The sequence below is a fragment of the Thalia democratica genome, chromosome 4 (assembly GCF_965202585.1).
Source record: "Thalia democratica chromosome 4, ktThaDemo2.hap1.1, whole genome shotgun sequence".
Taxonomy (NCBI): domain Eukaryota; kingdom Metazoa; phylum Chordata; class Thaliacea; order Salpida; family Salpidae; genus Thalia; species Thalia democratica.
In genome coordinates, this window is record NC_139168.1 from 22,128,536 (window position 1) to 22,189,483 (window position 60,948).

The 60,948-nt window shown below is 26.5% G+C and overlaps 3 protein-coding genes across 4 annotated transcripts; all 3 read right to left on the reverse strand.

Annotated features, from left to right (window-relative positions):
• Window positions 1–20,185: 20,185 nt before the first annotated feature.
• Window positions 20,186–36,873, reverse strand: LOC145834718 (uncharacterized). 2 transcript variants are annotated; one of them, XM_082942221.1, is made up of 20 exons: window positions 36,774–36,873; window positions 35,208–35,289; window positions 34,344–34,490; window positions 33,549–33,825; window positions 33,237–33,294; window positions 32,746–32,979; window positions 32,291–32,463; window positions 31,933–32,035; window positions 31,364–31,677; window positions 28,289–28,537; window positions 27,818–27,953; window positions 27,168–27,273; window positions 26,691–26,785; window positions 25,775–25,837; window positions 24,999–25,069; window positions 24,266–24,377; window positions 23,677–23,820; window positions 22,635–22,754; window positions 22,401–22,474; window positions 20,186–22,013 (listed from the first exon to the last, which is right to left on the reverse strand). In XM_082942221.1, the coding sequence occupies exons 1-20, from the start codon at window positions 36,825–36,827 to the stop codon at window positions 21,800–21,802; spliced, it is 2,826 nt and encodes a 941-aa protein (XP_082798347.1). In that variant the 5' UTR covers window positions 36,828–36,873; the 3' UTR covers window positions 20,186–21,799. The 2 variants fall into 2 exon arrangements, with proteins under 2 accessions (XP_082798347.1, XP_082798346.1); XM_082942220.1 differs by having other exon boundaries at window positions 32,746–32,988.
• Window positions 36,874–36,924: 51 nt separating this feature from the next.
• On the reverse strand, window positions 36,925–46,308 carry LOC145835219 (serine/threonine-protein phosphatase 6 catalytic subunit-like). The gene is made up of 6 exons (XM_082942779.1): window positions 46,103–46,308; window positions 42,786–42,937; window positions 40,816–41,003; window positions 39,818–39,932; window positions 39,331–39,464; window positions 36,925–38,865 (listed from the first exon to the last, which is right to left on the reverse strand). The coding sequence occupies exons 1-6, from the start codon at window positions 46,296–46,298 to the stop codon at window positions 38,739–38,741; spliced, it is 912 nt and encodes a 303-aa protein (XP_082798905.1). The 5' UTR covers window positions 46,299–46,308; the 3' UTR covers window positions 36,925–38,738.
• Window positions 46,309–46,355: 47 nt separating this feature from the next.
• On the reverse strand, window positions 46,356–49,334 carry LOC145835220 (ribosome biogenesis protein NSA2 homolog). The gene is made up of 5 exons (XM_082942780.1): window positions 49,146–49,334; window positions 48,525–48,660; window positions 47,912–48,058; window positions 47,380–47,548; window positions 46,356–47,003 (listed from the first exon to the last, which is right to left on the reverse strand). The coding sequence occupies exons 1-5, from the start codon at window positions 49,307–49,309 to the stop codon at window positions 46,837–46,839; spliced, it is 783 nt and encodes a 260-aa protein (XP_082798906.1). The 5' UTR covers window positions 49,310–49,334; the 3' UTR covers window positions 46,356–46,836.
• Between the last annotated feature and the right edge of the window lie 11,614 nt (window positions 49,335–60,948).

Genomic DNA, 60,948 nt, shown 5'->3' on the forward strand with positions numbered 1-60,948 from the left:
ATGACAAATCAGCTTTGTAACTTAATCTTAAAAAGCAGCTTATATCAAAAAAATAAAAATAAAGATGATAAAAAAGGTTGGAAAATCTTTATACAAATATAAATGCCAGCCATTTGAAGCCACAAAGTAACTACTTGAAGAATACAGGTTCAGATTCAAATTGCATTTCAAATGCGATAAAAGTAAAACAAAAAAAAAAAAATTATAGTCACAAAATCCTATAAATATTTCAAATATATGGCTTACAATGCCTCATAAGTTTAGGAATTACATTGTTACGCTCACAACGGGCCATTAGTCCAGAATTGGTGTGTGTAAGGCAGGTTTCTATGCAGCATGTTGTTGCTTCTGATCATATTACTGGATGAGGTGTCATAAATGCTTCTAGTGTGATGAGTCTATAAAAAATTTGGATTTAAAAAAAAACATTATTTAAAGGAACAAATCAATAGAGTTTACTACATTATCTCGTAAGCACTTTAGAAATAGCAATAATTTTCTAAATACCATTACAAATGTTATTGAAAACTGTTACTTTTCTACAAAACAAAGATTATATATGCACAAAAGTACAATTTGCTTTTTTTTATGACTGTAATATTTGGGCTCCGTTATTTACACACAGCGATTATTAAAAACGAATTATGTGCACTTAATATTAAAATTTTTACATCTATTATACTTATACTTATACTGAATAGGTTATACATGTTTTAATAGTATATTCCGATCAAAACCTTTAAATGCATAAACAATTGTAATGCGACAAACTAAGAAGCAAAAAGGTTTTTATACATGTACATTTATTTCTTTAAATTGAAAAGTTCTTTTAAATGTTCTACAATATTGTATACAACATTAAAGTCTTATAAAAATAATGTATTATTTAATTTTCGTAACTTTAATTTACATTGTAACTTACAAATATTTTTATGCTTTCTCTGCCTACTAGTATACTTTTTTTATACAAAAATCACTTTTTCCAAATTACAGTTTTTTTTTTTTTGTTCATTTAACATCTTCTGCACCAACCTGATGCATGTCTTTGCTTTCCCTCTGCTTCATCTTCTTGTCCTTCACCCTCCGGTTCTGGAACCAGATCTTCACCTGCCGGTCGGTCAGACGAAGACTCTGCGCTATCTGCTCCCTCTTCTGCCTCGTGATGAAGTTGTTACTCCGGTACTCCCCCTCCAGCGACTGGATCTGCGTCTTCGTGTAAGGTTGCCTCTTCTTCCTGGGATGGAGGTTGTTGACGGGGTGGTGTCTTGAGGTGGGGTCGTTGTGATGCCGGGACCCGTTGCTGGTCGGTAGGGACCCCACAGGACTTGATTGTCTGTCTGCGTTTGATGTAAAAGTTTGATAATTTTATTATTTTATTTATATTGTTTGTAAAAGTTAAAAGTTGTGTGCTTTGGGACGGACTCTGGATGGTAAACCGGGGTTTCTGTTTATCTTTTTGATGAAAACTTTTTATAAAGTAATTATAGTTTTTACTAAACGTTCACATTACTCTGTTTTATCATTCTAGCTACTTGGAGATTTAAAACTCTATATATGTTATTAATACCTTTCAGTATGTTTTTATTTTCATATGTACTTATGATTAGAATTTTTAAGCTTATTAGAAGTTTAAGACTTCCTCGTATAAATTGAATACGTATAGATTAATTTATTTTATGGTCTTTAGGTACCAGTACAAGGTTTAAGATACCAGGAAATTGGTTCGATATTACGCTTTTCGAAAATGTTAAAAATTTATGCAAGTAGATAAGAAAAAAAAACGTCAGTATTATTAACTATCAATTCTAAGTAAGTTACCGAAGTCAAAACATACATTTATCAGTTTTTTATGATCTTCGCTATTTTTATGCTTTATAGTTAATAGTTGTTAAGTTTTACTGCAACATGCAATTTTTTAATATAATTATTTTTTGATAAGTATAATACTAACAAGACTTGCTTAATGTCATTAAATTTTATATATATAAAAATTAAAAAAGTAACTAGAGCCAACAATTTACTAACTATTAAGAATTATTAAGAATATGGTATAATATATGGTATAAAAATAAAACTGATTTAGCTTACAGTAAAAGTATTTAAAAGTAATTTCGTTCTTTTTTTTTCTACATTCCTACATACGTACCTAGTACAAAATGGCTGTTTACTGTAACTCTCATATTTTATCTGTTTAGTTTTTAAATTTACAGCAGCTTATTTAGTTTTTAATAAAGTAAGTTTATTTAAACAATTTTCAAAAGTTTAGTTAAATTATTTTTTATTACTAAAAATGAACGGAATTATATTAAAAATTTTAAAAACACACTTTTATGTACATTGAAGCCTAATATGCTCTCCTTGAATTCTATAGTACTAAAACAACAACACCAACTTTAAACGCTATATAATAAAACTTAAATATTAGTGTTATAGAAAGTCAAAAAGCATTAAATCCGGAAAAAGTTTTCAATCAGTAGTAAGTCTTTTATTTTTCTAAATTTTTAATAAATATTCAAACAAACCTTCAATTTTGGGGTCATTTACAAAATTCAACGGCGAGAAAGCGTTGGAAGGTAATTCCACGTGGGGCGCCGCAGAGTAGTGACCACCGTAGTGGTGGGGGTTGTGGGGCGACTGGAGCAGGTTGTTGACGTCGAACGCATTGCCGTGGTGATACGGGGCGTATGACGTCATTGGTGGGGTCTGATGTGACGTTGGGTTGTGGTAGTATATGCTGCTATCTAGCGACGCGTGCGGTTGGTACCACGACGACGCGTGGTTTCCAAGGTGATGCGACGATGGCGATGCGACGTCACTGCTTCCATACGAGGGGATTACCGTGTCTTGAAAGTTCGAAGACTGGGGGTTTATCAGTTCCGTCAAGTTCATTTTTATAAAGACTGCTGGAATATTTTCAAATGTTAATGTTTAACAGTTGAAACTTTTATTACTTTTGTTTAAATGTACTGCTTATTTTGCTTCTAAACAGGTTTTTTAATTTATACTAGCTTTATTTTTATAAATTAAATGTTGCTAAAACATGAAGTGTTTCATGTCATAAAATTAAAACTATTGTTTAATCTAAAACCTGTGAAAACTAGTTAAATTTTTTTGAATTAATTTACATTAAAGGAGAAGTTTAGTTTTTCTTTTAGAAAATAACTAAAAAAAGCAAAAATTTATACATATCTTCTTGATATGGTCTAACTTTTTACAATCAAGTAAAAATTTTGTTAGGTTAAGAGTAATGGTTAATAATAATCCAAGTGTAACTTTAGCAGCTGTATTTGTCACTAAACATCAAAACTGTTCTGTCTGCATTTCGCAATGGAAAACTTAGTTAAAGGAAACGGAACTAATTAGAGAAGGTATAATTAGTTTCAAATTTGCCAAAAGTGTGTCACTAGACCAAAGTGCAGTGCAGTCAACTTATAACTAAATACTTTTTGCTTCAAACATGTATTAAGAATTTTTCAAAACTTAGTCTTAAAGGATTTAGGTAATAACTTTTACTAAAATATCTTTAAACAAGCTTATCCTGCTTTAGCTAAAAAGTCTTTTATTTTACAAAAATGTAACTTTACCTTTGTTTTAAAGTTAAACTATACCCGTTTTCAAACTCAATATTGTTTTAATTAACATAAATCTAGTTTAAACAAAGATTTTATTTAACACAGTTAAATGCATAACGAACACTCCAGTCAAACACTTTTATATTTGTACTTCACTATAAAATATTCAGTTTTATTCACTGACTATCTGTTTATCATTATGTATAAGTATATGCAAATATAAAATAATAAAAGTGCAACGTTTATCTTATTTGTTTTTAAACTTTTTCAGTTTTATATCCCTTATTTGATTTACTCTTAAAATTAATATAAATAATCACTGTTAACTGTACATAATTTATTATATTTAATAAATTAGTAAAATCAATAAACAGTAAAGTTAACTTCTTTAAAGCTATGAATAAAACTAACAAGTAAATTAGTATCGCGTTTAACTGATTTACAGACCTGTAATTAAAAAAATAGGTCTTAAAAAGTGAAAAAAATTAAGCTAGATTTTAATTAAAAAAGCTTCAAAATCTCATGTAGACTATGCTTTCAAGCTAAATAAAAACATATATACTTTTTTAACTAAGCGGTAAAATTTTGTAAAGAACAGCACTAACAATAGACATTAACTTAGACTAGGTTGGACAAAATTGTTAGAAAACAAAATTTAATTAGTTCGCTTAATTAGTAGTATTTTTAAAACTATTTCAGTACAGAACAAACAGAGTTACAATTTACAGAATTGCTGTAAGTAGTTTTTGATTTTTCTTGCGTAAACTTGAATACTTAGAAAATGTTTATAAAAGTTAGAGTGCATACTTTTTGATAAAAGTTAAAACTACAGCGTTATAATAATACTTAATTACAGCTTTACAAAAGTTTAGCTTTGTAAACAGGTAAAATTTCATGAATTGCATAATTCTTCAAGTAAAAAACAAAACGTATCTAACTCAATGCAAGTTAAAAACTTTCATTGAATTTTGCTATTCTTTGTTTAAATACGATATCTGTGAACATCTAAAAAGTATAGCGTGTTTTCTTAACTTCTATGTGAAGCACTTTAATTTATTTAGAAGTCTTTTTTTTGATCATTTATTTTCTTTTTTGTACAAATGTTGAATAACTTTCCACATACGCAATCGCAACAAAAAGTTTATTTTTTGGGGCTCAATTAGTTCATCCTGAATTTATTGAAAATAGTAGCCTATTTGAAATTTTCTAACTCTGTAAATACAACTCAGTTTGATCTTAGGTAGCTGAGAAGATAGTATGAAAAACTTAAGTTTTATAATTTACATAAACATTTATAAAACATAAAAATTGAAAAAAAGATCGTTTTTATCGAGCTGAAGTCAAAAGATTAACCTACTTTTCTACTTTTTTTTATTTTAAACTTAACAAGAAAAACAAAATAAAAAACGTTAATAACAAAGCTATAACTTTGATGAGAAGATAACTTGAATCATTAGTGAGATGATATCAATGCAAAGTGCGAAATATCAATACAAGTATTTCTTTTTTTTTCAAACTCGTCTTCAAAACTTCTTTTTTCTCACTTCTAACTCGAACTTGAGAATTAACTGCATTTAATTAGTGCAAAACTTGTTTGTTTAAATTGATTTTTTTATCTTTACAATCTATTTGATTTTTTACCAGTTTATATTAGTAATAAACTTTTACTTTCTTATTAATCATTAAGATAACTCGTAACGATGTAGAAAGGTCTTGCTTATTAATCAAGTTATCATAACACTATGTCAATGCTAAACTTAGTAACTAAACTAAAAGTAGTTTATGTTATAGAAATACTTAAAAAATTACATATTATGCAAGCATAACATTTAATGTATCAGTAATACAAACTATTTTACACTAGATTTTGTTCATATATCTTGCAATTAAAACTATGCAAAGTAGTAAAGTATGAAAATAAAAAGATCTAACACCTACCTATTATATAAATTTAATGTGAGAATTTTTTGTTGAACATTATCCAAATAGTTTCGTTCAATACCAACGTATAACTTTAACTTTCACACAAACTTTACTTAAATTAGATTTATCTAAACTTTGTTTTAAATTACTTTTAATCTACAGCTTTTATTAATTTCATGTAAAAATTAAAAAAAACTTAAAAAGTTACTGTTGTTTATCTAATGAAAAAATGAATAAAGTTTTTACTGTTTGTATGTTATTTCCTTTGACGGAAACAAAAAGACAATTGTTCAAGAACTACATTATAAGTTTTTAGTCATTTTACTATTATCATAAACTTGAATAAAGCCTATATACCTAATAGTCACTACTATACTAAACACGTTACTGTAGACTCATGTTATAAAAAACTGTTGTTGAACTAATAGAACCATGTAGTATTTAAAGAAAATTACACAATAACTACATTAATACATGTTTTTATTATTATGTAAACATACTCTCAAAGTTAATGTATAAAAAAACAGTTCTTTGCATATGAAATTAAATATAAGACAACTTGTTCATATAGCTTCTTTAAATTCTGCTTTCCATTTTAGTTTATTTAAATGTTGCATTATGTTCAAAGAAATACAATCAATCAAAACCATGTAGCCTCATTTAAATTCAAAAGAAAAATTTGAAGTAAGTTTGGGCGTACTTCTAAAACATAAATTCAACCTGGATTAAGATATTGTAAACTGATACTTTACAAAAACTAAAAACAAAGAATGCTCACATCTAAAACTAAAGATAAAGCGTTTTAGGTATACACGCACTAAAAGAACACAGTCTTTAAATTCTTTATAACTATGAAAAATAAATAATATTTATGGCTTCATGTAAAACATCAAATTTTTTTGAACTACTTGTTTTATTTGTGGAAAAAAATATACTAAACTTTCATTTCAAAGTCAAAAAAAAAAACTTAATTTAATACCACTACTTGGAATTAAACAAGGTTAAATCTATAAGAATAATATGATTGTACAAAAGTTAAGATTTTGTTAGTTATTGGTATTAATTTTATTAACTCTAAAACTTCCTAAAAATTGTTTGAATTTCTTTTTTTTTTCTAGTTTAGTTGAAGTACGTTACTTGAAGCTAAAAGTTTAAATACCCTTTTTAATCATGTTTTTCATATTAAGAATAAAACTGCTTTTTAATATTACTAATCTACTTAATAAAACTTTGTTAAAACTCTACTTAAGTCGTTGCAAAACTTATCAAAGGTACTTTGTGGTAAACTAGATTATGTTAAAATGAAAGTAACTAAACATGTTTAATATTTTACCAACATTGGAGATATCATTTGTTAAAACAACTTTAACTGCTTTCTAAAAACACTCTGAAAAATATTTTACTTAAAACATTTCTTTCCGATCCAAATTTTAGCTGTGATATACTGAAGATTTTTTAATAAAATTAAAAGGCGAAAATTGCGTTCGGAAATGTTTGATTATTTCGCGTTTATTGTTATAAATAGTTTAATCATCGACGGACGCATTCAAGCGTAAAGTTTTTCGATCAACTTATAACATTTCGATCGATCTTTTATTTTGGCGCCAAAAAGACTGGAAGAAGCGTCGATTTATTTAATAATTAGAAGTTTTCACAGAATTTCGTATGTAAAACCCTAAATTAATTGGATTTGAACACGAAAAAAACTTGTCAATCTCGATTTCTCAACTCCTTTTTTATTTGTAAAGTACTTACTTCTGTAACGAAACTTTTCGAATTTATTCACTTTTGTCGAATTGTATTTTGAATAAAAGCAGCTCGATAATTGACATTTGGCCCCAATTTCGTCAAAGTCATTCATGCATAGCATCGTAATGGATACAGTATCAAATGTGCGAAAGGTAAACAAAAAATTTTGACCCCCCAAGTTTAAGTGCGATAATTTTATACTTAAATGTTTTGATTAATTGTAGGTCCGAAACTGTTTTTAGTTTTGACTATCAATTATTGTTTTCGATATAGTTATTTTGCCTAAGTTGATTTATTCATAGAGTTAGAGTACTCATTGTTTCTTTTATTATATAGTAGTTTGTTTTAACTTGACATAACGAGTATTTTTAGTTACTTGGATTGTTAAGCTAGTTTCAATTTTATCTAATCAAAACTAGTTGTAGTACCACAAATGAATATACAAGTAATTTTAAATAAAAGGAGTAGTTGATAGTTAGTTAATGCAATCTTAATAAACTTTACAATTATTGTTGTTGTGGTATATGAGGTTCGATAATTACAATAGTTTTCTAATGACATTACTAAGCAACACTTGTATGCAAGTAAAAGTTAGAAATAATCGAACTGACAGTGACTCTTAACTGAAGGAAGAATAAAAGAGAAACTACTAAACATATACATCAGGATTTCCCAAACTTTTTTTCAATATTTTTTTTTAAAGATATTAAACATGAGAAAACTACAAGTGAAAACACCTAAGACCCTTTTTTGTTTTGCTCTTTATCAGCAACTCCAGAATATCTAGTGTAAGTTTCAAATTATCACCCTCATGGCTTAACTGCACCCTGTGGCTCCTTAATTGCACATGGCCCCTTTGCTGCTTATGGCCCGCTGAGTATCTGTTGTGGGCCCCTAAAGGGCCACTTGGCCCATTTTGGGAAACCCTAGTATAGATGATTGAAAGTAGGATTAATAAAATAAAATAACATGCTAATAATAATTATTTCAAATATTTTATAATTTAAATAGTTAATTAGTTACAAAACTGACTGTTGACTCATTAATTTTGGTAAAAAATATAAAAACGTGTTTAAGGAGTTAGGTTTTAAACTCTTTTATGAATCATAATTTGTTCTGTCAAAATGACTTATTTTTGATAAAGGCTAAAATTTTCCACAAAAAAAACAAGGTTTGAAAAATGGTTTAGAAAATAGCTTATCTATGTTAGAGTAGCTTTAGAGACAAAAGTAGTATGTGTGAATTTTTATAAATTGAATTCAATTGCCTAGTGTATATACTTTATAAATAATTAAATAACTGTTTTATTATTGTCCTCGATAAGACGTTAAAAGGTATCCTAATGGTGTACGACTCGACAAGCGAAATTTTTTTGCGCACTCTTAGAACCAAATATTTTAAGCGTCTTATTTGTCGTTCAATAAAATATATATACATATATTAGTCAATTAATCTTAAATAAAAAACTAATTAAATTTTTGTACTTATTTCTGTTCTTATTTGTTATTTTTTTAATAGAACTTTATAACGCTTTATTTCACATAATTTTAGTAAGAAATTAAAGTTTAAACACTTTTCTGTTAGAAGAATTTTGTAAACATTTATAGTTAAAAGGATTTAATTCTAAATTGAAACTAACAAAAATATATGTAGTGTTTGCCTATTTAGACATGTTTTTTATAATTGGTATTGTTACACTAGCGCGTGAAACACCGTGTGATAGCTTAAATGTTATAAAAGTTTTTTGATAACCATTGGCTCCTTAACGAAGTGAAGTTCTTCTAAAAGAAATACGAAGCTCCTATGGTTCAGCACTATTTTAAGAATTGAAATACAAGTTCTGATAAGTTTTACTGTTTTTCCTAGACAAGTTATAAAAAAAAAGATATTTTAGTAAACTAAATGAATTTTTATATTTAAAAAGCTTTAAAAATGACTATGTTTAAAATAAAACATACAGGCTTGATCATACCACTTCGATCACCAGACCACAAGCCTTCGGTAGACTGAGACCTGGGTTTGGTTCTTATTAAAAATCGTCAGCCAGCCACAACCGAAAACCTTGCAGTCGTCAATCTACAATCGGTAATCTATAAACCCGGCTTTCAGCCTACCGAAGGCTTGTGGTCTGATGATCGAATTGGTATGATCAAACCTATATGTTAATTTGAGCTTATCTCACGCATACGAAAGTCTAGGCTTAGGCTCTGCAGACTTTCGCCGATGTCTTCTTTATAATAAATCAAAAAATGATTTAGGACCTACTTAAATTAGTTTTTTTAAGTTTCAAAAATTTTAAAATAAAATAAAGATTTTTCAATGATATAACTTTATTATTTTTAAAATAATGTTATAAGCTTGTATATAGTATTGTATTCAAGTTAAAAACGTTTATAAAAGTCTTATTGTGAAATGTAAATGCTCAAAACAAGGTTGAAACTTATAAACCTCTTAAAAATACCTTAATAGGCTTAACTTTTTCGATTAGTAGTTGCTTACTACATTTTACAACACTAACAGAGTCAAAACACTATTTTTACTTGCTTTTATGATCTATATTCATTCAAGTTTGTTTCATAATAACTGTAAAGTTTTATTACGGCGCAGTGTTTTAATGATATCAAATATTTCTTTTGATAAAAATAAAAACAGAATAAAACTGTCATAAAAATAATTAAACACTTCTAGCAGTCTTCTAGTAATAACATTTAGTAAACATTAGTTTTATCAAAGATGCTAGTCTAAAAGTATTTTTGTAAATAAAAAAAGCTTATGTTTGAATAATAATATAAAACAATTCTAAAGCATGTTTTGTTTCATATTGTTAAAATTTTTTTTTACTTTTGTTGTTTAAAGTGAACAAACTTCTAAATAACTTAATAATCGCCATTTGTTTAAAGTTATAAACTAAAATAGCTTTTTTAGAGAAAGTTAAACTTAGTTATAATTTTTTTGTTTTAGTTTTTTACGTATATCGCTTTACTTCAATCTTAAATGTTATTAACTCACTGTTATAATTTTAACTTATTAAATTACCAAACTAAGAAGTATAAACGTTGTAGCTTCGAGTAATTATTTTTTACATATCTCGGATGAATGTATTTTTACAAAATGGCTGTTTGTTAGCTAAAATAAAAACCATGATACGCTTCTTTTATTTTGTTCAACGCAACTTTACTTCCAGTTGTTAGATTATCTATATGTAGTCTGTTTAGTTTAAGGTCGCAAAAAACTTTAATAAGAAAATCTCAAAGACTTTGTAATCAGTTTACTTAAATATATTTTAAACTGCTGGTTTAATCTACGAAGCAAGTATACTGAATTTTTTTTTATAAGTTGATTTTGTTGTTGATTTTCTATCTATTCATGCCATTTACTCAGGTTTTGGTAAAAAAAAAACACTAGTTGAAAATCTAGTTGCATATCTGCTTATATTAATCTTAAATGTTTGGCATTTTATTGTTTAGATAAGTAGATATATCAAAGTACTTTTAGTGTTAGCAAAATTATTTAGTATTGAGTAACTTTAGTTTGTATTTTTATTTTGCTGTTTCTTTAAAACTATTCTAAATTGTTATAAAAAAAATAACTTATTATTCTTTCCTAAAGGTTGTGTGCTCAATCGGTCTAACGTTAAAAAAGTTGAAAATTAAAAACACAAAACTATTTTGACAACATAACATTGTGGACTTTTATATGACTTGTTATAGTTTTTAGAAAAATTAAAAAGACATTTTTCGTAAAGACAAGAGTTTTGCAAAAAACACGAACCAACTGAAACTTAAGCAGCTGGTTTCAGTTGCTAAAATTCGAACTTTACGTCTGCAACTTTGCAAGGAAATAGCAAACTTGGTTAAAGGAAGCGGAACTAATTAGAGAAGGTATAATTAGTTTCAAATTTGCTAAATTGTCAAGACAAGTTGCTATACTTAAAGGTAATGTACTAAGTTGACAGTTTATGTTTAAAAGCTTTGATGTGTTAATTTACTTCATAGCTATTCATTGCAGAATTGGATTAAACTCTGTAAAATAATGTTTAACAGCTTGTACTAAAAATAACTTTTAATATGTTTAAAACAGTTAAGTCAATTTTCTCTATGTTCTTTTATACGAAAAACAATTTTGCTTTACAACTTAATAATTACATTTTTATTAAATAATAGCTAAAAAAATATTTTAGTAAATTTAATTTTTTTTATTCGTAAATTATCCTCCAACAGTTGAAAGTTGTAAGTCAATGTTTGATATACAACTAAAACTATTATTTACTTAATTCTAGTTTTTCTAAAAACTTTTTTTTCAAACAGTTGCTGTAAATACTAAGCTTCAAGTGTTACACAAAAATTTACTTTATTTTTCAACTTTTAATATTAACATTTTATTAAGATTTATTTATTTTATATTTAATCTATCTTATACTAAAAAATTCCTTACCTCGACACTAAAAAAGCTTATGTTACAGTTGCTTTTTACTAATTTTTAAATATATAGTATAAAAACTTTATTTCTTATGTCTTAAAGTAACTATACAATTGATACAGTTGCTTTTTATTTACGTTTAATAAATATTATTTACTTTAACTCTAATTTTCTACAGTCATTTAATAAATAAAAGTATATTACATAAAACTGTATTTTTTGTCAAACTTTCTTACATACTTAGAGTAAACATTTGTAAGATCGAGTATTTGACTAAAATAAATATTTTTAAGTATTATTAAGTAGCATGATTTTAATAAAGTTCATGAGAAGCAGTAAAATATGAAAAAACAAAACAAAATTAACACATAACTTACGAAAGTTTTATTGTGAGAATATTTTTATTGAACATATTCCAATTAATTTCGTTCGTATTTGAAACTTAGCATTTAGTTTTGCTACTGTTTTTCGAAAAAGTTAAAAAAAAGCAATAAGAAACTATAAAAGTAATTCTTATTTTCCTTTTATCGAAACATCGACTCAACTTTAATACTATTAACTTTGTGATGTGTTTAAAGTGGTGTATTTTGCACATGAATAGATTTCAGCTACATTTGTGATGGTCTGGTTTCTAGTTACACAAAGAATACACATAACTAATAATAAAGTCCTTAACAAAATATTGAACGAATAACAATGTTTTATTGATTTCCAGTAAATAATATCTATTCAGCATTAGTTATTAGCTAAAAATACCGTGAAAAGATAAAATAAGTTTTATTGCTACACTTTATTTACATGGTTATTAAATAAATGATACTGGTAATTAAAGTTATTTCATCAATTCATTTCAATAAGTATTTTATATACAATCCAAATTCTTAAGCTGTACATTATAAAAAGTAAAAAAAAGTAAGTAATCTTAAAGTTCTGTTGAAAGAAAAATTAACTTAAAAATATTTAAAAAAGAAGAAATTTTCTTAAAGTTCTCATAATAACTTCAAGTTTAATTATACTTTAGTATAATTATTAGCTTGTGACTCAATATTTAACTTTTTACGATAAAACTAAACAAAAGTTTATTTTTACTGATCACATATTCAACTAATTACAACATAAAACGATATATCTTTAATTACAACTTATTTAGATTTTAATAAAATTGTAAAAAACCTATCAACCAAAAGAATAAAGTCTCATTTAAGTTCCCTAATAAAATAAGAAGTATTTTATGGCACTTTTTTATAAAAACATTAAAACAAACTTAATTAAAATATTGCATTGCACCAAAGACGATGCTTAGTATTTTTGTTGGTGGTAGCGGAAAACTTACTAGTTTATTGTCCTTAATTAATTATCTTTAAGAAATCCTAAAGAATCCTTAATTTGATATTTTTAGAAACTACTTCATTAAAATTAAAACAATATTTTAAAACAAATCGTTTGTGAACAAAAGTTTAGACTAAAAATAGTGATTTAAAAACTTTCACAAAACTGTAAAAAGTGTTTTAACCTTTTTATGTGAAGCATCTTGATCAAATACTCCATCCAAAGCGATGATCTGTACTGTACCCTCTATAAAATTAGCCGATAGCCCTTTATAAGTAGTGGATCAATTTTCAAAGAAAAAGCTGCTCGCGGACCGCACTGCATAACCAAAAGTCTTTTGCGGAATATAGTTTTTTTCAAATATTACTAGTTTTAACCAAAACTAAGTTAAATATATAATTTTGCACTACTTATTTAGAGTTGTTGAAATAAGAGCGTAGCTATAAGTTTTTACAATAAAAGTTTTATGTCATTCTGAAAAAGTTTTTTTCGACTGAGAAGTGAATCAAAAACCTCAGTTCCTTTGTGGGCCGCAGTTTACCAACGCCTGTAACGTCATCACGCGTCGCCTTTTTAAAAAGACTTCAACTATCGGCAAAATTTACTTAAACATTGACGGATGCATTCAAGCGTGATTTTTTTCGATCAACTTATAACATTTCGATCGATCTTTTATTTTGGCGCCAAAAAGACTGGAAGAAGCGTCGATTTATTTAATAATTAGAAGTTTTCACAGGATTTTGTATGTAAAACCCTTAATTAATTGAATTTTACACGAAAATTACGGTTTCATTTTGCTTATTAGAAAAAGACTTTTTTGTATATCCATACCACACTTTAGTAAAGTTTTTTTAAACTGCTTTGCTTAATTTTTGTTAAAGGCATCTTAAATAAAAGTGGTTCGAAAGTTGATACTTGGACCCTATTTATTTGTCAAAATCAATCATGCATAATATTGTAATGAATATAGTATCAAATATTCGAAATGTAAACAAAAACTTCGACCCCCCAAGTTTAAGTGCGATAATTCTATATTTAAACTTTGTGATGTATTGTGATTCTACAGCAATTTTTTATCTATTACTACTATTCTAAGTATAATTACTTTCCATTAGCTAATTTATTTGTAAAACTAATGCATTCATAAAATCTTATAAAAACAAATCTAACTACAAATATTATTTTTAATCCGTAAATTTTTAAATCCAATTTAACAATTGTCACTCAAAATAAGCTTATCTAATTTACATGTATTTTATTTAAAAAGTATTGTTTAAATGAAAACTGTTTTATGTAATTTATTCGTTAGTTAATGCAAAAGTTTTGCAGTCAAATAATTTTACAGAAAACACTAAACACTGGTATAAAGTTAAGAACAAAAAAATTTTTACATATTAGTTTACTTTTATAGCGTACTTTTACACAGAACTAAATAAAAAAATTAGAGATTTTTTTTTGTTTAGAGCAATTTACTACAACACAATCCAGAGAGAAATTAAAATTCAAAAGATTACGATCTAAATTTCTATTGAAAATAACGCGTAAAATGTTTAAAGCTTTTATGAAATATTTAGTTAAAAAGCATATAGGAAAACAATTAAAACTAGAAAAAAATTATTGAACAGAGAAATCATCAATAATAATTTTAAGGAGTTAAATTTAACTCTACTATGAATCATAATTATTTCTGTCAAAATAAATTACTTTTAAAGATAATTTAAGTGAGTGTCTAACAAAAGTTTCATGAAAATGAAAAAACTATAACCTGTTATCTTTGTTTTGTCAGTCTAACATGTAGATAAATTAGTACGTTTTTTTTTAAAGAGATTAAATCAATGCCTAATATACAAACTTTACGATTAACTGTAGTATTGTTTCAAAAAGGTGATATATCTACAAATCTGATAATCAGTTAAATCTAAAACTGAAAAATTCAAATAAAAACCTACAATTGTTTTGATAAGTGTTTTAATCGTTTTTTCAATACTCTAACTTTATTAAATTTAACTGTACACAATTTATATATTTTTATTTCTTCTTTCTGTTTTTTTTTTGTTGAGGTTTGAAACTTTAGTTTTTAAAAATCAATTTTTATCACCTCGTAATAATTGTAAAACCATGTCGTATACAACTCGATAACCGAAAGTTTTTTACGTACACCACGTCCTTAGACCAAACTTTTTGAGCGCTTTTCTTTTAGCATTCAATAAATTAAACTAATTAAAAATAAAGCAATAGTTTTACACATTACTAGTAAGTTTTTAGTAAAGTTTTAAAACTATTAAAGCTTTAAATAAGATTTCCTAAACATGATAGCCAATGTAAAATTAAAAATTATAAAAAAAAAACATATATTTATGAACTTATTAACATAAAAACTTTAAAACATTTAATCGGAACTATAAAGTTTTTATATTGCCATTCTAAACTTTAATAAGTTTTTTGCCGTATTTTTTTTAATGTTATGTTTTTAACATTATAAAAATCTAAAGTAACTTCAAACCTTTTTCTTTTTGACAATTTTATAATCTTTAACTTTTTAATTAAAAGTAAACACTTATCAACAAATAAGATGTTTAATTCTAAGCTTATTTTTTTATAATCAAACTAAAATGTTATTGAAAGTTTTATAAGATACTTTGTAATAATTAACTACTTTTTTCTATTACTACTAACTGAATACTTTTTCGAAAGTTTAAACTTTACTTAGACTATAGAACATTAAAAAATATTAAAAACTGCAATGTTTTAGAAATTTCAAAATATTGCATAAGTATGGCTTGATAAAACTATTTGAAAAAAAAACAGTGAGCAGTATTTTTTTATAACGCAGTCATACAACAAATATTTTTCAAAATTTACAAAACTAAAAATACGATAAGTAAAATAGATTGTTTTCAATACAGATTTTTATATATTTGTAGTGTTTAGTAAAACATGTTTTATTAGTTGAAAAGAAGCTAATTTTTATAAAGGTGCAGCATTTAATGATTAATATGAGAATAAGATATTTTTTCTGAGTAATTTGTAAACTGTGTTTTTTTTCTCGACACTACTCTGTTTAAAGCGATAAGAATTTAGAACATACTGAATTTTATTTGGAGTATACTGATTTTGCCTTTATATAGACTTTATGTAATAACATCAGTTCGTTAAGATCAAGACTATACAGACTTTTATAGTTAAACGGCCAGAATATAAAAAACTTAAGCTTTTTTTGGGGTGTTTTGTTTTGTAAATTTACATAAAAATACAAAGTAAATGTTAAGCAACCACAGTATAACAACTTTATCAAAAGTAAGCACTCTAATTTGGTTAAAGTTTGGTGAACAGATAAACTTCAAGCTTTGATAGAAAAAACAGGTTTTTTGTAACAATTTGTAAAGCCTACAAGTCATAATTTGCTTACCCTGACTATTATGATTAACTAAAATAAACTTTCAAACTAAATTTATCGATTTTAGTTATTCTAATGTTCATAGTCATTAACTTCTAAAAATAGGTTTAACTTAGTGATTTACTTGTCCACAAAATGAAGATCCGGTCGGAACTGGATCAGGATTCGTTTTTTAAAACTAGGATCCGGCCTGAACCGGACATTAATTAAAAAAGACCGGATCCGAATCTCATTTTAAAACCAATAATAAAAAAACTGTAAGTTATGAATGAACAAATGATTATGACCAAGTTTTTGTTTTAAACAGTTGTCTAATAAGTTAAATAGTTTTGTCTATTGTGTTTTGTATATTTATTCATTTTACAACAATGCCTAATGCTTAAAACAGTGTGTGTTTTAATGTACTCTAAATGTAAAATATTACTTTGTTATCTTTTGGTTCTTAGTAGTAAAGATTTCTCTGGATATAAATTACTTATAAAGTAAAGCATCCTGTAAAAGTCTATATCGAATAAATATCGCCTGTTATGTACAAAATACTATCATATCCAGTTTATCGACTAAATAAATTGCCTAACCTTTTTTATAGAACATTGAAGAGTGTACTTATACTGATTTATATAAGAATAAAATAGAATCATTAATTTGTAAAAGTTTAAATTTAAAAGAGTACTGGTTTGTCATGTCTGTGAGTAAAGAAGCAAAATAAATTAATCAAGCAACATGCTTTAGTACAGCTACGATTTGGTAAGCCAATAAAGAACAGTTAGAAAGTCTGTCTTTGTTTCGATCATAAAACTTTACTGGGTACTGATTATGTGAATTTGTTTATGCAAGATAACTTACTTTTGTCTTTTTAGAGATCGTTTTTAACAAGTTTAGTGTGGCTAACTTTTTTAATAAATTTTTTCTTAAAGAATGATTATTACTACTTGTTTAAAATAATTAGATACCAATCTGTTTTTGAATAACATATGCAAAAAATTTGATCCATCAGATCTGGATTTATTTTTAAAATTAAGATCCGACTTGAACCGGATCCGATTTTAATTTTTAGATAAGAATCTGGCTGAATTTAGCTATTTAAACTTTTAGATAACCTGTGCCAACGCGTGGTATATTTTTTAGGAGAAAACTTAAGTAACTTAACTTTAAGTATTTAAAAAACTCCTTAATTTGAATATCTTGAAAATTAATTCAATAAGATAAAAAGGTTCTACAATTACAACAATGTTTCAAACAAAAGCTTTTAATAAAAAAAAAATTAACAGTTTCATTTTTAGATTTTCTTAGGTGGATCATCTGCTCCTATACTCATTGCGACGCCCCTGTGCACAACCATAAAACTTACAACTTTTTTATTACACATTGATTTCAAAAAACTTCATTTACTTAAATAAAATCATTAGAAACTAGCAAGAATTAACTTGGAATAATAGTTTAAGAACTTTTGTATAAGACAGTCTAGTTTCATCAACTTAAAAATTTTTTCTTACTTTATGTAACTAGAAACCTACACCTGAGGAATTTTGAAACAAAGTGTAACAACTCTTCTTCTAAATGATCCCAAACCACTAATATTTTAGTATACATTACTTTACTGTGTCATACAAAAAACCTGAAAAATTTTGCATTTCAAAAATAAATATTTTTACGACTATAATGACAAGGTCTTCGCAGATTTTCAAAAAAATCAAAACTTTCATAGCGCTGCATCATAATACTAAGTTTCATTTCTCTGCAAGGTTTTATATAATGCAAGGTTTTATATAATTGAGTTATAGAAAAGTTGTTAATGATATTATATATATCCTAAACTCATGTTTATTTTTTGTTATAGCATGTATAGAAAATATCTATTATTCATTTTTTGATAATATGACGTTACTTAAGATACAACTAAAGTTACTTTCTAATTAATTGGCATAAATTTAGTTCTAATAATTTCAGATTTAATTGCAGGAAAGTATTTTTTGGGAACTGCTCAGTTCCAGCCCGCGATCAGTTTACGCCCGATCAAATCCAAGAACCGCTTACTGACTAAGGGTATGGGTTCTGGTAAAAGTGACAGTAAAAAATAAATAGAGAAAAAAATAAATAATTAAACTATAAAAAAACAAAGTTTGGGTGGGTATTGTGCGGGTGGGAATCGTAAGTTTACCATATTTTTCAGTGTACTTAAAATGATATATGTGATGAATATTTCATTAACACAAAAGGTCTTGACAAAAAATATTTTGGAGACAATACTTATGTTAACTTTATACTTATAACTAAACGACCTTACCTTTATAACTCAAAGGCAACGTCGTTTCACCTAAGTGAAATATTTGACCTGCAAGGTAAATGAAGACGAAGGATAACTTAACAAATAAATAGTGCAAAAGAATAAATATAATCAAATTTATAAAATATACAAAATCAATACGTTAATTTAACAATATTGTTAAAGTGAACAAAAATAAAAACTATAACTAGATATATTTAAAGCTACAAGTATTGATGTGTTGTATACAGTTTTAGATATAGCTTATAACAACACACATCAAAAATGGCATTTAGAAATAAAAGTACCGTAAAAATAACAAGCAAAAACAAAAGCTATAAATACGTTACGTTTTGAAGTAGAATTTTCTAAAGTGCGGACTGGTGTAAAAAAGTTCTTGCTTTTTATTTAAATTTTGTTGTTGTCTGCAACTGATATCTCAATTTTTTCCAGGTTGCAGGTTTTACAGATCTTACCTATATTATTTAATTCTCCAATCTTATGCATAATGTTTCATTTAAGTTCGTAGCATGTGTTGTTACATTTTAATTTCCAAATGCACTTAAAGTTCTGTTCCTTTGTTTTTTTTTTAGGTATTTAATTGATAAAACCGAAGCTAGTATGTCAAGCATACAAACGTATACCAAGTTTGAAGTCATAGGTTTTGTTAAAATAATTGTTAGTTAAATGTTGTTAACTTACATTGCTTTTTTTTGTTATTCACTGCATTTATTATACTATACTTAAACATATCTCTCATGTGAAACTTACGTCACGTTTAGATACAAATAAATTATTAGCCGTTTTTTCTATTTAAAGGTAATAAACAAAAACTACAAACGGGACGCCTTTGCACGAGCCGCCACTTAAGTACAGCGTCTCTTTGTACGTATTCATCCTAACCCCGGGCCTAAGAGACCCGTCCCATAACAAAAACTTCGAAGAGTTGTTACAAGGTAAGACAATTATTAATGACTAGAAATACAATATAAGTGTTATAAATTTTACAGTTTGTATTCTTTAATGTTAACAAAAGTTTTAGTTTTTCTTGTTGTCATTGACAATTTTTAGTACTTACTTATTAAACCTGTTTTGGTCATGAAGATTTTTTGTTTTTATCTTTTTAAAACTTTGTTCTGTTTCTAACTATCTGTTGTTTTAAACTTTAACACAAATCATCCTAAGTGATCAGTAATAACAAACAAGTTTCAAATACTTATTAAAAATATCAAAACATAAATTGTTTATATATATAGATTCTTATTAACAAAAAAATATTTTTTTGACCTGATCTAAAGCTTGATGGTAGTACGATTAAAATCAAGGTCTAAATAGCACTTCAATAAAAATTGTAATTTCCAATATTCCAAATATTGTAAAAATACTATAACAATATTGTAAATATACTATTCAGTGACTCATATTTGTAACTCAAAAAATAGTTATGTTGGTAGTAAGTACTAAAGTTAGAAGTGTAAAAATATTTATTTATTTTAACATAAATCAAAACAAACAACAAGTTGAGTAGAATGTTAATTTATTATCAATTGTCGCAACGAATTACGTCATAATACTTTAAAATAGTTTTATGACGCAGTCACACAAAACACAAGGGATTCAATATTTACAATAAAAATTGATCGAAGTATTTCAAAACGCTAGGAAATTTTGTAATTTTAAGAATCAATTAACTATTAATATGTTTTTTTTATCAAAACAAACTTTAAGATTTACCAGAGATACCAGCCAAATCCTTAAATAAAAAGCTGAACGAAATTATGAACATTTTATTAACCTTGTTTATTCTAAAAAAATATTTATTAAATTAATTTACCCAACATTAAGAAACAAGTTCGATCAAATATGGACTTAACTAATATCGCCATCGAGAAATGCAGTAAGGTGGTGTAAAATATACACATCATACATAAGCAAATGTATAAATATATAAAACAACATCCGACAATGATGAGAAACCAACAGATGCATTTTTTAATATTTTTTTTAGCAATACTGATAATACATCACAGAAATTTTCAATTTTATTCGTTTACTTTGTTGTTAACTGTTTTTTTAATTTAACAAAACAAAAACATTAAATGCCATAAACAAACCTATGTTGGGCTAAAAAATAATTTACATTTTTAATTAACTTCATTAACATATTTTAAAACTCTCTTTTACAGAATGCATCCATCTACTCAAAGTTTCAGTCTAAGAAAAGGGACAAAATAATTATGTATAAATATAAATAAAAACAAACATACTCGCATAAAATGAACGCTTTGGAAAGCAGAAATAATTTTAGAAAATAATAATTAAACACACTACTAAAACAAGATTGTGCGACAAAAAGTATTAAAAAAAAAAGAAGAGTTAGTAATAAATGTTGGGCTGATGTAACTTTTTGTTCTTCAGGCTTTTAAGGTAGGGTATATATTTAACAGTTTAAAAAAAAAACCCATAATTAAAAGTCAAAAAATATTTAAAGCTGAGATTACGAATACACTATAGTAAATCAAAGTAAAAATATTTGTAGTTAAAAATAGATATTTCAAAAGAAGTTGAGTAAAAGAATTGTTTATTAAAGAAACAAAAACTGCCAATTTAAAAACAATAAAATTCATAAAATTATCAGTATTACAGGTGGCCTTTTTTTGATGAAAGTAAAAATTTGAAGCAAAAGTCACAAATCGTATATGTTTTACCCTAACCCAAAAGTAATCTTAATATTTAATACCCGAAAAGAATGTATGTAAAAAGGATATCACAAAATCCATGATGGTCTAAAAAATTTATTCAGACACATACAGGTTGATAATTAAATCTAATTAAATAAAAAGCTATGCGTCCCAAATGTAGGACTTCGTATTAAACAATAATTATCTTAAAGACCAATATGTTCAATTCAAGTAAATCTATTCAAACTAAAATACCTGAAACTTTGACAGTTATCCCAAAAAAAATCATGATAAATTTAATAAAAGTTCATCTAGCAAAATTTATATTTTTTTCAACAAATTTGAGTTTTTGTAAATTAAATTTTTATTTTCATACCAAAAAATTATTAAACAATGCTACAAATCACTGTTATTTCTTGCGGAGTACGTGGAAAGATATTTCAACATTATTTTTATATATATATTAATCCTCTTTCTTCATAGGAACGACTTTCAGGTAAGCCAGGTGCTTGTTCACTTCGATCACGTGATCGTCCTGGTCACGCATCAGTTCACACAGCTGCTCAGGCGTGACTAACGTTTTGAAGTCTGCACTGTCGGCTTTGTACAAGTTTCTCTTTGAAGTTTGGCGCGCCACGCTTTTCAGGGACTCTATGACGTCACTTTTGAACTTGTTCCTGTGCAGAAAAATTATTTAAATAGTATATTATTTATTTAGTATTGAAAATACCTATATCTTCAAACTATACTCTATTACACTTAATTTAGTCAACATAAGATTCTTGACAACCAAATTTTCAGAAAACATTGTATTAAGAGAGGTAGATTTGAAAGAGACTAATTTATGGCAACTCTGGAAAACTAACTGTGCATGTTAACTAAAAAGTTGACAAGCATTTGATACCCTTTATTCTTAATAAATAGTTTTATAATTAGTCTTCAGATTCCTCGTTATAAATCATTTTGATTAAAAATTTAATTATTTTTTTACAAGAAAATTTTAACTTTTAAAGCAAATGGTACAAAAAAGGTTGATTAAATATATAATAGTTCAATAAACTAACCAAGCAGGATTTTGTTCTTCTTCAAACAGATAATTGCAACTCAACACTAACTTAATAACTAAAGTGGCTCCAAACTAAAACAGAAAATCAGTTAACAAAATATTTATTGTGAGCTCAAATATAAATGTTCAGATCAATAAATACTTGTATTTAACTCTCAAATGTCTACTTCGGTAATAATGGTAAAACAAAGTATAAAACTGGTATTTTGCAACTACTAAATCTTATCCATACCTGATCTCTAAGAGCAGCATTCAGTGAAAAGGAAGTCATCAGAGACGTGATTATAAAAACTTCGTCTTTTTCCAAATTGTTCAGTGCGTGGTTAAAATGTGGCAACATTTCCAATAAGATCTGTAAAAACAATCAAATATAACTAATTTTAATTATTTAGAGCAGTGGTCGGCAAGCTACTTCGAATCCGTGAACCCTAAATCACAAAATAAAAATTCTGTGCACCCTAATTTGCATTCTTTAGCGCCGCTATATATTTAAGAATATGTAAACACTTATAGTCGTTTTTTTTAATAATAATTCAGTAACGCCCAGTTAACTTTTACACGCTAACTTTAAATTTACCAGTTTACCCTATCCATTTCAATAAACTTAAAATATTGATGATCTAATTTTTACAACAATATTTTACTTCTATCACCCATGTCTAAAATACTAACTAGATTAATCTAGTACATTGCCACTTCCCCAATTTACAATCAGTAGTCTTGGTACTTTTTATTTAATGGTAAATTTAAATATTTAGTTAAAATTATATGGTCAACAAAAATAGAAAAATATTTGTAAAAACAAACTTGAAAACTCATTTATGTCATAAAAATGGGTGGAAGAATTTTTTACATAATGTAACAGAATAGAACTAGTAGAGTATAAAAATGGTCGTTTTATTAACAACAAAATGGTTAATTAGATATCAAGGTTGAATATGTCTTAAATGTAGAAAGATTTAAAAAAACTTTAATTCATTTTCTGCGCGAAAAAAAAAATCATGTACCCAAAAATAAGTTTCATGCACCCCAAAAGTCTCGTGCACCCTAAAAGAAATTTCATGTACACTAGTGTGAACCAGTGTACACCGTGCCGACCACTGATTTAGAGTATAGTATATTTAGAGTTAACTAATTTAAAGTCTTTTTTTGAAATTATAAAGATAACATTGAAAGCAATAATTGTAACTAATACAAGGCGAAACATGAGTCCAAACTCCATGATCTCAATGAACAAATAAAAAGAAAATTGTATATTTAACGTAAAATTTTACCTTATCTTTAGCATCTCTTTTAACGAGATTAGCAATGTGTCCGACAATCGACTGCAGAACAATCTTCTTGCTACAGGGAGTCATGTACTTCATCAACCTAACCATCAGCTTCTTACCTTTCCTTATCTTCAATAGTTGGAAGATCTGTGTATAGTATATATTGTTACTTTCATTGAGACATGCTTTACACACTTTAATTATAAATGCGCTCGAAGCACAAAAATAATAAATAACGTTTATCTGAATATTTAGTCTATTTATAAATGGAGGATCTAGTGCAGCAATTTTAACTTTAGGTGAATTTAAAAGGAATAAACTACTTTGTTTTAGGGGTAAATTTTCTTTATCACAAGTTATGTATATTAATTCTGTTATTATCATTAATTTTAATTGTACTTTTAATTTTTAAGTTATATCTAACTGTAAATTCTTAAAGTTAGATAACCTCATTAAGTTTTACGATTCTTTGTATTTAATAAGCTTCAATAAGTATAATTTTTTCTTCCTCAAAATTAAACATTATTTTGTATTTTGGGGGTAAGTTCAGTAATTACCTTCAAAAAGGGGTAAATGAAAAATAAACACAAACCTTGTCGCTTTGCACATCAAAATCTGATAACTTTTTGTTCATTCCCAATAATGTGAGCGCCACGTTCATAGTTGTTTTTATTTCTTCAGTTACGTCCGTGTCCACTGGTATGCTATGAAAAAAAAATTTATTAAAATAAATAAAAGTTTTTAGAGTATGCTTTTAGATGAGAGTAGAAATTTATAAACTAATTATTAATCACAAAGTAAACTTTCTTTATTTGATTGTTGTAGTTGTGTAAACTGGTGCAAGCTCAAAAATTAATAGAATTTTTATCTATATTTCATGATCATTTGGAAATATTCTTAAAAATACCTGATTTATTTAATAGAGAAAATCAAACTAACTGAAAAGTTTAAATAATATTCAAAATTTCATAAAGCTTTATTTGTTGTGGATATTTCAAAAAATTTTTAAACACAAAACAAAAAATTTTAACGGAAATTGATTTACCACTATAAACAATAACATACTTAAAACTTCAATAGAAAGTCAACTTTCAAGCAATATATTTTGTTTATAGTTAAATTACATTCTAAATTCATAAAATTTAGATTTTATTTAGATAAATTCTAATAAATTAAGAGTAAATATTTCAAACAAGGCATGAAATTTAATCAACAAAAAATATCTTGTGATCTTATAAAGTTATATAAATTTGTAAATCTTAATTTTATTTCATCTTAATTACTTCCAAGTAAAATGTTTTTGTTTATAATAAAATATTACAAACTTTCTTTCATCTTTCTTCATATGAGGGTATCTTTTTGCTAATTCTTCAACCAGCATCACTTTGTTATAAGCCTGTTTAATTTCAGAAATAAATATAACCCGTTTATCTGCTTATTATTGCTGTTAAAGTTTAAATCAATTTAAACATTGATGCATTTGTACGCACTGAAGCAAATTTTTGAAACAATTCTGTGAAACAACAAAAATGTTTGATTTTTATTAGTTTTTAAACAGACTTATGGTTTGTATTATTTATTTGTTTTCTTGTATATGCACATTTAAGCATATTATACTATATAGCAATGTAAACGTAAATTTTAATAAAAAATTGTTTAAGTTAATGCACAATAATATGTTACAACTTAGTTTTAAATAACTATCAATAACTTTATAAATACACTTTTACAAAAGACACATTATTTAAGTCACATATTTTGAAAGCAAAAATTTCCCTCACTTAATATTAATAACAAAGTTTTCATGGAAATACTTAAGTTTCATGCTAGACAGATTACTTTCTCATAGCTAAAACGATTGCATAAAATATATGCAATATTTTGGCATGAGTAATGGACATTTATAATCACCTACTAAACTATATTCAGTATACACAATTATAATAAGATAACAGACGCTTTCAATTTTTTATTATTTAAAAACTAATTTTTTTAGTACTTAACAGCTAAGTTTAATAAGAAATTGTTGTGGTTAAACATAAATGTAAAATTGATATGGCAAGTTTTCTTTTAGAAGTGTATAAATATTAAAATAACTAACACTTTCGATTTTCTTGTAAGGAACGAGTCTTTTGCTCAAACTTGCTGCACCGCTTTCACTGTCCTGTGTGACGTAATAATAAAATTAATATAGCAAATAAAAAACGTGAGTGTGAAAAAATAATAGTAAACGTGATAACGTGCTCAATTGAAAATTAACAATGTTTTGAACATGTTTTAAAGTTAGTCAAAAAGTTCAAACTAGAAATTATTTTTTATAGATATGAAAGTTTATACTAGCATTTAAAATAAAAGATAAATTTCATTCAGCTTAACTAACATCAAAAAAGAAACCTAAATAACCTTAGTTACAAACTAATTACCAAAGGTATAGTTCAAAAATCATGTGGCTTTAAACTTTAATTAAAACTTACCAAGTAACAGGTCAAAATTCATACACAGTTTTCAAAACATATGGCTTTAAATTTAAATTTAAATAAATTTAGGTAAACAGGTTAAATTTTAGAATAAAAGCTTATTAGCATATTAGAAAAATCAATAAAATTTTGTTACAACCTTATTTTTGAGTAGAAACAAATTATAATGCCCAATATCTCACAATCAAATTATAGCTTTTTATATCAAAATAAAAGTTTAAACTTTGTTCATAAATACAAAACATTTATACGTACCACACTTATACACACAAAAAAACTCTAATAAGTTAAGCTAAATATTGAGTTTAAATAAATAATAAAACTCGGTTTTAGATAAAACCAACCAGTATTTTCTTCTAACTAATGTATTGATTACGCATTCTGACATGTTTAACAAAACTTAAATTATCCTATTGTAATGATAATTTTCTTAATACAGTACTTAATAATAAATTTATACACTAATTTAAGGATGAATTCAATTTTTACATTTGTAGTTTGTATTAACTATTTTAATCATTTATTGTTGAAAATACTAACTTGATCGTTACTTTCTTGCTCTTGTATTTCAATAATTTGTCGCGGATTGTATACGCTAGATGTCGTAAGTTTTCCCAATGAGTTTTGAAATTGCACTGTTGTAAATAAATATGTTTAAAAAAACCGTACAAAATTAAATTATATTCAGAACACTTGTGATTTTTAGTCAAGAAGTGCAAAACTTTAGTTCTCACTTGACTGCTTTAAAATTTATGTTTAGAAAAAGTGACATGTAAAACTATTTGTGCGAGATTAATCATAAACTTAATAACTAAAAAATATTCTTATCTTTTTAAAGTAACAGATTCATCCATCTTTAGTATTTTAGATTTTTTAAACCAACTGTACACTTTTTAACATAAACATTTTTCTAATAACAACTGCAATCAGCATAATGAAACATCAGAGATTAATTTTATAAAAACTATCATTACACAGTTGTGTTGAAATATTAATTTATGATAACATAAAACATACCAGGCACGTATTTTTTTCCTTCAGTATTTGGTTTTCTTGGTGTGACAAGCAAAGTGTCGCTTGCTGAATCGTATCCTCCATTAATAAGTTTCTTTTCAATAAAGTTCTGTAAATTTTTTTTTATAAATTGATATTTATTTTACCTCTGTTTATTCGCTTCTTTTCAATGAAGTTCTGTGGATTGCATATGTAGCTTAGTGTTAATATAACTTAATTTTTGAGATAGTATTTCTAGTTTATTTATTTGTTCTCAATCAAGCTTGTTTATGTTACTTAATGTTTTTAAGCGAGTTAGTGCATTCTGAAAGGTGTATTTATTATTATGACAAACATGAAACAAACCATATTAAAAATGCTGAAATGCATACGAGTATTTTTTATAACACTGATAAAATCTATTTGCAAAACATTTCATGATAACACAACCACGATTAACCTTGTGCTTGGTGTTTAAACTTAACAAGTACTAATCTTAATTTATATTATTTATCAAAAAGCAATTAATACATATCGGATAATAATAACGAAAATCTACTTCAAGAAATTAATTTTTAGCTGATCATAATTTTATTCTAATCTAAAAAAATAATCTTATATATGATTATTTTTTTTCCAAACCTGATTATTATAATAATTAACTTTTCACAAACCTGATAATAATAATCATTAACTTCGGGCCTTCCACTCTGTAGTGCATACATTTGTATTCTGATCACCCACTCCTTATCTTTTATCGACATCAAACCGCTGTACGGATCGTTTACGTTCATATAGTTTGAATGATTGCTGTGGAAACAAAGTTTAATTAAACTAAACATTTGTGTAGTAGAATATGTTTATAAAATATTCACCAGGTGATCATCGTGTAAGCGAGAAACAACTGTAAAGCAATAAACTCAATATAACTTTTGATTTATTTAATTATTTAAAGGCTCCTTAATTGTTAATCTCTCTAGAAATTTATTGTTTACTCTCAATATAAAATATTCTATTAAAAAGACTATGTAACATTCATATCAAAAAAACTTGTACTTACAATGTATACTTTTGGAGAAAGCCACTCTATCCCATATGTACTTAACAAAAATAAGCATATACATACACATAATTTAAAAACAAACTTGTTACTGCTCTTCTTGTTGTTCATCCACTTGTGGTGCTCAGGGTGCAGCTGACCGGCTTTAAGTTGCTGTAAGATCGGGAGCACGTTGGTAACCGGCCTCACGTTCCTCATGTTGGGCCGCATTTGAGGTGGTCCACGCATCATGTGGGGTGGTCCCATGTGGGGCGGGCCCATCATCGGTGGTCCCCTCATGAACGGGTGGGGAGGTCCTCCGCGCATGTGCGGCGGGTACATGCCCGGCGGAAACCTGTAGTAGTTTGTTGCTTGGTTACCAAATGAGAAATGACATTGAAAAACAAAGAACTTGTTATTGAGCAAGTTAATCTGATAAGCCAAAATATTTCGTTAGTAGTACTATATTATATACTATAATTAGGTTTAAGTTAAGTAACTATTTGCTTAATAATTAAAACAGACAGTTATAACAAGAATGATTAAATTCAACATACAAGTATATTAAGATTGAAACTAAAAACATTTAAAATATGATGTAGTCTAAATAAAAACTTATTTTTAACAGTATGAATAAATATCTTTTAGTAAAAATGTACTATTGAAAGCATTATTATATCTTATATTTAACTCTATATTATAAGGGGCAAGAAAACTTCTACTTTATAAAAATGGAAAAAAGTTAAAATATTTGATGAAAATTCTTAAAATTTAGTGGCCACGCACATATATTCACCATAATTTAACTTATATATCAGTAAATGATGTGATTTACTACAAAATCTTCCTTTTAAACAGAGATTTTTACTAATAAAATCGTTCATTTAATAAACAATCATATATCACGTTTATTTTAGGAACAAATTGTTATTGAACGAGTTGATTTTTAACATGCATGCTTGTTGTTTTTGACAATTTTAAGAGGCACTTGTTGAGGTCATTGTCAGCCGCATTCATTATTTTTGTTTGCTGTTGCGATTTGGCGTGTGATTAAATATTTACTTTTATATTCATGTATTTCGTAAAATAATATTTTGTTTAAACTTTTTTTTTCTTTATTTATACTGAAAAAAAAATTAAATTAAGTTTTCTTAAAAATTTTCAATGTTAACTTTCAACATATTTCTTTAAACAATCAATTTTGTTTTTCTAAATTATAAAAATAATAGATATTTACATTAATAAAATTTCAGTATATTAAAACTTGCAGCAGAATTCATTACAACATTAACAATTCACAAGACAAACTGAAACTTGAAATTAAAATAAATAAAACCGCAAGTAGCCAACCATAAGTCATTGCTCTTTAGTCAATTATTAACCATTTGTTTCACAATGTGACGTCACAAATAATACACGCATGACTTGATTTGTCTAAACAAAACACACTACTAGTTCTTACTAAATGACACGACATTAATTTTATTACTTTTATTAAAATAGTAAAATGCTTTCAAAAATTTTTTTTTTCATTTGAGAAAACTAAGAAGCGATTTACGACAATTTGTACTCTAACTAGAACTTACATGGCATAAATATAGACATTCTAACCTTTGTATAGACATTTTAAGTGTTTATTTTCTAATTTAAAATATTGTTATCTATTTATTTAACAAATTAACTAAATGACTAGTTTTGCACTAACAAAACACCCAACTTTTAATTCTACGCTGAAATGATGGTATTCGCATATATTTTATTTTTTCTGTATAATAAAGACTATATAGTTTTAAAATCATTTGTAGTATTTAATAACTTAAAAAATAAGTCTAAGATTGATTCATGGCAAGTTATATCAAAACAATAATAACAAGACATCAAGTGTTGTATATAGCTTCAATAACTCTTCAAAAAGAATAAAGTAAATTTATGGAAAATTACAGTAAATTATTTTACCAGTCGTTTTAATAAAACTTCATTTTGAAAAAAACACATGACACCAAAAACGCTAATACGTGTTGTTAACTACTAAAATATAATAAGAATTAATAATAAAAGCTAAAAAATATTTACTATGATGATAATTTGTTTTAAAACTAAGGTATAACTTATCTAAACTTATTACAGTGTGTTATATTTATAAACAAAATTATGCTTGGCCATAAATTTCTACATTTTAGATTTTGTAAAGAAATGAATGAAATACAAGCCTTTGTTTGTGCAAACCAGAACAATATGTAAGAGATCAAATTAATAATTCAATGCATACTAAATGTCACTAAACTACAGTGGCCTACGCAACAAGATTAAAAGAAATTCAAATTAATCAATACTGGAATTACTTGAAATTCTCCTAATTGCCACAACTTTCTGATTATTATGCTTACATGCTAATTGATTATGCATAAGTTTAGGTGGAACATGATTTTCAATTAGAATTCAACTGTTTAAAAACTCAATTTACGACTTATTCTGTTTAATATGATAATTGAATGACAGAAATACTGTGAATTGTTACATCTACTAGATTCTTTTGGCTATTAGAAATAAAAACTTAACTTACTTTTTATTTTCATTAAAATATAAGACTGCAGGTATAATACTTATGAGAAAATTTAATGATTTTTGTATAGTATGTAAGTTTTTTAAAGTATATAAATAAATAGTTTATGTTTATTCAAGGCATCAATGGGCTTATATCTTCTATAAAAGTAAGTTTTTTCTTATATATATTTTTTTATGATGAGAAGCTTACCATATTTTACAAGACCTTATTTTATTTTTCTGGGTTAATACTAGTGATGTCTACTATAATGATCTGTGCTAAATTCAGCTTTTAGTTAAATTTTAAAAAAATTCTTATCGACTTACATGATCACAACTGAAGGTTAAAATCTGGCGCGCTTTAGACCCAATAAACCTGAAAACCAAATAATAATACCCAACATATTAACTTCTAAAGAATTTTAACACCAACAACTAACCCATTTGGACCGAGGGGCGACGGATTAACATTAGTGATGCTTGCTATAGTAATACGTGCCTTTATTAAATTAAATAAAACATTTATATTGTCTTATAAAAACACTACTCCACCTGAAAGTGAATACCTGATTAATTAGACTTTTTAATATATTAAACTTTAAGCATTTGTTAAACACATGTTACCACAACAACTAACCCGTTGGGGCCGAAGGGTAACGGGGGCGGGGGACCCATCCTCATCCTCATGTTTGGGTGCCTCATGTTACCGCGGGGTCCGCCCATGTTGTTGGGATGGTTGCCATGGCGATACCTCATGTTGGGGGGCATCCTCATCATGGGGTGAGGGGGCATGCGTAAGTGGGGCGGGGGGATTCCCCTGAAGTTAGGAGGCATCATATGAGGGGGAGGCATCATGTTGCCAGGGTGATTGTTGTTTCCAGGATGTTGGTTGTTGTTAGGGTGGTGAGGGTGGTTTTGGTTGTTGGGCATTCTTTGTAATGGCGGGGGATCCTGTAAAAAGTTGAATAAAAAAAATTGAATTTGATAAACTAATGCAACTTCTCTGGAAATAATGTAATAAAAATACATAAAAAAATTAAGGGGTCAGTGAACCTTTTAAGTTTTTATGTAGGATTAACTTAAGTTAATTTTTAAAATTTAAGTAATTTAGTCAGTAAAAATGTTAATAATACAGAATGAAATTACACCACATATATAAGCAATTGAAAACTGTGTTACAATTTATACAAGAGATCTTTTACCAACCTGCATTTTCGGGTTTCTTATTTTAAAAGGAGGTATGACGTTTTTATTTTCACCATTTTCTGTTGGAATTGGCGTGGCTGACTTGCTTGTGTTGTTTGGTTTTCTATTAACAAAAAACATAAAAACAATGTATATAGAATAAAAACACACAATGTATTCTAAGTTATAAAAACGACCACAACTTACAGCTAAACATTTAAACAAGTACCGTCCTTTTTACCTACTAAACAAAAAAGAGCAATATAGTATGATATTCTTACTAGGATGTTATAATTTAACTATATAATACTTATCACAAATACAAACTTGTTAATATTGGGCGTTAAATAGTTTATTTCATACAAAAGTGTTTACAGACTTGTTAATATTGGGAGTGGAGTAGTCTTCAGACAGCAACTGTTTTTCGAGATCCGCAGCGTTGGTGACAATCTTGCAGTTGAGCGGCATATTGGCTTGCTGCTGCGGCTCGGGTTTGCTGGTCATGTCTGTAGGCGGTTGTTGAAGTAATGTTGATAGAAACAATGTCGGGTCCTGTGCGAAAATTTTATTACATTCAAGCAAATAAAATATAATGTTGTGTGCATTAAAGGCTTACAACTAACTACACTCTCATTACAAACTCAAAAATAGTTATATTAATTTATAGAAATCTTATAATTAAACCATAATTATGTATATATCATCTGTATTTTAAAATATTTCACCAATAATTCATGAACATAGGAAAGTAATTGACAAGACTTTAACATTATACCTATAAAACTAGATTTTTATTTATTACCGAATAATATATTATTTATTCCTGAAACTGACCTCCAAGTCAAACTTGTCCAAAGACAAATCCAAATCTGCCATCGACGAATCGAGAGCCTGGCCGAAGTTCATAACGTCTGCTGATTGGTTGAAATTCATCTCATTAGGTGGTAATTGGTTGTTGAAGTGCACCGGCGTTTTTGATTGGTGGAAATTAATTTCTGGTGGATTTAATTGGCTGTTGAAGTCGATGGGTGTTTGGTTGCCTGGAGTGTTTGAATTTGCCAAGTTCATCTGTAATAACTTTATTTTATTTTTCGAGTTTTTAAAAAACACAACAATAAAACAAATTTATTATAAAATCTTACTTTCAAAATTATTTTAACTCAAATAACTGATGAAATTACTATAACATATTACATTGAGTTTTGCTTTTTAAAGTTTTATTTTCGCAGTTGCTAAACCTGAAAGCTATTTATGTAAAATGCTTCAAGTTATGAATCTAATCAGTAGTTTCAAATTTTTATTAACTAAAATAAGTTTAAACTCACCAGCAAATTTGAAAAATGGTTCTTAGTTCCGTTTTGTATTGGTGTAGGCGTGTGAATTCTGTAGAAATATATATTTGCTTTAAAGTTTCATGTTTTAAAACACATACTTTAAAAAATTAACTGAAATACAAATTATACTAAATTACTACCGTATTGAACTCAAGTATTTCTCAAGTATAAAATTAATTATAACTAACTTAAGCATTAACTTAAATGAATCTGCATGCTATTTCTAAAGCACAACAAATAAAACTATTTTAAATAAGTTTGAAGTAAAAAAAAAACATTTAAAAACAAATTTCAACTACAAACTTTTGCTGCTGTGAAGTTTTCATGCTCACAATTGAAGGATCAATATCGTCTGGGGGATTATTTTTGAACAAGTAGTCGTAAGCCCCCATGGAACTCATGAAATCCGCGCCCTCCGTGGCTAGGCGATTGTCGCCACCCGCTGTAAAGTGGCGATTGGTTGCCAGGTTATTGTTGTTGGTTGCTAAGTGATTGTTGGGGGACATGTGGTGGTTTTTATGGTGATTTTGGAAGATTCTGTCTTTGAACGAGTGGCTGAACAGGTTGGTGATTTCCTTGTCTGTAAAATATACTATTTTAAACTTGTTACTTTTATTAAGATAAATAAAATAATCCAACGAATTAAAAAAAACACACAAATTTTTATTGCACATTCAATTTCAAAACGTTTTCGATAGTTTTACTCTCTTTGCAATAAACTTAATAAAACAAAGCTTTTAAAATTTGAAGTCTTAAAAAATCACAAACGAAGGTTGCCTGTGTCCTGGACAGATTAGAGTGTTATGTTCGGTATATAAAGCTTGTCTTATTTTCTTAATTTATAAGTATATGTATAAATAAAATTGCTACTATTAAAAACGTGCTAATATTGTAACTTAAGGTTAGTTTCAATAAATATTTCATCATTTTTTCATAAAGCTGAACTTAGTAAATTAAACAATTTACTTAAAACACAAAAAAAAAACTTAACAAATATAAATAAATTATCATGTAAAATTATTGCTTTAATACATTTCTTTTCATTCAAATTTTATTTAAAAATTGAAACCGGGCTAATTTTCACACAAAAATATCAACCTTGTTCAGTGTCAGGCTGCATGATGAAGTCGTTTTTCAGGTTTTTGCTGAAATCGGGAATTTTATTATTGTGTTCTTTCAGGTCTGGCAATTTCAGATCCGGCATCTGGAGTTCCGGGTTCCAAAGCTCGTTCAAATCGAAATCGTCTGGAAAATAGCAATACTTTAATTACATAAACACTACTTTTAAATTTACTGATTTCAACCTAGTTAGGATTCTGTTTTCAATTTAGCAAAAAAAAATATTAAACAAAGTTGTTTCTGTTGAACGTAAAAATAATTTACGAAACCTTCTGGAAAGAATAAAATAAATAAACACCAGTTTAATTGCTTTCCAACTGGTTAAAACTTTTTTATTTCGAAAGTTTTCATAATGTTAAAAAAAAGTGTATCTTTAATTGCCTTTGTTTTTTTAATTACCAAAAAAAACGTAGACGATTTAACACTACTAAACAAATAAAGTTGTCTTTGTAGAAACAATGATAAACAAATATAATACAAATAACAACTTGTTTTTAATTATGAATAATTTTAATGACTAATTTTCGGTTAAAATGGTGACATACAAATGACTATAACAAATTAAAAAGGTTAATTTGTAAATGTAAAGACAATTACACCAGCATAAATATTTAAACAGTCGTAAAAACATACAAGGTACAAAGTATAAAAACTAAAATATATATAAAAAATCATTTTCCAAATGGTCACCAAAAATTTTATTATTCATTACACAAATATTTTAAACTTTTTATTAAAAATTAAATAAACTGCAAACCATCTTCCAAATCGCCACTAAAAGTACATAAATATTTCAAAATAAAAATTAAAAATTAATTTTAAAAACTAAATAAATAAACAAACCATCTTCTATATCGCCACCGAAAGTTTCATCGTTGATCACATCGATATTTGCTTCTTCCTGGTCCGTGTTCTCTCGAATGTCCTGTCAAAATTAAATTCACATTTTAACAATTCGTTCTGGCTTTTACAATACCCTGTTTTGAGGTTATTAAACAATTTATTAAACCACGTGATATATACACAGGTGTTTCTTAAAAACTACACAGAAAACAAATATTGTACCATTCTACATTTTTTTAAAGTAAAGCTTATTTAACTTGGTCTGTGTTTCGCAAATGTCCTGTGTGGAGATTGTTACAAATGTTTATTTACCTTAACCATAAATAGCACTAAATAAGAATTTTCAACGGTATTATTTTACCGCCGTTTTTATTGCTGCTAAACTTAAAAATATATAATTTATTAAAACTAGTATCTTATACACCAAAGTTTCTCAAAAAAGCACAAACAAACTATAAATTATAATGATTTAACTATTAGAGTAAAACTAACTTAATCTTATAAAAACGTGGTTGTTATGATCGAAACCAAATAATTTTTTAACTTTTTAAAAAACATTCATTAAACATTAAATTCTTTTCTATTTAAACTTTTCTAAAACCATGTAATAAGTGTGGGAAATCTGACTAAATACTTAATACTGTGTTTGAGCTGGTAACAATGAACTCAAAGTCAAGAACATGACAATACTGGTTGAAATACTTTTCTTTGTTGGCAGTGTAAACAAATGGATTATTACAGAGCCGTTTGTAATCTTTGTTATTACTAAGATTGTTGTAGGTATAAACCGACAGAATTATGGAGAATTTTAGCAAGTTCAGTAGAAAAAACGTGTGAAACTAGTTTGTTTTACACACAGTAAATTATGTCCACAAATTATTATTTGCTATAACATATGGATAAAAAACTATACCTTTTAAAATATTTCAGACAAAACCAGTTGTTTAATTTTTCCTTGAACGCAAAATGAAACTGTATATTTTGTTAATAAACTATATATAATCATATATATAAGGTTGCCAAATGTTTTTGGCAAATTTTTCCCAGGTTTTCAAAATTTCTTCCAGGTTTTTAAAAGTACACATTTTAGGTCTATTTTTAGTTTAAAGTTAAGTTTAAGGTATTAAATTGTGTTAAATAGCATAAAAACATTGAAAAGCTATTTTAAATGTGTTTTTTGGTATAAAAAAAAAGATTTGATGATGACAAAAAAAATTAATCTGTATAAAATATTTTTGTGTCAAATTGAAATTTTACTACTAAACATGTTAAAATTGTTGAAAATTAAGGTTTATTAGCCTAAATTGTCAAGTTCCAGGTTTTCAGGCAACCATGTATATAGTAATAAACAAAACAAAAATTTAAATTAAAATACACTATATTGATAAATACGTTTATATAGATATATAATGAATGTTAAACAACAAACAAACCTTTAAAAAGAAGCCGCCTCCGTCTAAACTAAACTTAAAAATAAACATGTTCATAGATTCTACATTTCATGAACTACGACCTTAATTACAAAAATATTTCATCTTTTACTCATTTATTATCCAACAAACAAACCTTCAAAAAGAAGCCGCCTCCGTCGAAAGTCTTGTTGTCGTTGTTGGACGCCATTTCAAACAAAAATACAAAATAAACTAATTACAAGGCTGTGTGTGCTGTCAAATAAAACAATAAGTTATAATGTAATAAATTAGTTCACAATTCGGTTGAATGTAGGATATAAAACAGTGGACAAAAAAATAAGTTTGTTTTTATGTTATCTTAAAACGTTTTTGAAACACACAGCTTTAATTTCAATAAGCAAAAAAAGTTGTTATTAACTTTTTTTTTTTAATGCTACAGTCTTCTATTTATGAATTTATTTTAGAGAAATACCATTAAACCTAGAAAAACAAACCGCTGTTGATAAACTGAAAATTATGGCATTTAGAATTTTAATTTAAATTTTATTATACTATTAACTCTAACTTTTAAATAAATACTTGTCGAAGCAGAGGCTTGAACAAGGTCCGAAAGCACCAAGGTAAAAACAAAAATTTAAACATATATAATTATGATGACTAAAAATGTTTATATAAAAATAATTGTTAGATGATACAAGTTGAAGTTCTCGGAACGCAACTTGAAGCTTAAGCTAAAAGAACTATCATTTATTTGTCGTTAGGGAACCAAGTTTAAAGACAAAAATGGAAAACTAAAACAGTAAAAACTTGTTTTTAGAAGATGCTTTTCAAAACAATAAAAGGCACATCAACATAAATTTGGTTGTACACTTTTTTGAGAGTTGAAATAATTGCACAATCTCTGTATATAGTGGAATATTTGACAAATAACTACAAAAAATCTTTATAAAATGATTATTCATTTAAAAGAAAATATTAAATATAAAAATCAACAAAGAACTGTGAACAGTGATCGCTGTAGAAAACATGGGGCTTCAGCAGAATCAAAAATATTTTAAAAAAAAATTAAAAATATTAAAAATTTAAACAATTTCTCAAATCCCAAAATAAACGGAATAAATTATAACATTTTGTTTTTAGTAAAATACACAATTTAAACGTTTTTCAGTCAATTTCTGCAAAGCTAACAATGTAAGAAAAACAAAACTTGATGTTTTCAATTAAATTAGTACAAAATTTGTCCGTAGAAACAATCGAAATGTATAAAAAATCCAGCAGAAAAAAGTCAAAAAAAAAAACATTATAGTACAGCTTTTTTTCAAATCTCCTAGAGCAGTTAATTGTAATTTAAATTTTTCACAGCATTCAAATTAAAGTTAGAGAGAGCTTTTAAGAGCCGTGCATAACCTATTAAAATGCTAGTTGTATGATTCATTATAAATATATAACTCAAATAAATATGTATCAATGGCTGTTAAATTATATTGTTTTTAAAATAGCTAAAATTTGCAAGTAGAAAAATTAAGTTTAAAAACATAAAATTTTGCTGTAGCTAACATTTTGACTGAGCTGAATTAGTTAAAATAAATTAAAAATATTAAAATGTATATCAAAAAAAGTTTTTATCTTGCAACATCCACTAATATAACAGCATGATCTACAGAACTGTTTGACAAAAAATGTTTTCCCGACAAAACAAGATTTTTTTGTGATTAGCCGATAACAGCGGTTAACATTCTTCCCGCCAAAAAATACTGATAGAGCTAGCTTGAAAATGATAAACGGAGTCCTGCAAATTGATATCAACTTAAAACTGAATCCAAACATTTGGCCATACAACTACAAATTAAACACTTGGATTTTTTTCCAGTAGCGAAGCCATAGAGGAATTCAACGGAAGACATTACAATAAAAACTAGATTTTTATACCAAAAAGTGGAAGACTCAAATAAATAACTCAATGTTTTGGTCGACGCAAAACTTAAATTAAAAAATTGTTTTTTATTCACTAGAACAGTCGAAAAAACGCTTAGAAACTAAAAAAGCTCTCAGATTGGAAGATCGGAACGCGATTGGCTCAATTGAAACAACGGAGCTTTTGGGGCCTTCTGATTGGCTCTCACATGAAGTAGGGGGTGGCCACCCTGTTGGGGACTTCCCTTTCCTCATCCGGAACCGCGCTGAACAAAATGGGTTTTTTCTGATTCGGGTTGTCGAAGTGCAGAATCGCCGCCACGTTTCCACATCTGTTGAGAAATTTTAATTTTTAATTTTAAATATATTTAATTTATAAATTCATTTTTTAATTGATAACTTTTCTCTTGAGTTTCTGTTCATATTTTAAATGTTAAACACAAGTTGATTGTTTTTAAAAGCATGAAAACTTTATTATAGTTATTTTGGGCCTTCATCAACTAAAATTGCTTAACTGTTTAGATTGAAAATTCAAGCGTATAAATGAGTGATTTAGCTGTGTTTATATAATAAGTTTTGTCTTGGCACTAACTTTTATTAAAAATAATTAAAAAGTATTTGAACAAGATTGTTAAAATATTTTTGTCCTATATTATTAAAAATGTTCTAAATTGTATAAGGGTGTCAAATCGAGCGCTTATTCACGTGAAAAATCAGTTATTTAAGTGGCTGTTACCCTATTGAGTTAATACAATTATTTATAAAACATTTATACTTGTCTTAAAAAAAAACCATACCTGTAACAGTAATTGGGTGCGGACCATACAGTCACCAGTTTATCATTGAACACGTATTTGTATCCTTCCATTACCAACTGGTGAGCCCTGCAAATCAGCGATAAACTGTTCATGTCTTCAAATTGTGATGTTACCTGTTGAAAATGGTCAAATTACAATACATATATAGATGCATATGTCAAATACTAATGCGTTATGTTTTAGTAAGGCCTGTGATGAAAAAAAAATTGTTGAGTTTCTTTTATACAGTTTAATGAACTTGTGGATAAAAAAATAAAAGAGCCCACTTGAATTAAAAAATAGTAGGCACATTCTCAAAAACTTAGTTTTATTCAAAACCGTTTTATTTGAAACAAATATCAAGAAAAAAACTAACACTAAAAGCTTTCAGCAAAGCCATTAATAATCTTACTCACATAAAAGAATTCTCACATTTTTGCTTTCAACATTAAAGTTTACTTGAAAAGACAATTTAAAATAAACTCACTTTCTCACCAAACAGCCACCCTGCCCCCCTTGGCGATGCGGACCACGTCGCGATGTCTTCGGGGTCCGACCACACGAGGTCGCAAAACGGTCCCTTGTGGGGAATTTCTTGCAATCTGCAAAAAAAAAATAGTTTCAATTAGGCGTTTCCATATATTTATATTTTGTGCAGGAATTCTTGTAATCCAAGTATTATCTAACTTTCAAAATAGAAAAGTATTTATTTAGTCCGAAAATAAATAATTAGCTATTGTATCATAACTAATTGATCGATTTCTTGTAATCTGAAAAATAACTAGGCTTATTTATCAACTAGAACAGTATTTGCAATAAAAATCATGCAATTTCAACAACTACTAGCAGATCAACTTCTGTAGCTTGTTTTTTAAGTGTTCTAATTATTAAAGTATGCACTTAACCTCAGTGTGGCAATAAAAAATTAATTATAAAATTTTTGTTAATTATAATTATTAAAATGTTTATTGGCTTGTGTAGAACCACATAATGATGCTTTGTTAGAAATATTATTTGTATAAATTATTTCTTAATTACTTTTATCTTGTTTTACGTTGAATTATTAATTTCATTATAAACTAACTATTGTTGGTTTAAAATTCTATAGTTGTTTTAACTGCTTTTAAAATATGAATTACTGTTGAGAAAAAATAACTACTAACTTGTTAAAGGCATGATTAGTTTATCATTATGATAACAAGACAAATGTTTATCAATTCTAAGTCACAGTTAGATTAGATTAATTGATTAAGGTAGATCTACGAGTACCTCTAATTGCAAATTAATTGTCATTTTAAACTTCAAATAGCTGTTTTGGTCTATTATGTTTTACGCATTTAAGATAAACCTAAACAAATCTATCACTGACAATTTTTATTTCAGCCAGAAACAAACATAGCTACCAACAGTTCTTATTTGTTCCAAGGTCCTGATATCAAAGACAAACATACTTGTTATCTATCATTATTTAAAACCAATACCAACCTGTCAATAGTTCTTATTTGATCCAGGGTCCTGATATCGGGGCTGAGACCGCCGTGCAAACAGAGTATCTGGGAATCGATCAGTGCAGCGATGCCCAGCATGTCAAACACTTTTGTTATGTACCTCCAAGCGTTGCTGTTGCCATACTTCATCAAGCACTCGTCGTAAAAACCGTATATCTGCGTTACCTGGGTTAGAGAAAGAACATTTCATGAAAAAAAAATTTAGTTAACAATAAATAATATTATTAAAAACGTAGCCCCCAATAAGCTTAAAAATTCATTTTTTTTTTATATGTAAATGTTTTGAGATACTTCACTAAGAATTTGTCGTAAAAGTTGTGGTTACCTATTTAAGAGGTAAAATTTTATAATAAAGTTTAATTTTAAATATTCTTTGTTTAGGTTAATTTGCAATGGTAGGTTTAAAATTCATTGTTTATAAAATGCAAACATTTATTTTTGAAATTTTGTTTTTGATGTTTCTGAGTAAAATGGTTTGGTTTTAATGTGAAAACATTTGACACGTATAAATTAAACTCTGTAGTCAAAACAAAACATTTAAAATATCAAGTCTAATGGATACCTTTTTAAAAAGATCTAACAAACAAAAGTTTTTGTTCTTTATTATTTATTGGTATTTCATGTTCGTAAATATAGGTATAACAAAATTGAATGGTAAAAATTATCAAACTAGATCAATAATATGACTATTGTATCAACACCATTTAACTTTAGAAATAAAGGAAGCTTTATCAAATTAACTGCAGTAATAAATATATTTAAGTACTACCAAGAACTGTTTATTTCTAACAATTTCTTTGTTTTCTACTTGGAAAATTGACTAAATAACCTTGAAAAATATTATCAAAACTTTATCACCGAGTACTTAAAACGTATTTTGCCAATTGCTATAATTCAATTGAAGTGAACTTATCTAACAGCAATTTTTTAATTTTAACTTAAGTGCAATTGAGTTTTGTTTTTGACAGAAACTATAAATACGAAGTTTAATGACTTATGGTTTAACCATATTTAACTATTTAAGAAAAAAACTTAATTATTGTATAAAAGTAAAATTGTTAGTAAAATTTTAAACTGTAAAATTTACCTATATAAAAACAAGAACTGATATGAGAGGATTGTATTGTTTATTTTCAATTATTTTTATCCAAAATTGTGAAAATATAGTAGCAGTTATGTCAAAATCTAACAAACAATACAAATTTGTAATCTAACAAACATATGTCTACTTACCCCTCAGCAAAGTTTAAATTGATGAATGTACTAAAAGTTTGTTTTCCGATATAGATAAAAACTGTACTCAAAATGTATAAAAACATTAAAAAAAGTAATATTGTTGTTTTAAACGTTCAATTTTACACTCTTTGTATATTTTATTTTAAATAATTTTCATTATTTTTTTTAACTTAATTAACCAGTCTACTCCCATGATTACCCTACAGCAACGTTATTCTGCTACTTTTTTAGTTAGCTACTTGGCAGTGTTTAATTTCTTCAAAGTATTGAAAGTTTAATTTTTCTCGTACATAAAACCTATACCCATGCTTTTCACAATGTTGAAAAGATACAAGGGAACCTTTTTGTATAAAAACTTTACACAATTGTAAATATCTACTAACAGTTACAAACTGTTTTTAGCTGTCAACTCATATGAAGATTTTTACAAACATTTTTTATACCATGTACATTACATAAAACAAGATTTATATAAAAATCAGTAAATCATTCCAGGACAAGTCAGTTTTTTATTTGTGATTTTTCTTCTGCATTAACAATTTTTTTAAATCAAAAAATAAAAAAATTTATTGCATATTACAGTTAGTTCTATTAGCTTATAAGTTTACTGAAGACGGATTTTTATCTGAAAACGTACACTACACTGTAATTACTTATTAATCGCACTGATATGAGGCATTCAGCTTTGTTACAAAAACTACAAACTCCAACCTGTCTGCTCTCGTGGTTGCCCCTCAGCAAGGTGATCCTGCTGCTGTATTTCGCTTTTAAAGCGATCAGCAGCGTGAACGTCTCCAGCGAAAAGTATCCCCTGTCCACGAAGTCGCCCAGGAACACGTAGTTCATGTCGGGGACTTTACCGCCTGTGAGAAAAATTCAATTTACATCATCGACTTTACTTGTGTACTAACTTTAATTTTGTAAATGTGTTTAAACCTATGCAATTTTTCCTGCAATCTTTTAAATTTGAAAAATAGTATTACTGAAGCTTTGTATATAAAAGAGATGTTTGATTTAAAAATGTTGATTGTCAAGAAAAATTACTAAACTATGTGTTAAAAGTCATCAAGTCGTTAGTGTAATAAACAGCATAAGTAACTCAACTGTGAAATATGATAACTCTTATATATAAAATAAAACTATAAGGATCAATTACTTTTATACGCTTTTGAAGGTAAGCAACAAACAAATAATTTAGTTTTTATACTTTTTTTAGCTTAAAAATCACTTTAATTTAATTACGAAAAAAAAAAATTATAATTAAAAAAACTAAAATATAAATAATTAGTAAAAAAAATTTAACACAATCAAACCTTTTATTTTAAATTCAAAATGCTCATTTTAATATATATCGCTCTAATCGATATATATTGATGCAAAACTATTATCTATGATGTCATTAGAGACCGTACTTCTTACAAAATGCCAACGATAAACATTTAAAAATATGACCTGAAGAAGAAGAAATAATTTTAAAAAATCTTTTAATTCGATAATGCATTTTAAATTGATGCATTTCAGTTAAATACGCTGACGTTCACACAAATATCAATAAAATCATCACTAGAAAAAATTTTCCTTCTAAATAAAAAAATACCATAATTTCAAGTTCCGTGTACTGTATTCATTTGCATAAAACTTAGTATTGTTGTGTAACTTTTTTTTCAAGTCTAGATTAAACAAACAAAAACATTGTGCTATTTACTTTTAATTAATTTACTACTGCAAGTGTTATCTATTAGCATTTTGTCTAAATCAAAATAACTGTTTATTCGATTATTATTAACTATATACTATTATAATAGTTTTTTTAAATTTCTAAATACTAAACGTAGCAATAACAAAATACTACTATTTTCAATGTAACCAAGATTTATTTAACAGTTATGCTATTTATTTCAACAAATATTCAACAACCACAAAAGCTAGCAAGCTTTTTGCAATAAGTACAGATAATAATTACAAAATTTATTTTTTTATTTCTAAGATTAACAATTTTAGTACAATAATTAAATTGTTTAATTAACTACATGTGTAACAGCGGATTTACAGTCATTTACTAATTTAGTCATTGATTTAATTACTAATTACTAGAAAATAATTTAGAAATTTTATTTGAAATCGAAAAGACTTATTTATTTTTCCATCTTAATTTTGTATTTAAGTGTGTTATTTAATTAATAGTATTTTATGTTTTGCAAAAAACCGTTTTTTTTTAATTACTACTGAAACCGCTTTTTTAATAAATGATTTATATTATTTTTCTTTTTTTAGTCATTCTATTACAAAAATATCATTTAAGTATTTTCAAACCAAACAATTAAAAAGTAAATAAGTTTAATACTTTCATAATTGAAACATGTTCGTTTTTAAAACTTTCAAAACTATTCTTAACATCCAGCTTTTTCATCTTTGTTTTTACCCTAAACTAATTTTATTATTTGAGATATAATTTTTAATGCTTAATATTTTAAATAACTAACTTATCTTACTTATTAATATTACTTCTGCACTCAGTACAGCGTTATTTTTAAATTCATACCAACCGCTAACTATTTACACTTGCCGCTTGAACAGGCAACGCGCATTGTATTCAAATAAAGTTTTTAAAGTTCATGTTTTAAAGATCAATTTTACAGATAAACATTTTTGCAAAAACGAACTTTTTGTTGTTCAAAAAGCTTTGGGCGGTATGGAAATGCTAACAAATGTTTTCAAAGCAATCGCTTACGGCGTACTCTTACGTATTTAGTGTATTCGCAACCTTAAATTACAGTCTTTTGCATTTGAAACTTTCACTGAACACACAACTTGTTTGTTAACATATCTTTTAGTTTAATTTTAGAAATTTCTCAATTATTCAAACAATTGTATTTTGCCCTTTATCTGCAGACGACGCCACACTATATTCGAAATTAAATTTTCCACCTGCCACTTTCAAGACGATTATAAAAACTACCTTGGCATTGTATCCAAATTTATAAATTTTTGCATGATTTTACTAGAGATCATCTTTTAGCTGTTTGTGAAACAACAGTTAGTGAAACTGTGTTTTTTTTGTGACGAAGCAAAATGTTTCTAAATGAAATTATTTTTATCTCTACTTGTTAGTTTTGAATTTTTGTACTTCTATTATAACATTGATAGAAATAAAACTGAGATATTTAATCTTAAAATACTTTCGGTTTGATTGTTAGATAAGTATTGTGGCAAAATAAAATCTTATTATAGTTATACTTATAAACACCAGTATAAATACATTCCTTAATATATAGATTTTAAAACGAATATTAACCAGTTTGTATGTAAACAAGCAGTATATTTTTACTACCAGTTTTGAACAATGTTAAAAAACTATATAATTAACCATGATTATTGTAACATTCAACGCAAAGATATATAAACATTTACTAATTTGTTACATTAGGGATGATTTTTCTTTAATTTGGAAGTCGTTCACACCGGATCCACATTTACTTGGAAGACTTTTACTATCACACTACTTTTGCAATCTTATAGTGTAAACAGTTTCTTATCTGTTTACAAAACAAATAAAAACGAATTAAAACTGATTAGTCCTTTAACTTGAATCAAAATACACTCGGGACTTAACTTTAATCTAATAGTATGTTTTTATTAAACATCGTGAATAACTGAAGTATTCTAAGCACACAGGCTTTCATCAAATTTATTTTTCTTTTTAACTACACCAAAAACAAAAGTACAAACTAACCAGTTTAAAGCGGCTGCAGTGTATGTCACCGCAAACATATACATAATAACAATTTATTACGAAGTGCATTTTGTCAACATAATAGCAATAATGTCATACACTATATGATCATGCAAACCAACCAGTTTTAAACAACTGCAGCAAATCGTAGAACTGCCCGTGTATATCACCACTAACACTCACAGATGTGATAATTATCAACATTACTTGCAATTTAAGTATGTGTACAACTGCATTAGCAACAAACAAATATTCAAAGTAACAATACATAATGTAATGTACATTAGCAACATACCAGTTTTAAACAACTGCAGCAAATCGTAGAACTGCCCGTGTATGTCACCGCATACGCTGACCGGAGTGCTAACCGGCTGCACGTTCGATTCCTCGATGAGTATTGAGCACACGTGACTGCACAGCTGCTTCAGCTCCCTCTCAGGAAGGTACTTGCACTTTGAACACGTTTCCAAGATTTTTTCTATGTCTTTCATTATATATTTGTTTGCTGCAATTAACAAAACCTTTTAAATTTAAATCAGGTTGTTCTAATAGCAAAATATTCTAATCAAAAACTAAACTTTATAGGTGGATCGAGTACAAAGAACTGTAAGTAAATTAAATTTAGATTTATTTATCAATCCATGTCTTATTGTGAACAGCAAAATTAACAAAAACACCACAAACAAAAAACCTTAAAAATCTTTAATTAATTAAGTTATAGATGCAACTGAAATTAAACTTGTCGACAGATATGTTAAGAACACAAATAAGATCTTTTAAAACTATTAAACTTAATACTTTAAAATTTTTATTAAGGTCTAAAGAAAATTATTTCTAAAAAACTAAATCATTCGAAATATGAAAAAGCATTCAATAAACCAAAACAACACAAAATGTCTCTAAATAAAAATGTTCTAAATTTGCAGTCACTTCAGTAGATGACCATCAATTTTCTAAATTCAAAGGAAAAATCCATTTAAAGAACTCGAATATTCTTCTATATAGGTAATTTCCCCTTGTGCGATACTATTACACCAACAGAACAGCGTTGACGCAGCAGTCGTTCTCAGGGTTGTTGGTGACTTGGGCGTACTTTCCCCAAATGATCTTACCACCTTGGGTCACAAGACCCAGTTCGCTGACGTTCACCTCAATGATAGTTCCTTTGGTCAATACTCCGAGTGAGGTGTACATGGCTGTTGAGAAAAAAAGACTTATTTAAACAAACTATTACATACAATAAGTCAAGACATTCCAATTTTAGGTTTGTATTGATGAGTATTTATAACAAGTATAAATTGTAGTTTATAAATACAACATTGTATTACTATTAGTTGATTCAATTTGAATATCAGATCAATAGCATTTTGTGAACTAATTTGTAGTTTAAAAATGTATTATCTTTGATTGTTCAAGTAATCAACTTAAGTCATGTTAAGTAAAGTGTTAATATAATCTTAATCTTAAAAAATTATTACAAAAAATTTAAAAATGTCCAAAAAATGGTAAAGCTTAAAATCTTTTCAAATGTGTTAAAATACAAAACAGTTCTATTGTATGCTAGACACGTACCTGATGAAGGGTTCTTTTTGACACCGATAATATCAAGGCAGAAAGTGGTTTTCAACTCAGGGTGGGTCACGTGAGCCTTCTTCATTCTAAGGGCCATGGGGCGGATGAACCTCTCGTACTTTGGCGGTTTGCGAGTGAAAGTGTCGGGCACGTAAGTGCACATTGTTACCTAAAATTTTTGGACTAAATTAGTAAAAATATCGTTGTCATTAAGCAATAATATTAGTTATTTTAACACTTAAATTTTTAACGAAAAAATAATTCAAATCAATCGATTGAAATGCATTTACACTTACATTTTATATACCAACTCAATTGAATAACATTATTAGATAAATGAATATAAGAAATTTAGGAAAAAACTGTAAAAAAGTGCTTAATATTTTTCTAAAATAATTAAAAGAAACTATCTTTTTCATGATTTACTTAAATCAGTTGTAATATTTAAAAACTGTAATTTCAATTAGTTGCAACATAAAACACAAACAAAATCAAATTGATTTATATATTCAAAAAATTTTTGAAAACTAACTTTTCTCTTCCAAGCCTTCTTCTTTCTCTTACCAGTCTGAATTACCTTGAACACGTCTGCCTCACTCTGTGCCCTCACCTTAGGAATTGGCACGTTCCACTTGCCCGCCTTCTCCTTACGCTTCTGCTTCACCATGTTGGACAGCACCTGTTAAAAAGTTTGATAAGTTTAACTAAATAAAGTTGTGATTGTGTTAGTTGTCCTAAAACCTCACGTAGGGATACATGTTAACAAGAACAAATAAGGCTTAAAGTGGAGATGTCAACAAATTGTGAATATATAGGTACAATAAATATAGATAATGTTGAAAACAATTAAAAAATTAAATAAATACTTCAAATGAACAAACTTATTCTGTAATTGGTTGTACTATAATAGCAACTCATATTACAAGCAACAGAAAATGTTTATTTATGTTAAACTTTCTTTATAAGACATTAAGGTAGTAAAAAGGTTTACTTAGTTCAAAGCTACTAAGTTATTGTAAAAAGTTAACATTCTAACTTTTTGCATGCTAAAAAAAATTACTTGTATACAGTAGAAATAACAGCACCTTTTAATTTATTGATTTATGCTCATTTGTTTAAATTAAAACATATTATTCAATGCAAACCTTGGCCCTGTTATGGCCTTCCCTCTCAACCAGGTAAGTTGGCACGGTTCCTTCAGGTGTTTTGTCATTATCTTTCTGCTTGGTGTTTTTCTGATCATGAATTCTCAGTGTCTTCTTCATCTGAATCTTCTCAAGCCTAAAGTCAAGTTGTTTACATTGTAGTTGATTAACATTTTACTTATACAAAATATGTTTTGAAGTCATTTTGGTAGTCTTTAACCCTAAATAGTTTCTTACCTCTATGTCAACAGATAACAACTTTTTTTAAATTTAATTAATTTAAAAACACTTTTATTCCTTATTCTAACAAGTATTCAGAATCATAGGTACCATTATTATCTTTTATAATAAATAATAAATTATAAAAATATTCATTATTTTATTAAGTAACAAACATAATACTGTTTGATATGTCTTTCCTTTCATTACTTTAGCCTTTAAACTTATAGTAGCTTCAAATGAAGTGAAACTAAAAAGCAATAGGCTCGACTTAATTGTCTAAATCATAAATAACCATTGATTGTATTGATTATAAAATTTTGAAACCATAAGGTTTAAACAGAAGTCCTAAAATTTGTGAAAGCTTCATTATCTACATTACCACTTATTTGATATTCTTACCTTCTCTCCCTATTCATCAGCTTGGCCTTCAGCCCAATGGTCTTCCTGGCCTTCTTACTGAACTCGTGGGGAGCACGAGCCTCCTTTTTCCTCTTTCTCTCCTCATAATCCAGCCTACGCCCGTGAAGCTTGATGTGCCTCTCAATATGCTCGTTCTGTGGCATCTTGTTTTAAGTGATATTTAAAATTGATTCTGTAAAAATGTTCCAAGTTAAACATACAACTTGTATTACAAAATGTTAATTGCTTTTGTTTAAGTGTGATTGTCCTGTATGATCTTTTAACATATTTTCTTGAAAAAAGAAAGAAAAGTTTGAAAAAAATTAAAGCAAAAATGCCCTTTGAATTCACCCTTAAATTAGAGTTTTTTTAAATTAAGTTAAATGTTTTAATTGACAAGTTGTTTGTTTTAAAATGTTAATTGCTAAGAAACAATGGGAGTGCAACTAGAAATCCTTTTTTATCTTAGATTAAAAAAAATTAAAGTTTGACAAAATCCAATTAACTTATTGAGTCATAAATAAAATCCTAAAAATATTTAGGATCTAAATAAAAGTAAAACTCAGAGTTGTCAAAATGCTAATAGTTGTTATGCCAATTAAACACTGAAGCAAAGATATTTTTGCTTGTTTCAAGTTGTTAATTTCACGCTTAAGTAAATAAAGCAATGCTTTTTTTTCATAAATATGGTAAAGCTTGTGCTGTAAGAAAATATATTCTCTTAAATAGGTTATTTCATCTGTTTAAATTTTCAAGTTGATTATTATTTGAGCATACAAAACAGACTGCTTACAAGGATAAAGAAGGCTTACACACTTCTTGGTACAAACTGTTTTCACTTTGTTAAGTCTGGCTATCAGAAGCTTTTAAGATCTTGATAAATTTATTAGTTTTTTGTAAAATAAATTAGGAATAAGCCTTAAAGAGTTTAATAGGATAAATATGCCAGGTTGAAACTAAAAAGAAAAAGAAAAATATTTCACCATAAAACTTTATTTTTTCCAAAATTTAACCTATCATTATTAGACATTTACAATTAGTATGTTTGTAATATTTAAATACTTATTTTAGAATCAAAACTTTATTTTGAAAAAAAATTTAAACCACTGTTTATTTTTTTTTAATCTTAAGTTTCTATTTTTAAAATATTTTTTATTCCAATTTGTAAAAGCTTAAAAAATTTTAAAGAAATATTATTTAAGAAATGTTAACAATTTAAACTTTTTAGCTCAAAAACAAATCAAAAACAGATAGATTTTTATAAGTATTTGATGGCTGAAACAATTCACAAAATAAGTGCAGTATATAAACTTATTCCCACATGAAACTTGGTTTAAAAAAACAGACTTCATATCAAAACTTTAACTAAATTTTTAGATGCTTTAAAAGATGACTTACAGCTCATACTCAAGCTTTATAAAAGATAATATTAGTTTTGGTAAAAAATATCCCTGAATTACTCATTGAACTTAAGAAAATATCGGAACAAGAGAACATTTTTATGAAACTAATACACTGAGTTATTCCTGCTCAATAAAAGTCTTATTATGACTATGTTACTAAATAACTTTAATAACAAAACACTCTCTGTAAAACAATTAGTTTTATATATCTAAACTTTAACTACACTGGCTTGAAATAAGTCAGGGTTGCCTTTCTTGGAGTCAAAAAATATGCTTAGTGACTAAAAACTGTCCTCAGTAACCTTAAACTATCGTGAGTTATTCAGAGTTGTTTTTAAGTACTTAAATGAAAATCTGAAACACAGATATGAAAAAATAATTTAAGTTTTAAAAATTATAAAAATCAAGTTTATGATAAAAATTGATTGTAAATTATCAAAATATTGAAACTGGAACAACTAAATATCTTTCAAGATTTATAAATGAACTTGATTGGGGTTTTCAAAAATACTATAACTATTTAGAGATTGAAAAAAGTAAAACTGCCTCAGTCAGCAAGAGATAAACTTTTAATTTTAAACTAGCCTGAGCTATTCTGAGATTTTTTCAATTTAAAACTGTGTGTGACAACCCTGATATAAGATTATATTGTTATATAAGATGTTGAAAAGATGAGGAAGTAATAAAATATGGAAAGTTGTTGCTATTGCTGTTACATGATAATTTGTATATGTAGATTATTTTAAGAATAAAACTTTAAATGTCTAAGGCAATATAAGGGTTCAACACTATTATACAACAGACAGAGCATTAACTCCTATATGAAAATTTGAAGTATAAAATATGAGACACTTTTTGTATAATATAAAAAAAAATTACTTTAAAAATATGTTTAATTTTGTAAAATATTTCTAATACAACATACAGGCTGAACTTGTTTGTCAAATTACTTGGAAACTTGAAAACTATCTTAAAAACTATACACATTTATTATATAAGCTAGAAACCTCAAACTTTCAGATAACTTTCCTTTTTTTAGAGAATTGATGTTTTTTTTTAAGAAAAAATTTTTTGGTGTAAATTATGAAAAATCAATAATGGACCAACTATAAAATTTGAATAAGACTAGTTAAAAAGATAGGACAGACTTATAGAATAAAAATATTTTTTGTGTTTTTGTTTTTGTCATCCATAAGAAGCTATACCTCTACACTTTTATATTACAAATATTTTACAAAACTGACTTTACCTTTAAGGTTTATTGAAAATTATATTATACTTATAAATTTAAATATAGGTCAAGTTTTGTTATTTATATTTGGGCTCCTCCATAGCATTACTAAAAATAAATAAGTGCTACTATTTTGTTTGTGAATGAAAACTTTACTTCTGTCCAAGTAAAACTGTTTAAGGTGAACTGTTATATAACTGATTCGCAGTAAGAAATTCTGGTAATATTTACTGTATTGTTCTGTGGTTTTGAAATTTGACCTTACAGTTCATATTGTAACTAGCTTTTGTTTAGGAGTTTTTAATATAAATCACATTATTATACATTTTATATATGACTTAAGTACACAATAAATACAAGTTGTATAAAACTTTTAACAACAATTATATTAATAAAAGATTGATTAGTACCTTTTAAAAGTTCTTTTTAATTTAACTGGGTATTCCACTAATCACTTTTATGGTAATTTTAATTATACTGTTATGACTTTACCTTAATAACAATTCAATGTTTAAAAGTTAACTTATTCTGACTGTTAGATTAAAAATAAAAATTATTTTCAAATATAAAACTGTCAATGAAATTATAATTAGATAGTTGTGTAATAAAACAATAGTAAGTTAATACAAAATCATAATATATTAATGGCATAGGGGTTAACACTTTTTTCACAATTTAGTCTCATTTTATTGAGTTTTAACTAAGCACTAAGTTGCTTTTACGGATTTTTAAACTCAAAATAATTTTTGAGATGTAGCCGTTCAAAGTTAGTGACTACAATAGGTTCCTTATGGGAGGCACAAACTAAAACAGTGAATATCTAGAAATCACTAAAAATCTATCTCCTGCTATGCTTTTTGAGATAACTACCTCAAACTTTCAGAAAATATTCATTGCATTGTTTAGAAAATTCTTTTGGAACAAAATTTCAAAAATTAAAAAATAAAATCTAATGACAAAAAGCAAAACTGTTTTTTTTTATTTTTACAATTTTATTTTTAGATTCCTTCTGATAGAATTTTTTGAATATTGCAAGGAACACTGTCTAAAAGTTTGAGGTCTTTATCCCAAAAAACGTTTGAGAAGATATATTTTTAGTGAAATAGTCTTTTTATGTGGTTTTAGTTTGCGCCTCCAATAAGGAACCTAATGTTGCCTCTGACTTTGACCAGCTATAACACAAAAAGTAATTTTTAATTATTCAAATCTGTAAAGAGCATCTTGTAGCTTACTTAAAACTCTATAAAATAAGATCAAATTGTGAAAAAAGTGATTAACCCCCCCCCCATACCCTTTACATTTTGCAGAAAAAATAAAACACATTATATATTATAATATATAATTTTTTTAAACTGAGAGTTTGAGAAAAAACATTAAGTTCATAATTCCATAGGAAATCCTCTTTTTACAAATAAAACAGCTCAGTAATTTGAAGATAAATCTTATTAAGTTTTTTAATAACTGGCTTTTAAAGTATAATAATATATTGTAATTAAATTAACAATTTTGGCTTTTTAAGTTTGCATTTCTCTTACCAATTTTATTCTCAACTTTGATCATTAATCACTAGTCATTGAAAGCTTAAAATTCATTCTAAATTCTTTAAAGCTGTAAATAATATCTGATGTATAACATTTACAGGGTGGCCACTGGTTTTAGATAAATGTCTTCCAGGTTTTCTGAATTTCTTCTAGGTTTTTGAAAGCACACATTTTTGGTTCTATTTTTAGTTTTAAGTTAAGTTAAAAGTTAAAAACTGTGTTAAGCAGTATAACAACATTGCAAATAATACTGTTAAGCTACTTTAAATATGTTTATTATTTTAAAAAATGTTAATAGTGTCAAAAAATGTTATCTATTAGATAGATTTTCACGTCAAATTTTTATGCTTAACATGTAAAAATTGTTTAAAATTTCAGGTTTTTTATAATCCTTGTTCAAAATTCCAGACTTTTGCAAAACTTCTAAAATTTCAGACTTTTTTAGCCTACATTGTCAAATTCCAGGTTTTTCCAGGTTTCCAGATTTAGTGGCTACCTTGCATTTAGTCAATATATATTGAAGTTAGGGATTGCCATGTCAAAAAAGGAACAATTATATATGCTTTAGAAATCATTAAATACTTATTTTTAAACAAAAACAAAACTTAAAGATTATATATTAAAGATAATACTTGAATTTTTAACATTTTAACAATTGCATAAGAATTTTTAAATCCAGCTTGCACGCTGCAGTTTGCTAGGTTTAATGAAAATGCTATTTCAATTTTAAATCTATTTTTACATGAATACATCAATTTGTATTTGACTTACTTCTAAAGTCATTGCTTATAAAACTTCCAAGAAATAAATTATTTTCAATAAATTTTAGATAATTGTATAAACAATTTGTAAAACTGTTAAAAACTATATTTTTAGATTTAAAGAGTTTATCTTTTTGGTTACTGTTAATTTAACATATCATATTTTCATAGGTATTATAAAATGCATGCCTTTATTCATAGTCCAATTCAAACAAAATCAACTTAAATGCAAAACTAGGAAACAAGGTTTTACATATAAGGGTACAAAATAATTTAACTAGTAGAAAAATAAACTAAAATTAATATTTGGGTGGAATTTTCAAGTATATTACATAAATGAATTCTAACAAACATACAATTAATTAAATCAAACATTGTTGTAAGAAATTGAACAAGTAACTGAAAGTTTCCTATGAAAACAATTTTAATAAAAAACATTTTACCTACAATAAAGATAATTATCTTTTGCACATATTAGCAATTTGGAACAGTTTTCAGTTTTATTAAAAATACTTTATACATTAGTTGAACTTGTCTATTTCAGCTATTGAACACAAGCAACTTATCTTTAAAAACCTAAAAATCTGAATTTGAACACAAACAACATTTGTCCATGGAACTGGTTAAGAGAAAGACCTTTCTGTCATTTAGCTATCTAATATCTATTAATAATTTGTTAAGATCATATTTTTTCATCTTATTGTATTAAAAGTTAGTCTCCTTTGTTTGTTTTTTTTTAGATTTGTATTGAAAACTACCATAATAAATTGTGTGTATAAATTAATGTCACACATATTTTTTAGATTGATATTTCTACTGTTTCCATTGAACAAAGTTGATCTCCATTATATAGTAAAATCTATCATATTTATCATTTTTAATAATTTATTTAATTTTATTACATATTTTGAAATATTTCAGCTATTACACTCAATAATAATGGACTGATGTGGCAAAAATGGCTTTTTTCATGAGAGAATTATGTTTTTTTATTAAAGTTAACAAACTGGCTCTTTTTAAATTTTGTGCTGAGTTGCAAAGAAATAGGTTTGAAAATTAAAACAAATACAGAGTAAAATTTATAAAACAACAAAAAAACAATATATTTATATAGGTGTTATTCTATTAACTTAAAAGTTTTTACAGTAGAGTTCATAAAAATAATTTTTACTCTTAAAAAAAAATTGTATTTTAATAACTTAGTGCTTTTTTTTTAAGTATTTTGTAAATTGTTATTTCTTTATTAATTGATTTGTTTATTTAATATAAGTATTTATTCTAGTACTTAAAAGAACTTCATAATTTCCTTTAACATTTTTTTTCTCTATCAACAGTCAACACATCTTCAATTTATGTTTTAGTTTCATTTAACTTTTGTATTAAAAACAATGGTTAAAGTAATTGTTATATCCAATCATTATATATAACCATAGTTATATTTGCGTTGATAAGCTTTAAACCTGGGGACGGCAAACTGCGGCCCGCGAAACAATTGCGGCCCTAAAAGCCAAACCTGCGGCCCGCGAGTTACTTTTTAGCCAAAAATCAACTTTTAAAACAACAAAAAGATAAAAAAAATACAATAACAACTTACAACTAGGATTTTATTTTAATAAATACTCTTTTAACGTGCAATTTTAATGTTTTTTTTTTATATTTTTGGTTGAACGTATTACTTTTCTAGTGTTTACTGTAATTATTTTTAAATAACTGCAGCCCTAGAAGACTTTTTTCTAAATGGTGCGGCCCATTTTTTCTGAAAAAAAAAATGGCCCGCGAGTAATAGAAGGTTGCCGACCCCTGCTTTAAACTAATTTAAACTTTTAAAATTGAAAAATGTTTTTTAAGTAATGAGTATTCAGATTTATTTAATGGTGACTAACGTATTTCAAGACTAAAAAGAATTAAACCCCTTCTTCTTTTTAATCAAAAAACTTCCTTAATGTATTTGTTAACGTATTCATACAAGAAGAAATCTTTAAACTTGCGTCGATAAAGTAGTAGGTTTCATACTTTAATGTCCTAGACTCTAGACCTAGAGTCTGTCAAAATTTACCTATGCTAAATTGGGCTTAACAAAATAAACATTCTAATATCAGAAGTAAGTTAATATTACTGAAAACATTTTAACCTTAATACTATAACATTGTTAATTTACAGAGTGTATTTTCAAAATATATTTAGTTATATATCTTTAGTAAACTCTCTTGATAAATGCATATTTTCTTAATAAGAGAGTATTAATTTTGTTAACTCTTTAAACAGGTATTTTATAATGTGATTAGAAATTGAGTTAAGAAGAAAAATATTTTAGTTATTAATTTGTTTTCCATGCCTTTATTATTTTTTTGTCAGCTTACTAAATTGTAAACATTTTACTGAATAAATTTTAAAACAAAATTTTAATATAGTATTAGTTTTGTTAATTTTTAAATAAATATGTTGAAAGTATATTAAAAAGTAATGTTCAAAGAAAAAAAATTATTGGTCTTTTGTTTTAATATTGTTTTAAAACATATTCAGATACATATATTTTTTAATTAGTAAATTGTTTTTAATATTAAGTTCATAAATAAAGCTTATGAATTATTTGTTTAGGCGGCCATAGTTAATTCTTTTTAGATGAAGTCTAAAACTGAAAAGAATATTTAAAGTAATAATTATTTTTTTATAAGTATTTAATCTTTGATTCGTAATATGCAGGGTTAACAATAAAAATGGAATCATAGGAAAACCTACAATTTTACAGTTTGAGCTAAAACCCTGAAAAAACCTGGAGTCTGAGAAATTTTGAAAAATATCTGGAATTAAAAAAAAATTATTAAAAAATAAAGAAACCAATTTTGAACAAGAATTATAAAAAACTTGGAAAAACCTAGAATTTTTACAGTTTTCATATGATAAGTTTTTAGTTTTAAACAAAATTTACCATATAGGTAAAAAAATTCTCACCATCAAATGTTTTTTTAAACACAATTAACGTAGCTTTACAGTATTTTTTCAAGGTTGTTATATTGCTTAATAAAGTTTATAATTTTAAACTTAGCTTTAAAGTAAAAATAAACCAAAAAACATGTATCTATAAAGACTTAAAAGAAATTCAAAAAACATGGAAAAATTTGGCAGTCCTGAATATGTGCTAAAAAATAATTAAGTAGTAATAAAAATTAGTTGTTAATGTTTATATGACTTTAAAATAATATTATAAACATGTAAATACATTTATACACTAAATATGACAGCTTAACTTTGGAACCTAGTTAAGTTAAAAAAAAATTAAGTCTTATTGCTTTTTTGACTACTTGAGGACCTTTTATAAATTTTACAGTTATTATGAATCACTTTAAAAAAATTATGTTTATAAAAAAAAAATTAAATACTAAAAGGATACAAAATATATTTACTTTAAAAATTAATTTTAAGCTTTCATTAATTTTAATATTAAAAGTAAAAAAGCTATTTTACACCCATTTTATATCACAGTTTGTTTAATAAGACTATAAAAAAAATACAAAAATATATCATAAAAACAATGATGCTAGGTCAAATATCAGCAGTAGGAAAAATACAGAGTTAAAAATAATTACCTTATTTTATATTTAGATTGTAAAACTTATTTAGAAATTTTGCTTTGTTTTTAACTTAAATTCATGATGATTTGATTTGCTTTAATTATTTTTAATCGTAATTAATTGAAACATTTATGGGTTCAGATAAGTTTGTAAACTTTATAGAAATCAAATTTAACAACTTTATTAAGTCATAAAATTAGTTTAAACTTTTTTATAAAGTGTTTACTTATAAAGTTACTTTAGTTTAATAATGTTTATCTTTTTAAAGTTTTTTTCTGTTTAATTTAGATTTACTTGTATTTACTTAGTAACAAAACACTGTTAAATTTAATTTAAAAGCGCATAAAACGTCGTATATTATTAAGCTAAGTCTTTGTTAGTTTGATGTTATAGTTTTATATTGATTGCAAACTTTAAAAACTCATACTATTTTTTTTTTAGATTCCACCGTTGATTTAATATTTACTGAGTTTTTGAAGTTGAAAGCACACATGTCATAGTAATGTTTTGAAATAGGCTAAACCAATAACTTTTCAGGTAAATTAAAATTAAGTCATGTCGGATTCCAAGGAAAAGCAGGTTAAATCTTCAAGTTCAGCTTGGTCAAAATTCGCATACGCAGCAGGAGGATTCGCACTTGGGTACCTTATCGGAAAATTGGAAGCTGTGGAACAGTTACTCAACAAATCTGATAAGCAAGGTGATAAAAAACCTGATCAAGAAACCACGGAAGTTTAGCTACAAAAATATAATCATAAGATTTGTTAGCGACAATAAACTCTAGCACTTTACACAGCTGTTGTCAATATTGTAATGTATAAATTGATATGTTTTTACAAATATGTTTTTATTAACTTTATTATTTGATACACTAACATTTCACATCTGCGCACAATTCCCACCCGATTAATTCCCACTTGAATCATTTCCCATCCGATTAATTCCCACTCAAATCATTTCCCACCCGATTAATTCCTACTCGAATCATCTCCAACCCGAAATATTTCCATTTTATAACCTAAAGGTTCCTTTGTACACCAGGTTTTTGAAAACTTTTTTTATCGTTTAAGAAAAATTATTAATCATTTCCTACCCGAAACAAATTCAACCCAATCGTTTCCGTTTCAACTCAAATCAATTCCTGCCTAAATCAATTGCTACCCAAATCAATTCCTTCCTAAACAATTCCCAACCGATCAGTTCCCTTCGGATCAATTCCAACCCAGATCAATTTCTACCCGATCGCTTCCCACCTGACCAATTCCCAACTAAATCAATATTCCCAGTCAGTTATCACATTTGAATCAATTTATTGTTGTAGGTTTAAAAAATTTTAATGCAAAGAAAGCCTACATTAAATTTGTAGTTTTTATTCTTTATATAAACAATTAAAGAATAAAAATAGTGTTGTAAAGCACCATTTTTTAAATTTAAGTTTTTGAAAATAAAAATGATATCACCAATAGTTTTTGCGTGTTTTTAGTCTATCGTAGGTTTACTTTGTTGTTTAACACTGTAATTTTAAATAACTACGGCTCGCAGCACAAAATTGGCCTGTTACTTATAAAAGGCTTTTGTGCCCAGTATAATTAAACCCAGACTTTAAACAAAGCATATTTTAGATTTTTAGTATCGGGACTATATACTATAATGGTAACTGAACTATGTCCAATTAAATCTACTTTTGTACGAGTTGGAACAATTAACACCCAATAAAATTTTAATATTTGTAGTTTATTGAAAGAATCATTGAAGATTTTTTTACTTAGACTGTTTATAAAACTGCCACTCTTCGAGACAAAATAACTGTCCTATGTGACATTAAACTGTCCTCAGTCATCTATATAAATAATAAACATACTATGTAAGTGTTTAAATAAACATTTCAGTACCAATATAAATCTTGTTCTTTAACAAAATTAGTATTATGATAATAAAAATTTGGATCTAGATTTAAATACTACCTAAGATTTATGTAAAAGTTGTCGAAAATTAAAAAATAAAATGATTATTTAGAGATTTTTATAACAAAAGCAAATGTATTGAGTCAGAAAATAATTTACTTCTAAATTTTAACTATTGTTATAGCTTTATTGGTTGTCAAAGAATTTTAAATACTTGTTTTATTAACATTTACAATTTTGGAATGAAAACAAAAGAAAATCTGCTAAACAAGTAAACATAAGTAAACAACGTTTTTAGTTAACAGAACCTTCCTTTTTCGTCTTTTTTTCGGGGTCGCACAGATTCCAGGAAACCAAACACAGCTCTGCAGTTGAGTACAGCTTATCGAACGTAAAAGATACAAAAGTAAATGTAACTAACATTTCTGCTTATTATAAGTTACTTAAAAGATATTTAAAAACAGTTAGACGTTATAAAAGAAAACTCTGTTGATCGAAAAACAGGTTGTGAATGAACTAATACAAAATTTTTAATTTAAAATACACTTATCTACCAACTAGGTTCGCTCTTTGTACACTGCGCAAAAGTGCGTACCAAACCGGCAGTGAGTACCTAGGAACTTTTGTTCTTTAATTACTTATGTTTAGCCTAATACAAATATGTTAAAAGTCATTAAAGTTTCAAGTAATTACTAAAGCGGAATCCCACAAAACAAAAACTTTCATCATAAAACAGAAGTCATAAGTATTTATTCAGTACAGGATTTCCCAACTTTTTTTCAAAAGGCCGCATCTAAAGAAATTAAAAAAGCTATGGCCCCTTCCAACAAGAATAATATTAAAACGCTACCATTAAAAACACTAGAGACCTTTTTTATTGCTTTTCATCATCAACTCCAGAATATCTAGTGTAATTTTCAAATTATGACCTCATTGCCCCTCTGTGGCCCCTTTACTGCTTATGGCCCCCAAGGAGGCCACATGGCCTACTTTTGGAAACTCTGATTTTTTAAAGTTTCTTAATCTATCTTATATTTTCTTAAACGTTAAAAATTTACATTGCACATATAATTGTTTAGTAATTTTAAACAAATAAAGACTTATCAAAACTTTGATCATATTTTTATTAAATTGTTTTTATTCAAAAAAGCTAGTTTAGGGCTATAAAACTTCAATTTTGCTTAACTGTGATTTAGAATATTTTATTTTTTATTTTTTTTACGTTCATGTTGCAATCATGAGGTAAGTAAATGTAAGCTGCGCTTTTCATTATGCTTTTTATCTAAGTTTTATTTATTCTTTGTGTTATAATCATATGATATTTAAATAATGTTAATTGCACTAATATTTTTTTGTTTATCTAAATATTTTTTTACAAATGTCTTAAAGTA

Excerpts from the sequence above, each read along its gene's own strand:
- LOC145834718 (XM_082942220.1), bottom strand. The coding sequence starts at position 36,827 with ATGGCGTCCAACAACGACAACAAGACTTTCGACGGAGGCGGCTTCTTT. Across the intron at positions 27,954-28,288 it reads AACAAGAAGAGCAGTAACAA|CAATCATTCAAACTATATGA; the intron begins GTTTGTTTTTAA and ends TTGTTTCCACAG. Across the intron at positions 24,378-24,998 it reads ATGAAGAAAGATGAAAGAAA|CATACCAGTGGACACGGACG; the intron begins GTTTGTAATATT and ends TTTTTTTCATAG.
- LOC145835219 (XM_082942779.1), bottom strand. The coding sequence starts at position 46,298 with ATGAAAGACATAGAAAAAATCTTGGAAACGTGTTCAAAGTGCAAGTAC. Across the intron at positions 42,938-46,102 it reads GCTGCAGTTGTTTAAAACTG|GCGGTAAAGTCCCCGACATG; the intron begins GTATGTTGCTAA and ends TTTTTCTCACAG. Across the intron at positions 38,866-39,330 it reads GCACCCAATTACTGTTACAG|ATGTGGAAACGTGGCGGCGA; the intron begins GTATGGTTTTTT and ends ATTTCTCAACAG.
- LOC145835220 (XM_082942780.1), bottom strand. The coding sequence starts at position 49,309 with ATGCCACAGAACGAGCATATTGAGAGGCACATCAAGCTTCACGGGCGT. Across the intron at positions 47,549-47,911 it reads AGAAGGCTTGGAAGAGAAAA|GTAACAATGTGCACTTACGT; the intron begins GTTAGTTTTCAA and ends CAAAAATTTTAG. Across the intron at positions 47,004-47,379 it reads CAAAAAGAACCCTTCATCAG|CCATGTACACCTCACTCGGA; the intron begins GTACGTGTCTAG and ends TTTTCTCAACAG.